Here is a 72089-nt window from a genome sequence, read left to right as displayed (position 1 = left end):
TTATTTAAAATGTCTGTATTCAGCAGTTTTTGTGAAATCCAAGACATGCTTTGTAAAAAAATTAGGAAGAAACAAAAGGTAGGTGTGAGATTTTATAACTGATTTTATTTTAGAAAGCCCTCTTGGGTGGTTTGCTGTCCATGTGTGCAATGCCCAGTGCCATGGGGCCGTGAAGAACTGCTAATTAAATAAATAAGGGATGGCTGTAAGAGATCTGCTGCAGCAGGAAGGCAGCAGTGAATGCACAAGTACCAGAGTGAATCTCTGCTTTTATCCAGCAAGCAATGGCCGAGTTATGGTGTGCTGAAATACAAATAACCAGAAGACATACTACAATACTAATGATATTTCAGGTTAATTTTGGTTCTGCAAAAAAATGCTGATAAATAAATATCCATAGAGGTAATTATGAATTCAAATTGTTGTTAGCTTGAAACTCTGATGCTGACAGCATCAATTCTCAGTCTCTTTTACATAGAGTTATATGGCCTTGACATATTCTTTTTGCTTATTTAAAAAAAAAAAAAACAAAACAAAAAAGAAAAAAAAAACAAACAAACTGGTGCAATTGTCTAAATGTTTGAGCATTACTTCATCCTATGAAGTGACCATAATCAAATATTTTCAGGTATTAGGAATATTTTTTTCATTCTTTTTACTATTATATATTTCCATTTACAGACCTTTTGTCAGCCAAACAAATCGGCATTCTCCATTCCAATGTCCAGCTTCACACATAGTGAAGTTAATGAAAATGATCCTAAGGGTAGGACCTTCTACTAAATATGATATTACAGAGACCAGGAGCCTCTGCCTGCTTTCTTTCTTTTAAGCAGCTCAGGAATGTATTTTCAAACCCATCTGTGATGTTAATGTGGGGTGGGATGTCCTTCAATGAGATCTCCAGGAGATTTAATGAGTCCCTGACAGTCTCTTGCCAAGCCAAGCAAACCCTCGTGTGTCTCCCCATCAGGCAGAAAGGCTTTGGCTCCCTCTCCATGCCCAGCTCTGCTCCTCATCTTTTGGGTTAATTCAGCCCCATTGCTTAGATCTCAGAAGTAGGGAGCTGAATCCACTGCCTTGTGCAGTGCAATGACTCTGTATTTTCTAAATCTTTTGCTGGGCAATCATATTTCTAAGGCTTTCTTGTTTCATGTTCCCCAACAGTGCAGATTTTCAGAATGTCCTTACACTTTTCTGTGACTCAGATCCTTCCCTGTAAAATGGGAATTTTACTATTTAAGTACAGAGTAGGAGCCTAAGGACGAGTGAAAGAGAATTGAGAGAATTCAGCTGCAGAAACATCAGTGAGAGCCACGGTGAACTGGGGTATTTTTACTGAGATACATCATAACAGGGAGCTGGGAAGTGCATGAGAATTTGCTTTAATACCTTCAAAAATTTTTGAAAATATTTTAAAGTTCATAAAGAAACACTAAAAATGAAGAGTCAGGAGATTGTCACAGTTATGCAGAACTGTCCTTTCCTATGAGAAGCAGCTGAGGGAGGTACTGGAAGCAGCCAGGAGGTAATTAGAGTGTTGCAAATCAAAATTGCCTTTCCACTGGCCAGTGAAAAAAGGCCCTGGATTAGAAATGGCATTTCAGGTAAATTCAGTGCCAGGAGGGTGAATATTGGATTATCTGCAAGGAATATCTGCAATTAAATTACAGCCCTGCTGCAGGTCTGGTGTCTCAAATCTTCAAAAATTGAAACATTTCTTTGCTCCTCAGCATTGAAGAAGGTCACATGTGCCACGTTTCTGGAGGATGAGAGATGTAATTATTTTAAATATGTATAATTGAGGCATGCAAATGCTACTAGTAGTAGTAGTAGAAGAAGTAATGGAACCTCCTGGGTTGCTCATGTTTGGTGCCCAAAAATTAATTTGATGACAAATCTCATTGAAATCAAGAGGGATGTAGTACCTTTATACCTTTGAGGAGCTTTAGTTCATGAAATTCTGCATGCAAGCTAAATATTTCATTTTTGCCGTTTTGTAGTGACATTGAAAATGATCCCACCATTTTCACATTCAGACTGATTTGTAAAGTTAATCTCTAGCTGGTCTTGCAAAATGAAAATGTGATTCTTTTTGCTGTTTTTATTTATTTTAATATGTTAAAATTGTGGGAAAATTGTGTAGAATGGTATTTGAGAGAAGAAAAAAAATTATATGAATGTTTGACAAACTGTACTGAGACAGCGGAGCCTGCACGACATAAATCTCTCAGAGGAGCAGCAGTTTTTAAAATGTTTTTCTGTGCTGTTGTGATGGGAAATGGATCAGTAATTCCAAAAGAACTCTTTTATTTAGAAATTAGTTAAAGCAAAGGGATCTATGGGGAATTGGATTCACCAAGCCCTCGGGAGCCTCCATGAGCTCCAGTAAGGGAATCCTGCTTGGATTATTTCCTATCCTCCTCAAGAAAGATTAGTGTTTGGGAGAAAAATACACAAATGCATGCTCACATATGTAAATACAAACCTTAACATGCTTCTGGTTAATCCCAGCCAGCACGAAACAAACTCCAATTGCCACCAAAAGACTCCTGCTGTGTTTTAAAGGCTTTGGCCGTGCCTTTAAAAAGCAGCATTTTCTGGCAGTCTGTTCTAGCTCAAGCTGAAGTTGCTCAGGGCAACAATGTCGAAGTAAAGGGCGATGTCTGCCTGATCTCCTTCTGTAATAAAGGATGTCAGAGCAGATTATTGCTGCTGTCCCCTCCAGCTCTCACACCTCGGAAATGACACACTCGCCTGACCAGACACTGAGACATGTGCTGTGCTTTATTTTATCCTTGTTGCACACTGGGGGCATCAAGTTACCGATGCAGCTCCAGCTGAGCAGTTGCATAAGCTGAGAAGCTGGCAGAGAGTAAGAGTGTAAGTGATGCTCATTCCTGAGGGTTTGGTGTTGGTAGAAGGTAGCTGCATCCCACCATGGCTTTTTTATTGTGCCTTTTCGGTACTAAAACATCTTCTAGGGCAGGGAAAAATGATTAGAGGTGGCCTGGATCCTAAGTTTTGATGGATAGTTGATGGGTGGAGAAGAAATCATAAATACCAGGGGTACAATTATTTTTTAATCCTGGTTTTAATTGATTTGAATTCGTGATTTGAAGGTACACTTATAAATGGTCATTCCAGCCCCAAACTCTTGCCTAATTTGGGGACAAGACAATTTAAGCACTGCTTCCAATAGCCTGGACTCTCTCTATTCTGGACAAAAAAAACTACTTGAATGCCACTGCTGCAATGCCACCTGTCCCCAGGGCCATGGAAAAGTCACAGCCTGGGTTAGTTCAGAGACTGCGCAGCAGCATTCAGTGGATTCACTCTAATTTTGTGTGCTAAGACAAGGCAGGAAATTAATCTATAAGTAGCTGCCAATGAAGCAGTGAAGAGGTTAAAAGTAGTTAAAAAAATTATTTCCCAAAGGGCAAAATTTATTTTGAAGGCTCCCAAAACATGATGGCATTTAATTCAGCCTCAAACCCTGTGTATAACCTTTAAGCAGACATATTTTAGAAGGAGCTTTCATTCTTGAACCCCAGACTGCAAAGAGGATGATACAGGGGAAACTGCTAGATAGAAATGCAAAACTTCATGTTTTTCCTGAATACAATAAGATCATTTGCCCAAAATTCTAGTTTATTTTAGTGTTTAAACAATTGATATGTATTATTTGTATATGAGATGTATTAAATTCTTCTGATTAGTTGCTACAAGATCACTGATGTCTGATACCTACAGAAGAATGTAGCTGCAAAAGTTTATCCTGAAGTCACATCAAAAGCCTGTAAATGTTTGACCATATACTATATAATTATTTAATTTTATCTTTTCTTTTAGCAGTATGCATGACTAATTTTGCATTTTTCAGTTTTCCTTTCATTTATCTGTTTCTTTTGCTTTAACTCTCTTTTTTACTTAGTCAAGGGTAGGGTTTTTTCTCCTTTTTGTAATAATTCAGAAGGCAACAAACAAGCTGGAGCATCATTGGCCCAAATTTTTAACCCTGCATTTGAGAGGCTAACAAAACACACCAGCAAAGCAGCATTAGAGGATCCAGGAGAGAAGCCTAATGTGACACAAAGTGGCTGTTTTTAAAGCATGGGTGCATAAGAGGAAACCTGTATTTTACAACTGAAAGCAATGGCCCAGTTATTTCCACGGCGAAGAACAGCAGCTGCAGTAACACAGTGGCTGCAATGAAAAATTGCAAGGGGTGTCCATTCTCATATTTCAGATAATGGCCTGATCACCAGCTGATCAGTCAGAAATCTCCCCCTGTGGTGTATTATTGCCCAATTAGGTGTGTTATGGGGTTTGACATTCTTTCTTGAAGCATTCTGTGTGGGCCGGATGATGAGGATGCGTTGGATGGGCCATTGCTCTGTTCTCAAATGGCAATTCTGTATTCTTGTGCTTAAGGGAGGCAAATCATGGGTGAGGTTTAATGAGGCAGAAGGAAAGAATTTCTACCCTTGGAAATTGTTTGTTCAGGGTCACATTTTCCTACTTGTCCACCTCCCTCCTGCCTGAAATGCTCAGTGGTTGGATTCTGGCAGAGCAAAGTGAGATGCTGTTGTTTGTTTCAGGCAGAGTGGAGGGCAGAGCCACTCAATTAACTGCAGACCACAGTAAACAATCCCATCTCTTTCAGCAGGGACTACCTTCATTCTGGCAAGGGAGACATCAGGAGAGTGACAAGACTGCTGAATAACTGCATAACACAAAACCTTCACAGTCTTTCATTACTAGATGTGGGAAAGGGATATTTAGATGGCTGAAACAGAAAATGTGAGAGCAAGCCAATGTAGCACATAAATAACTGATGAAATTAATAGTCTGACTTCTCTGGAGGAGAAAAACATGAGACCCATGATGTGGCTGAGTCTGAATGACCTGGAACTGCTCCCTAGTGTTTACAAACTTTTCTTTGACTTGATTGCATCAGAGTTTGCAGACATGGAGCTAAACCTGCTCCAGGGAAGAAGAGGAGCCTGTGTGGATGTGCTGGGCTGCTGAACACTGCTGCTGCCTCTGTGACTCACCTGGGCAATGCTGGGCACCTCCCAGGCAGGAAAGCTTGCCTTGGGTAGTCCTGTTGCCAGCAGCCCATCACCTCCCCACCAACAAAGGGAAGGTTCACTTCTGCAGGGGAAAGCCAAGCTGGTGCTTTCAGAATTGCCCAGAGTTTGCTCAGGATTGTAAATGTAGGCAAACCCAATGGGAAGAAATGATGATGTCTGACTCAATTCAGAAGGCTGAATTATTTCCTTATTATAACTATGCTAAAATACATTAATATGCTATATAAAAGGAGGATACTAAAACTACATACTATTTCCTCTGACTCTCTCACTCTAACACAACTTGTGACCCTCTCTGAGAGTGCAGCCCCAGGTGGGTTGGATTTGCCATCAGGCTCAAACAATCCTCACCAGAATCTAATCAAGCACTCACTTTAGGTAAACAAGTCTCTAAACACATTTTACATAGGAAAAATAAGGAGCAGAAACAGAAATTGTTTTCTCTTTCATTTCTCTCTGTGCACCTCTATGAAAAATCCTGAGAGGAAGAGAAATGTGCTTGCCACAGCTCATCCAAAGCCCCGTGAGGCAGCCCTGGGACGGCTCAGCAGTCAGGGTGACACAGAGCTCAAGGTGACAAAAAGGAGATGCTCAGGGGCACTTAAATCTGACACTGCACCTGCAGCACAGTGCCCTGATTTTCACTTCTTTGCTGTCCCTCCATGGCTGTAGGTGGGGATTTTGCCATCTCAGATGAATTGGGTCTTGCACCCTCCCCTTTCCTGCAGCCAGAACCTCTGCTCACCATCCACAGCCACACCAGGGGCACAAAAACCCTGCTGCAGGTGTGATAGGATGGGATCCTGAGGTTAAATCAGTGCAGAACATGTGCTGTTGAACGGGAGAGTGAGAGGAAAAAGTAACCTCAGTGCTGCCTTCTGATACAGCTTTTATCAAGGCAGTGAAGTCCTTGGAAGGATGAAACCAGTTGGGGAGCTGGAAAATGGTGAGAGCAAAGAACATTTCCCCAAACCCAACCCTCTCTGAAACCTCACTGACTCCTTGTAGGAAGACTTCAGCATCACTGTAGTTTTTGGTGGTCTCACAAGCATTTTTCATGGCATGAATAATTTCTGTCACTATAGGACACATGAAAGCACAACGTGAGCCACTGCTATTTGCAAGGTGAAAAAAGAGAGTGTCTATTTTCTGACTCCAGCATTTCTACTTTTCCAAAGGTGACAGTGGATTGGAGGGTGAATGTGCCACCTCTCTAATGACATTGGACAAACTACCAGTACATCAAGTTTCTCTACCTCTATGAAAGAATGCAAAACAATAGATTGTTTACAGAAAGTTGTGTGAGAAAATTCTCTAACAGAATGTAAACTCAGAAGGCTTTAGAAAGTCTAAAGAATCAGCATGACAAATTCCAGTAACACCACTCTGCTGTAGGGTAGCTGGGCTCTGAGTTTCTCCTGGGGCCACCAGCATTTTCCAGGTGCAACCTAAAGCTGAGCATCTCCCTCCTTCCTCAGTGTTGTTAAGGAAACCACCATAGGCAGATGAAACAGTAAAAAAGGGATTGACTTGAGATTGAAAGTTGCACTGAGCATTTTTAACTTCTGAAAATCATTTTCCAGGCATTTAGTTTGAAAGAATCTTGAAAACTGACTTGGAAAAAAAAAAAAAAAAAAAAAAGGGCAATGAAAGATTATACAAGTTTTGTTCCACAGCAAATTTGAGTCCATTCTGAAGGACTGTGTCATGATTACCTCTGGAAGTGAGGGAGAAATTTATATTAGTTTGTATAAGCTTTATCACTTTTTTATAAGCTTTCGTAAGTTTTATATTGTTTATTAATATACCTAAATTGTTTAAATCAGAGAGCAGAACTTAAAGGATTGTGATTTAGAATTGCAGCTCCACTCAAAGGGATTATTTTGAAGAAATAATTATTACACCTAATTATTACTAGAAGGAATTTCCCTTTGTTTTTTTTGAGTAAGAAGTACAGAACTGAAAAAAACCTATGTCTTTTACACTACCTACTGTAAGAACACTGTTGGTTCAAAATAAATCTAATTCTGTTTCTCATTCAATAATTGTTCCTGATTACCATCTTCGTAAATGCTAAGCATCTATTTATAGCACACTGACATATTTAGCTGGTTTTATTAAATTTGTTGAAATTGTTTATGCCATTCAGCACTGCTTTATTTCTGTGCCTTTATTGCACTTCAAGTAGGCAGTATAATAAAATTCTGATCCTACATAATCCATAAGTTTTTTAATACTAGCCACTTTTTTCTCTAGGAAGAGCTAGCTTATCCTCAGCAAACAATGTCACCACTATGCAGAGAGATAGCAACATTTGGAGCAAAACAAAATGTAGAAATTCAGCTTGGCTGATGGTAGGAAAAGGTCATTTTGTTGATTTTCATCAGGGAACAGAAGAACCTCAAAGAGTGAAGACTGGGTTGTTAAATTACTCCTGAGAATCATCAGCAGCTTTGTTTGGCTCTTCCCAGAAGTGCTCATTTCATTCCATCACAGCAGAGCACCAGAGACATGCATCAAGTGGTTCAGAACAAAGACAAAAATCTTTGCTCTAAAAATGTTTGTAATCCATAATTATTTATAATTTATGGGAAGCAGGAACATTTTGCAGCTCCTTTGTCTGAGGAAAGTTTTCTTCAGTTGGAAAAGCTGCTGAAATGCCTCTATCTTGGTCTCCATGAGAAGAAATAAAAGGCTATAGAATAATTTCTCTCACTTCTGAGCCCATCACTGGCCAGATCTGGGGACTGGACCAAGTTCAGGCACCTGGAATTAAACTCATTGCACTTAAAAGTGAACAATGTGGGCTCTCACCTGCTGCAGTGTTAGTCCAGGGTCAGCAGGAGACACCTACACACATCCTAAATAAATGATCAACCAGATCTGTCTCTGGATTAGGGGACTCAACACCCATTTTTTGGACTAAGCATCTTAATTTGAGCTCAGCCTCAAGGCTACACTGAGTCTGCAGGAAGCCACTCCATCCTGTGAATAAATTGATATTCCAGTGACTGAGGAACTGGTGCAATTGCTGCAAACTTGGAAGTCCACCCTGAATTTATTGTTATGTCTCTGTAAGCTTCCCTCATGAGAACCAGTTCTGCCTACCAGTACAGATTTTGGGGTAACACAGTCTTGTGCCAATCATTCCATTATTTTCTTTTTGCCTTTTAGCTGAAAGAAAGATTAAAAAAAATAAACAACAGTGATGGAAACCTTTGTCATTTTATAGAAGTCTCTGTACAGATATGCAGATCTGCTGAAGACATTGTCTGCATTGGGTTTTTTTAGTTAGAATTGATGGCTGTTATCCTAACTTAAAGGCAAATCAAGGTAAATTAAGGTCAATGAGGTAGTTTTCTTTCTTAGCAAATAGTGACTTGAATTTAACTATGCATGCACTTTTATCTCAGAAATTTTTCAGTGCCTCTTTTTAGAATTACTCAAACAGTGTGGATCTAGAAGAAATTAAAAATAAAAAAAAGAGAGAGACATTGAAAAAGATTCTCATAGGTATTTTTATTGTATAAAATTAAATTTTCTTCTCCACTTTATTTAATTCACATGCATTCTTTGTTTCACAGCCCTAAGAGTATATTACAAAGATGAACAGATGTCCTGGTAGATTTTTTTATGGAAGAGTAAAAAGTCTAGGATGCAAATGGAACATCTTACTCTTTGTATTAACTTAGGCAGTTTCATATCACCTGGAATTTGTCCATTCAGTTTAGTTTTTCTGGCCAGAAGAGTTTGTGGATTGATTATACAAGTCCTCTGGCTTGGAAAATACAGCTGCCATATGCAGAGGTCCTTTCCTGATTAATTTATTATGGTTTGAAACTTCCCCACAGAGGCCTCCTAAAAGGCCTGGTTTGAAAGACTGGTCTGGGGAATGCTAAAGAAACAACTTTAAATTAACTTTAAAGTCAACTGTAGTGATGGTTTTAGGAGGGAGGCATCTCAGTGACATCAAATTGCAGCTATGAGCGAGAAAAACTAAAGAGCTTTCAGAGGCTGTTGTATTTTTTTTTCCTTTGCAAGATTTTGTCCCATATCTTTTGTTTCATTAGTCATTAATTATTCCCTGTCTCATCAAAACAGATCAAAATATTGTGATGTTTCTCCTGTTGCCTTGTTCCATCAATTAAAACATAAACTGCAGCCCCTCTACTCCATGATGGAGAAATAGAGAAACACCCAAGTTGCAGTGGCACCAGGGCTCATGTTTTCTAAATTTCTTTTTCCTGGTCAGAAACAAGTTATTCTAATGTGATATTTTGTTTTCTGTCAGTAAATTAAATTTACACCTGCAAATCCTATTTATTTTGCCTTGTAAATTGCTTGCATTTTGTGGGGCTCTTCACTCAGCTGTTTTTAAAGTGTGAGCAATAACCACTGCATCCCTCAAAGGAGAGTACTGAATTTTCTTTGCTTTTGGAAGAGTCTTCATGCTATGAGGCAAATTCCAAAGGACTAAAAGAAGCTGTGTATTGGCAGGTGGGAATGGCCTGAATCTGAAATTCCTGAAATTCCTTCTACTGCCTTTGAAATAATCTTTCTGAGTGGAGTTGCAATTCTACCTCACTCACCATCAATTAAGTTCTGCTCTCTGTATTAATAAACAATGTAAAACTTATGAAAGCTTATAAAAAAAGTTATAAAGCTTATAAAAACTAATATAAATTTCTCCCTCACTTCCAGAGGTGATAATGACACAGTCCCTCAGAATGGACTTAAATCTGGAGACAGAGGAAAGAGTTTGTACAGCTGATACCTCCACAAAAGCAGAGTGTGACAAAAAGACCTTTGCACTGGGGTTCACTACCTCCTGTTTCTATGAAAAAGTAACAATTTCATGCTAAATTCACTGTAGGTACATGACCATGCCACAACCTCCATGTCCAAAATCCATCCAAAATCCTGGATTTCCTCACAGGTTCACAGAGATGCTGCTTGGAAGAGATTTAAGAGGTCACTCAGTCCAGCCTCCTGCTTGAAGCAGGACCAGCTCCATCAGCAGATCAGGTCAGCCTCACCTTCATCTCACTCAGTCCAGAAATCTCTAAGAATTAGATCAAGAGACTCTTTGGAGAACCTGTTCAGTGCTGCAACACCTACTTGGTAGGAAGGGTTTGCCCAATATCCAAGCTGAACCTCCCAAGATTCCACTGCCAGTGTTAGTAATGGGGAAAATTGGCTTTTTTTTTCCTTTGCAGTACCACTTCCAGTAGCTCAGGTTGACTTTAGATTGGCTCCTTGGTATCTCCTTCACCAGAGGGCGGGACCCAGCTCCCCCATCTCTCCAGGTGGGTCACAATCCCAAGCTCCTGAGGGCTTCTGGGTCTCTGACCACTCTGCTTGTCAGAGAGCCGAGTCCTCGAAAGCCGGATAGCGTAATGAAATCTTCCTCTATGAAGGCGGGACGACTCACAGGCGGCTTTATTTCCAGGAGGGTTTATTGAGGAACAGCAATTCAGGGAGCGAAGGGAAAACAACCTCTCCGGGAGGGAGCTCGCTCTGAGAGCCCAGAACAGGGGGCGGAATCGGGATTATAACTGGGACAAGAGAGGGAGGGTCCAGGCATGAAGCGTTCAGTGAAGGAAGGCTTCGGGGGCAGAGTCAGGGTCGAGTGGCAGGGTTATAACCAATGAGGGTAAGGGGAAAGAGCGGCTTCAGGGAAGGAACCAATGGAGGTATAAAGAACAAAGAATTTTCTAGAACCAAGGGATGACAGACATACTGATTGATAACAGGGGAGGCGGGGAACTACACACCTGTCACCTCCCAGGGTAATTCGGGGGGACAGTTTCCCAAGTCCCCTCCCACAAGCTCCCTCACCAGCTGCTCAAATCTCTCCCTCTCTGTGGGAACTCAAAATGTCCCTCAGACATTTCTGCATGTTCTGGATCCAGGTCAGAAGCATTTGAGACCCTGGCAGGCAGCTGCAAACAGCTGTGATTTTGGATATGAGCCATGGAATGATTTACCAACCTTGCAGGAAGAACAAGAAGTCACAAAAGTTTAGATATTAGAGTAGAAGTAGTCAAAAAGTAAAGGGAAGAATTTTTGAGTGCTGTACAGGGGGGTTTTGGTTTTGTACATGGGGGTCAGAGGTTTTGAGATGGAGGGATCTGGGCCTGTCTTGTCCTCCCTCTTTCTTCTTCCTTACCTCCATGTTCTTGGTGATGTTGGCACTCACAGATTGGTTTAGAGTAGAAAAGCACCATTTAATATAGGTAATAGGCATTGGGGGAAAACTGTAACCATGTAACACGTAATGTACCATATAAAAGACAGCAGCAGCCGTGGGTGGGAGAGAAGAAGCAGTCAGGAGTCAGAGAGGATGTCAGGGTGTGTGTGTGCTTCTGCCTGAGCTGTGAGCAAACCACAGCAGCCCCAGAAGTAAATCTTTGAGATAACTTGCAATAAAATGCCTTGAGACCAGACAACAAGAGACTGCTGAGCCTTTCTTTGGAAGCATGGGCTGGAGGAGAGACTTTTCCACCACACGGAGCCACCCTGAGACCTAGGGTGGTCTTCAACACCTCTCCACATCCCTTTTGAAGTGATGAGCCCAGAACCAGACCTGTATTTCAGCTGCAGCTTCACTGGCACCAATAGAGATAAAAAATGCCCCTGATCTGATCCCCCACTCCTCCTTGGGAAGATGAGGCTGCAATTTGCCTTATTTACAATGAGAGCACCCTGCAAAAGTGACTGCTGAGAGCACTGGGATATGGAAACTTCAATCTAAAATCCTGCATATGCCAGCATTTTTCCTACAAATCTTTGTGACACTTCACCTGTACAACCTTGCCAAGGTAAGGTTTACTGTGCACTTCCAAAAAAAAAAAAATGATTTGCAGACTTGCTGCTTGCTTGGTATATGAAATATTTATTTATTAGTGTTTTGATTTATAAGACTTGTATAAGAAAGTACATTTTCCAAGCTCTAGGAGATTCTGCTGTAAATTAGAAATACAGTCACATAAAAATAGACAAGTTATTGCTCCTCCCAAAAAGGTTAAAAAAAAAAAAAAGACACACAAAATTGCATGATACTGTGATTACTGTGTGTCAGTTTGTATAAAATACACTTGGGATGTTCAGTATTCCCACAGTTATGCAGAAATAGATAAGACATTCCACAGGTTGCTCTGACCATTGCAAAATTGAGGTCACAGCGGATCAGGAGAAAAGTGGAAATTTTATTGATGTGGAAATTTTAATGATGTGGAAATTTTAATGATGTGTGACTTTTATGGAATGTCTTGCCTAGGAAAGGACTAAGGTGTAGCTGCTGGTGGTGAACAGTGGCAGTGAGGGACAGGGAACAGGTCCAAAGCCACCTTTATATTTCTGGTGGCACCTCCAGCTCCTGGCAGGGGTGCAGGTCATGTTAATCAGTGTTTGGTTGGGTTTTTGGCTTTAAAGGTTGAGATCTGGCTTCTCCAGAGAGAGGCATCAACTGCAGTGGGTTGTTAGCACAGGTTTCTGCTGCCACTTCATAAACTCCTCTGCAGGAATTTGGGAACTTGGGGTGAATATTAAGAGAAAGAGGAGAGTTAACAACACTCAGCCAAAGTGTAGGGAAGCTGCTTCTTCACATAATCTGTAATTAAGCAGTGGAAAGTTCTGTTGAAAGTGATGTGCATAAGAATAGTGCCCATGATTCTAGAGATGCTGGGACAATTTAATGGAAGAAAGACACATAGGGATATTTTTAGAATAAAAAATGGAGTTTTGTGGTTAACAGTTGTAAAGGATGACACAAGTTGCTCAGGGTGTCTCTACAGAGAAAGCTGCTGGAGGGGAAGAGGGAGTTTCAGCAAGTAACCTTGGGCACACCCCAGTAATTAGTTTTTCTCTAGGAATTAACTGCACATCAATGATTGGAACAGGGTTTTGGGATGTGCAGACCTTGCTCTAATCCAGTATTTTTTCTGTGTGCCACCTCTGGTGCTTCCTCTGCAGCTGTAGAATCAGAATCACAGATTAGGTTGGAAGAGACCTTAAAGATCACCCAGATCCAACCCCTTGCCATGAGCAGGAGCCTTCCCCTAGGTCAGGTTGTTTAGTCCAGGCAGAGCACAAAGCTCCTCTGGGTTAGGAATTGCCCTGTGAAAGAGCTCCCAGAGCCTAGGCACCAAAAGCTGAATGGATGAAAAGTCACATAAAAAAATATCTGTGATTGTCTCTTTGTGCACTGAATGCTGTTACTCTCATCTGGTCTCACCAGAGTGACCTGCCCTGGGTTTAAAATTCTGGCTTTTTAAAGAAGTCAGCTACTCCACATGACAGCTGACTTTGAACAGTCAGCAGCTCAAATATGGTGCTTCTCTATGCAATTTAATAGGATTTTTAAAAAAGAAAAAAAAGTCAGATTGATTTAAAATTGCTCATAGCCAGATATCTATCAAAAGAAGGGAGAAACTCAAAATAGGCAGAGTTTTACTTTGGAGTTTCATAAGTTCTAGTGCCTCAAATATCATTCAGTTTATTCTGGAAGAAGGAAGTTTTTAAATTTTCTCTCTGAAAAATTGGTTTTTAATCTCCAAATATTAAGGATAAAAGGCTCTTCAAAAATGTTCTAGGAACTTTATTTTTCAACAGGAAAGATTTCCTTCTTTCACTTCTTGTTTATGAAGAAAACAATAATTCTGTTGCTCAAAAATTTTAAGAAAAACCTGAGGCAGAGAAGGAACTTGGAAAATATTAGAAAGATGAAAGTTTCAGAAAGATCCTTGTGACACGAACCTAAAAAATATTACTAGAAACCTTAATGAATTCTTAATGATTGCACATCACAACCTATAATCTCAGGAGGATGAACCCTTCCTCTGGAGTTCAGAGAAGACATTCAAGTCACATCTTGCTTGAAATGCCTTAGCAAATTATAAGTAAATAAAGACATGTTAGGAACAGCAAGAAGTGTCATTCAGCTTTTGTCATACTGGTCGTGGTAAATCCTACTGGTTAAATAATTTAAAGAATAAAAGAAATCTTACCTGGTAATGGAAAGAAGGGAAAAATTATGAAAAATCAGCAAAAAATTGAAAGTGTATATATATATATATATGTGTGTGTGTGTGTGTGTGTGTGTATATGTATATATATATGTGTGTATATATATATATATATGTGCACACACTTTACTTTTTCTTTCTTTTCCTTCTAGTTCATGAAATATAATATAAATATCATTTATATAAGAAAAGATAAAGAGGTGATCAATTCACAGCCTATCACTGGCTCCAACAGGCAAAGTGATTTTTTTATCTAGCAAAAACACCCAGCACATAAAACAGAATAAACCAATCATTACACCAAGTGACTGGAAGTAAAAGCTAAACAGGTACATATTAAAATATGGGCAAAAGTTAAATGGAGGAGATAATTCAGCAGGGTAACAGTTTGCCTTCGAGTTTGCTTTTGAGAATAAGATGATTTTCTAGAAGAGATATGTTAGGTATTTCAGGCAAGACAAAGAAATGCCTGGAAAATGGATTTACCAAGTGGTGCCCAGTGGTGGCTCCTGAGGGCTTGAACTCCCTTCTGTCGTGGCTCTGAGCCAACTCCAGCCCCAAGTGAGGTGTGATGAGACTGCTGGGTGCAAGCAGAGCTCTGGGAAGGCTTGGCAGAAAAACAAAGGCAAGAATAAATCCCCAGGAAAGTGATGGCTTTAATTATCATTCAAAACACCAAGGTAGAAGCTCAGGATGTTAAACACTGCCTGGCTGGCTCTGGTACTGCACTTGGAGGGTAGAGATGAATCTCACACCATCTCTGACCTTGGCAATCTCCAGGATGAGAACTTGGGGCAAGGTGGTGTGAGTAAAATGCATCCCCAGAGAGGGGGGAGGGTGACAATTAACATGATGAGTATGAAACTATAAACAAAGCCAAGCTGTAAGGACAGGTTTGTTGTATATGAGGGAAATATTCCTTCCTGCAGATGGCTGTGGGGTGCAGGATGGTGGAGGCTGATCACCAGCAGAGCATTTTCACCTCATACTTTCTCTGTTTCCAAAGACATGAGCACTTGAATACTCACAGAATCCACAGAATTCACAGAATGACCAGGTTGGAAGAGACATTCAAGATCATCGAGACCAACCCAGCCCCAAAGCTTAAAAACCATGGCACTGATGCCACATCCAGTCTTGTTTTAAACACATCCAGGGATGGTGACTTCACCACTTCCCCAGGCAGGTCATTCCAGAACTTTATCACCCTTTCTGTAAAAAACTTTCTCCTAATGTCTAACCTAAATTTCCCTTGACACAGCTTGAGAATGTGTCCTCTGACTGTCCTGAGATATTTGTGACCACTGTAGAAAGGGAACCTTAGAGAAGCAGCCAGCACAGGTTTGTTCAGGGCTACATAATCACAGGGCAGTGCAGGCAAATTGGATTGGGGAATAAATTCCTGGGAGGGCTCCACCTGACTCCAAGATCTATTAATGTGTGAGACAGCTGTGACAGCTTCCATTGTTAGTTGTTACTGAACTAGCAGTTCATGAAGACAGGAGAGAAGCAACACTAGCTGAAATCTGTCTAGGACAGGAATTAAGTCATAATAAAGTCATAATAAAATACTAATTACACCTGAAGCATCATTTTAATAATGATAATTCAGATTATGTTAATGTACTATTCTCTTTAAACATGCTAACTACCTGTTCAAATTGGAGAAGGTCAGTGCAGTGTGTGGCTGGCTCTCATCAATTTTTTTTCTTATAACCTGGAATTCACAGTCTTGGCTGACATCCATTTTCCTTTTCCAATCAGCAGTTTACATTTTAAATTCATTCATTAGGTAATAAAAAAAATCTTTAATTAAAAAAAGTAATTTATTTTTAATGACTATAGGTCCTATAAACTGACAAAAAGTATTGCTTTAACCCATTTATTAGAGTCTGAGTGATGTGTTATCTCCCTGGAATGCTAAAGATGATCGTTATCAGCTTTGTTTACTCAGCACACACTGAGGATTTTTGGCTGTGTGGAGATGCTAGTGCCCTTTATTATTTAAGCACTGGCTACAAGACCTGCGTGGTGACTGCAAGCAGTACCATTAAGTTTGATATCTGTTTGATTAAGAAACATTTCTTCTCTGATAAGAAAGGGCCAGGGTAAGAACTAATATTCTAAAGGGTTGCTTGTGGTGCATTCGGCAGAGTTTCAGTGTTTGTCAGGAGCTGAGGGAAGCAGGAGAGTAAAGAAAAGTGTTTTGGCTAAATGAGTATGGTTTTTTCCCCACATCTAAAGGAAGAAAGATTTGCTGTGAAAGAAAGACTGTAGGTATTGGCTGATTTTTTCATACAGCATGTTCTTGTCTTCTTCCATGTCCAGGGTTCATTCCTTTGTATCAAGTGAATAAGGCAGTAGATTTGCATAGCAGGATGGGGAGAAGATGGGGAAGGGAAAGGAGGAAATAAATTCAGACTGGCCTGCCTTGGAGGGAATTTGAGGTCTTAATATCTGATATTTGCTCTGTAATTACACAAGAGCCCCTTCCTTGCTGCTGTGTGTAATAGCACAATCAAGCCAAATTTCATATTCTTGCAGATATTCTTTTCTGGAAATGGGGAAAATTATAGTTTTTAATGGTTGCTGTTCACTTTAAATTTCCATTCACTGTTTTTAATCACGACTTTTCTATTTTCAGGTTCAGAGAAAGCATTCCAGTGTCAGTCACAGAAGTTCAACATTTATAGAAAATTATTGTGAATGTAAATCACATCCCGAGTGAATACCTAGGAAACATCAGCTCATGATGAATGCAAAATATCAGAGATTAGCTCTAGAACTGCTCATCTGAATTCAGAAATAAAACATTGTAAATAACCATTACAACTGTCATGCATTTAGCAAAGCTTCAGCATTATCTGCTTCATGAATTGGGCCTCGTCAGCATTTAGGAGAAAATGAGATGGACAAAAAGACAGAGAGTGAGCAAGTGCGGTACTGATTTGCCAGGAATTTTCCTTCATTGGCAGAGGACTGTGAAGTATAAATGAAGTTATGATCATGTCCAGTGGTAATTTGTGACACCATAAAATCAAGTTCATTGCCTGGCATGTTTGGAACATCAAGATTAGGCATTTTCTGTCCAGTTTGCTTGATTTTAAATATTCCTAAGAGTTGTGGCACTGGTGTGTTTCAAGTAACTTAGGCTGGAAAACAAGAAACACTCTTAAAAATGCTCTACACAGTTTCCCAATTTCTGTGGAAATTGCTTTCTGAATTTAAAGTGTCCTTTTCACTGCAAAAGTTTGCACATTATCAAATAGTCCCACTCTGAAGGAATATTTTGGGACCTCTCTCAGCAGAGAGCTTCCCAAGGAAAAGGTTTTTCTGACACAGTCCTTTGAATCAAAATTAATCTATTAATCTGACTATGAAGAGGTGATCAAAAATGGGTAAGCACTAAGTAGAGAAAGGAGTATATTCCAGCGTATTTTAACTCTGTATTCATTGGGTTTAACATCTTTCTTGAAATCAGATTTACATATGAAAGAACTCCATTCCCTCAGTGTATAGGAAACTGAGACATGTAAATATGCAGCTTCATTTTCAATTAACCTGACCCAAAAGCTTTCAGCTCAGAAAAGGAGCAATTATTCCAGCTGAAAACTAGAAACGGAAGCTGTCCCTTGTGCAGGGCACATCTGATTTCTGCACCATCCCTCCCACTCATCTCATGGTGCCTCTTACAGCTCCTCAGGACACAGATGCCACTGTCCCTCTGCCAGGTTTAGCAGATTTACCTCAATCCAGCATTAGTTTTTATAAAAGGCCTTTTTCCTAGTCCTTCCCCCACCTTCTCTCCCCTTTTACATATTTCAAAACATCAAGATCCATGCTGGTTTTTCAGCAGAAGTGCTTGCTCTCTGGTGGTGTTGGTGATGGTGGTGTTACCAAGGATACCATGATATGTTTTACTGAAGATGGTAATAACTCTTTATTTTTTATTTTCTGGACCAAAGTAATGTTTTGCTTTCCAGTCAAGAGCTGATCAAATGATAGTGCAACTTCAAGTTGCTAAGGAAACCAGACTACAAAGACAAAGGTAAAATATTTATCTAATATCTTCCTTGCAAAAGCATATTTTTTGTCTGTATGCTCTCAGAATTGTATCTTAAGCAGGTAACATCAGTTCATAAACTGAATCCAATAATAACTGTAGCAAAGTATTATATGGAACAATAAAAATGTTTTGTTGCAGGAATCTCCAAAGACTTCACATGGTCATCAGATAGTAAAATTTAATATATAAATAGTAAAGAAATCAGTTGCCTACTTGCTTCTCTGTCAGTGTTGATAATCCATTTCACAAAGAGCTTTATGTAATATTGACTTAGAAGAACCTGCAAGAGTTTTTGCAGTCACACCTTTTGATGTGGAATATATTTTTATTGGTCCTACAACCAAATGACCATTAAAAAAAACCACCAAAAAAATCAAACAAAGTCAGATATTGGATGTTAAATCTGTTTTCTTTAACTGAAACAGACAGGAACTTTCAAGATAGTTGTAGAAAGTAGCATTTAGGAAGACTTCCATGGGCATTTCCAGTTTGTTTAAAAGCAAAACTTCCCAGGTGAAGCTGCTGGCTGGTACAAGGGGCTGTAGCTCAGCATCTCTGAGCCTCCTCAGGGCTTTGTGCCAAATGAGAGACTACATTTGAGGGAAGTTTACAGAAAATGATGGATAGAAACGTTCAGCAGACAACAAGGCAATTGTGTCACCATGAATTAGTTCAATGCAGCAGTTAGCAAACATCATTTGGACTGGACAAGAAGACTTCCTCTTTGTTCATATCAAGAGGGGCAGAAAGCTGATTATACTTGGGGTTCCATCTGTCTACTTTTGTCCAGTTAAATTATGTTGAAGGGGTTTTGTTTGGGTTGTTTTTTTGTTTTTTGTTTTTTTTTGGAATCTGCAATACAATCAAAGCTTGTTAGCAGGAGAATTTGACAAGAGAGGAACCCCTCAGCAGAGTGATAGCACAAAAAATCCCACAAGCTGCTGTTCTTGTTTGAATTTTAAGCTTCATTGACTTGAGCATGGTTTCATGGAGCTGAACAGCAGGAATATTTTGTCCCATACATATGAAATATCCCAGCTAAATTTTAGTGTCCCCTGGCTGAGTGTTTAGACCTTGCCAGCCATCAAGCACCAGTTAACTGAGATGAACACCAACAGAGATTGATTAATGACATAAACCCCAAATAATGTTCAAGATAGGTGAGATGAATCATGTCCTGAATTGTCACAGTTGAGATGGAGACAATACAAAGCAACACTCCATTTTCAGAAGGCTTCAAAGCATTTTTATTATAGTATGCATGCTTTTTTTACATTCTTACAAACTCATAAGTTTACTCATTGGTCACAAGAGACAAAGTATTTATTGGAATAGGCAGTTGCAGGGTTCTCTTATTTATCCTTCTTTTTTCTTGGTTTCTATGTCAATGTCCTTGGTAGAGAATTCTTTCAGGGTAAACATGGATCCTCTTATCAAACTTCTCTCTGGCTCACAGAAATCTCTGTAAAACCCCTTCCACACTGAGTAGCTCTCTGTTCAATGCAGAGGGAACCCAGGCAATAACCAAAATGACATGCCAGGCACACAGATTTGCTGAGATGAATCTCGGTTCTGGTAGGAGACAAATCCTGTCCAACCCCAAGCAAAGGCAGAGAACAGCATCCCTGAGGCTGTGGGATGTGCAGGAAACCTTTCACAGCAGCTGGATCCCAAAGCAGATGCACCTGAGCACAGGTGAAGGCTCTGGGATGCTGCAGGAAAGTGGGCACACAGATTTAAATGAGCTGGAGGTGAGAGGGCATTTAGGGAGAGGCTGCCTCTGATTGCTGTGTTGGACCCACAGCTCAGAGGAGGATTTGCTGTGTCTCAGGTCGTGCTGTGCCAGGCTGAGCACGGAGCAGTGGCAGACACTGCCTGCTTTAAACCAGCAGGGCACCTTTCTGTGCCCTGCAGGACAGGTGTGCTCTGTGCCACTCCAGGCTTTCATATTCTTCAAGGAAATGGGATTATCAGACTTCCCTGCAGAGAAGCAATCAAGCATAAAACCATCAGGTTGGGCCCAAGAAGGAGAATATGTAAGATGTGCAGCTATTTCACTGGTTGGATCTGGGAATATGCCTCTTATCTGTCCCACAAGAGGTAAAACAGCAATGTTTTGTTGTGGTATGAGAATTAAAAAAAAAAAAATATTTCAGAGCTGGGATTTGCATTTAGGTTGTCAGAAAATCAGCTTTGCAGTGGGGTAGAGCTTGAATCCTTGTTTACTTGCTCCCCTGCTCAAACTTAGTGGCACTGAGGCTTGCACAGGGTAACATCTCTAGTGTGACATGTGTGTCCCATTATATCACTGCTGGCAGATTTCCATCCCCCCAAAATTAGATTTCTGCTTCTTCCCTCCTTATCACAACTCTGTGTCTTTTTTTTTCCTTCTCACAGCTTTTATCTCTTAACCTCAATCTGCATTTTCCTTCTCAGTGTTTCATTTTCCTTCTCTTCATGGACAGCTTTTGTGTCCATCACATGCCTTGGAGGAAGATAAGAGATGAGGCTCTTTATTGTGAGCAGTGAATCCAACAAAAAGTAAATTACCAAAAAAATGACAGATTCACCAGCATATTTAAGATGAAGTCTGAACAATTATCAAGGGCCTTGCAATTAATTTCTTCATGTCTCCACCTGCAGCTTGTTAGCAATGCACCTGATTCCAGCATGAGGGGATGTGGATTCCTATTAGAGATTGTCATGCACTTGTGTAGGCACATGAATTTTTCATGCAGATTCTCCTATGGTTGGGTGATTGGCTCAGCAGAAATATTTGCTTCATCACTAATATATTAAATAGGCTGCAGACACTAGCAAAACCTGGCTTGAGAAAGAGAAAAAATCTGGCACAGGCTGAAGTCTGTCACATCTAAATGACAGCCATGTAATAATTACTGCCATGAAATAATGCAACTTTACCTTCTCTTCTGTTATTTCTTAAATTAAAAATGATGAAGTGCTGCAGCAACCAAACCCTATGTTAACCTAATATAGTCTCATGTCAAAGAGAAAAATTTTACCAGATAAATAATAAATCCATTTGTTTCTTTGTTTCCTGATAAAAATCAAGACTGTTTGGTCCATAATTGAAGGTCAGAATTGACACTGCACTTCCAGAGAGTACAGACATTGATTGCTAGAGGGGGTTTTTAGCAAACAGACCTTAATAGATCAAGTCAATATCTACTTCAACCTTTTCACACACTGTTGATGCTTTTGTGAGAGGTAGAAGAGAGTTGAAAAGAGTGTCCTTTCTATCTGGTTATAATGAATGGTTTTGGTTGGGTTTCTTCTGTCTTAACAAAACAAGAGCAGAAGTTTTGGGTGACGTTGCCATGGTTGTTCCAGTCTGTTCACTTCTGGAAAATTGAAAATTTTATATATTGGTAAATTTACCTATTGGTACCTATTTACCAATTTTTGGGAGCCACAAACCTAAACTCTCTGCTTTAGACTCGCTCATATGGACAACAGAAAAATCCAGGCAGAACCAGAGCATGACTCAGCCCAAATCAGATTCTCCACAATTACCTGCCTTCACTGGCAGCACAAAGAGCAGGAGCTCTGCAGCTCTCAGTGGAGCAAGAGATCTCCCAGTTGTGAAGATTGGAAGCTCTAAAGTAGAGGTCAGATCACTCCCTTTTGCTGTCAAGAAAATATCTATTAACTGGAAACAGAAGACCACATCTGGGGCTCACAGAATTGTGACTTTCAGGCTGGAAATTCCATAGAGCAGTGCCTGAGATGGAGGATGTTTGTGAGTCTCAAGAATCTTATTTTAAAGCTGTTTTCACTCTAACCTCAGCATCACAACTGCAACTCTCTTACATACAGGTTACAGATTTCCCCCTCATAGTTTTCATATTTCTCAGAAGACTGGCTATCTTTTTAATCTCAAAGAAACTCTATTACCTTTTAATTAAAATAAGGTTTTGGTTATATCTGAAAAGGAAATTGGGTGTATTTTATCTGGATACATAACACAAGAAAGCATGACAGCTTCTAGGATTCATGTTATGGCTAAACTACCACCAAGTGTCAAACACATTCTAGTTTTGTGCTGACAGATTTCATCCTGATCACCTGCTCACATTGCACACTGGAGTAGCTGGAACACAAATATATTTTTGTGTGGCCATCCTTAGATCAAGACACAAGTTGGATGGTCATTTGGTTTGGCTCCAATGAATTCCTGGCACCAGAACCCAAACTCAGCTGTCCCAGGCAGATGCAGTTAAAATTTGGCTTTTGTCATCTCTCAGCACTGGTGGAGATGGATTGAGCAGATGGGATCACAGGGTTGGGCTCCTCCTCCTCACCTGTGTGTTATTATCTCTGTGTTTCCATCCAAACACTGAAATTTCTGCTGGAAACACAAATTGCCTGGAAACGGGTACAAATCTGGTGCTGGGAATCTTTCATGGTAATTAGTCTGAGCACGGTGGTGACTGAACTCCTCAGAAAGCCTTGATTTGTGTTCACCCCTCCTAAGCATTTCACAGATTTTTCAGCACCATTTGATTAAATGTTTCTTCAAGATCACTGTTCTTCAAAAGGATTCCCATGAGAATGTCTAAACTCCCAACCAAAATATTTGCATTTGTTTTTGGACAGCAAAAATCAGTGACAATAGACTTAGGAGTCATCAATGAACAGTAAAAGAGAACATTAAAAACCTCCTAATGCAACAGATGAAAAACTCTACAAGTTAATCATCCCAGTTATTAAATAAATTTCTATAAACAACCCATGTCTTTAAAGACTTGGGATCAGTTCAGAAAGAGATCAAATAAAAGGAATCAATTTAAACATAAATGACATTCAAAATAAATGTTTTGACTAGTGAAGTCAATGCAGAATTGATTAAACAGCTCAGAAGATGGAGGTTGCAGCTTACCAGGTCTAGCTTCTGAGAAAATATTTCTCATGCTACTAAACCTTCTGTTACTTCATTTTTACCCTGGTATAATGAGGCAGATTTATTTTTTATTTACAATGAGGTGCTAAAACAAGATCATGGCTGGAGCTGATGCTGCACATATGAGCTGTGCCCTGGAAATTTCTATTTAAAATATTGTCAAAACAACCTATAGATGATTTAGGGATCAAAACAACCATATTTATAAGTTCTGACATACCTGTATTTAAGTTGATTGTAGGCAAAGAACATGACCAATTGGATTCAGCTTGGAGAATATTAACAAAATAAAATTTAAAAAGTTAAAATTATGTAAAAAAAAAATTATCAGCTCTGAGAGAGAAATACAGAATATCTGGTGGGATTTTTTTGAAGTCCATAAGTGTAAGAAATTCCAGCAGAATGAAGACATTTTCAGGGATTTTATATACTTCTATATCCTTGGAGAGGCATGATAGTTAAGTGATTATAAGGTGGAAGTGGCAAGCTGCTGGGAGAAAGTAAAATTTTTTCAGGAGAAGAATGTCTGAACTCAGAGGGAGACCTACCTTTGCTGAGGAGGTGAACACAAAGCTACAGCAAACTTTAGAAGCTAGAAATAGGTGTAAGGTTAAATTTAAAAAAAAAAGTCCACACAAAAGTAAGCTGAAGTTTCAAATGACAGCTGCAGCAGTTGCCAGTTACCAAATTTTGAACTAAATTCTAGTCTGGGTGAATGGAGATCCAGAAAGCAAAGTGTAATCAGTTACAGATTTCTGGGTCCTGTTAATTGGGCTGGAGAGAATTAATTATTGGATTTTGATTCCACCATGATACAAAGATAGGGCCAAAAAAGGGCTTTGGTGTTTAAAAATAACATTTTAGGTCTTCAGGACAGGTTGGGTATGGGCAGAGTGGGAAAGGAGAGGCTGTGAGGCCACAGATATTAGCCAGGGTGTGGGTACAGACCCAAGGCAGCAATTTCCTCCACTTTGAAGTATTCTTCTGTTTGTTTAGATGGTAAAACAACTTTCCAAACAGTGCTGTGCCCAGTGGTGAATGCAAGGGGGTAGTCCTGACTCAGTGCTGGAATGCATTGTGTGAATTGCATCCCCTTGTCACTGCTGAACCTCACCAGGACACAAAAATACAGACTGAGCCCTCTCCTGGTTATTGAACAGATACATTAATCCACTGTTTTTATCTATTCCTTTTCACATCATAGATTTTAAGGAAGGGTTTGAAACAGGACAACAAAATTTGATTGCAGGAATCTCCTCTTAGGCCTGAGTGGGCAGCTGGGCTGAGTTCTTTGGAGCAGGGTGGCATTTGCTGTGAAGGACCAATGTGAGCAAACTCCTTGGAAAATGTGATTACTTACCTTGCAGTTCTAGAAGCAAACACTTTTGAAAATCTGTCCTTATTGTAAATGTCAGCGTCTTGTTAATGAATACAAGTGTTTGTGGGGAGGAAGGAGAAATGAAAAAGGGTGTTTGCTGTGCATATTCACAGGGCTGAATTTCAGCCTTAAAGAGCAAATAAGGATGGCTCTGCTAAGTTTGATTGTTATTGCTATATTCTGGTCCTTAATAGAGCAATATGCCTAGAAGAAATGGAAAAATAATTGGCTATATTTGATCCTGTGTCATCAATCATTCCCCCACCCATCCATCCATCCATGCATTTAATGAGAACCACTGAAGTTTCCCTCGGAAGTAATAAACAAAAATACATCCTGCAATTAATTCAGGCATTGCAAAATGTCCACTTAATTTTACTGGGTGTACTAAATCAATTCTATGCTTCTCTCAGTGCATTGAAAGGAGCTGGCTGGCAAGAACTTCATCTGTTATTAACTCACAATGCAAATGAAGTTAATGCCTTTTTGCTATGAATTGTCCTCTGCTGTTAAACCTGAAAGTCAACGGGATGGAGGAGGAGCTGGCTCCTTGTAAAATACAATAGTTATATTCCATTTTTCACCTGCAACCAAGTCCTAGTAAAAGCTCTGATTTCCAGCATCCTTTGCTGCGCTTCACTTTTTGAAATAAAAACCTTCTGTTGCTGTTTCAGGTGAAATTCATTCTTTAAGTTCCCTCTGAGATATAACCCTGTGGTTCAGGTAATGGTTCTTTTAGTTAAAAATTACATCTGAACAGTTAAATTTAACTTTTACTTGCATGAATGACAGAAGTGCACTACTAGGCTCTGTTCTAAACATGGGCTTTTCTCAACCTTCACTGGCTTCCTTTTCATTTACATTTCCTGAGTTGATAAAGGCAATGTGGAATACTCTGGTACAAATTTCTGGTATTTTTTTCATGGCATTTTGGATTCTTTTTCTTTTCTCCCCACTTTTATCTTCATTCAGGTTTTAATGACATCGAGTTTCATGCTAAGACAAATCTTTTTTGGTTTCATACCTTTCAGCATAGTAATGAGGAACAGATAAGGAAAAGAACCTGGAGTGAGATAAAGTTTCAACGAATAAAACATCTCCAGTTCATTGAAGAGTAATTGACAATTAAAATACTTTAAATGAAAATGATGTGACTTCTTTGAGTCCCATAAAGATTAATGAGAATATTTCACTTGAGTTTTAAACCCTAAAGCTCTGATTTATCCCTGGTCACCTGACCAGTGTGGTTGAGATCCATGTCACCTTACCTCAAAAATAAAAATATAGGTTTGTAGACCTGCCTTAGTCAAATATTCCTTGTGTACAGTATGAGGAAGTATAGAAATTGAATTTTGGAACTTATTTAATGATTTTTTTTCTTATATGATATTTAATGATTATTTAGGGATGAACCATTTTCAGGAGATGTTTATCTTCTCCATTAGCCTCAGAAGTGTTGAGAGTTTTCTTCTCTGCATATCTCCGCTGGCTTCTGGTTCCTATTTTAAAGAGTCATCCATTGCTTAAAGTGATTCCACTAATTAGCCAGAGAAATTGCAGTGACTTGCTGAATACAGGGAGATATGTCCTGATGCTTCCAGCTGAGAATATCAGAACTGCTGATATGTCCCCTGTCACAGCCCTTTCTCCCTTATCCACCCACGCTCTTGATCTCCCAACCCTCCTCAAGAGAGGATTTCTAATATCTCCTGATGTAGAAATACAAGGACTGATTGCAGAAAAGAAAAAGGACTTTTTCTACAGATTAAATTCTGTCACTCCATTCAAGCAGCTAACCCTGGAATCTAGAATCTTACCCCAGGGGCTAAAACTCCTTGCGATTTGGGGTTGGCTGAAATCCTTCTAAACTCCATTAAATGCATTGACTTGGTCTGCATTGGCCAAGAAAACCCCCTCCTGTGTAGAAAAGTACTTGTATATCACAGGTATTGAATCCACACTTCAAATAACATCTCACAAACTCAAATAAAAAGGAAGAATTGCTAGGAAAAAAATGCTGTTTTCTTGCTTTCTGCTTTGCTTTGCCATCCATTACCATATCAGTCCCCACTTCGTAACTAAATCTTGACAATGTGGCATTTAGCTGACAGGATAAAATCATAATAAATAGACATTAAAAATGTATCAGGATGCTACCAATATTTACTGCATATTAATGAACATTTGCATCACTGGGCTTTGAATGCAACTGGGGACACAAAGACTGCTTCAGCTTAGCTGTGTAAATGATAGATAGGACAAGGGGTAGTGGTTTTAAATAAAAAAAAAATGTTTATTCCGTCTAGATATAAATATTTTGCTACAATGGGTGCGGTGAAAGGCTGGCACAGGTTGCTCAGAAAGGTGGTAGATCCTCATCTCTGGAAACATTCAAAGTCAGGACAGATCTCTGAGCAACCTGATCTACATAAAGGTGTCCCTGCATATTGCAGGGGGTTGAATTAGGTGACCTTTAAAGGACCTTTTTAACCCAAACTATTTTTGCTTCTATCATTCTATAGCATTAAAGTTTGAGCTAGTCACTTTTAGACCCCTGTGATGGTTTGGAGGAGCACAAGTACTTGCAGAGGGCTGGATTCTGCACCTGGGCTGGGGCAGTCCTGGTTGCACATTGACACTGGGGGACAGGAGGCTGGAGAGCATCTCCACAGAAGGAGATCCGTGGGTTTGGGTTGATGGCAAGATGAATATGAGTCAACAGTGTGACCTGTCAGCTAAAAAGGACAACTGTAATTACACCCTGTGTCATTTACAGGGTTTTTGAGATAGAATATTGGAGCTCTGTGTAAAAGTGCAAACATGAACAGTTCCAGAAGCACCTTGTCATGTCTGCCAACCCCTTCAGCATGTTTTAGATACATTGCAGGTTATCAGATATCCATAATCCCACCTGTTTGCAGAACTGGCAGTTAATGATGGTGGAAAAAATAAGATCACACACATAGGAAGCCAATCCAATTTTTCTGTTCAAGTTCTGTATATTTGACTGAGAGAGATGGAGCTGCTGAGATCTGTTGCCTGACCCAATATGCAAATAATCCCTTGGACGATGAAAAGCCATTGGGATTTCTCCAATAGTCTCACACGACCTTCAAAAAGAGGTCCTGGTTATTAAATATGATCAAAAGTTGCATGAACAACTCAAAAAGGTTTTGTGTTACCTTTAGGGAAAGTGTTGAAAAAGTGGGTCAAACAAGCAAGTCAGGCAGGAGAGAGAGAAAAGTCTGTTATCAACACAGATAAGCTTTGGAGTTTGTTACAAGGTAGGACAGTGAAATCTTTGAAGTGTTTGTAATTGTTTATGTCTTTCAGTTTTTAAATAGACAGATGGAACGCACCTTATTTTCAGGAGGCATAAACCAGGTGCCTTTGGTTTACATCAGCTTTGACCTCCAGGACAGTGACAAGTGTGGTCACAATAGATTTATCTCTTGTGTAGCAGAGTGGGCCACTCGGTGACAGGAGTGACTGGCAGGTGATTTGTATCTTTTTCATTGACTTGCTGAGAGGGTTATTAGCTCCTGAAGCAGGCAGATGAGACTGCTGAGTGCTGCAGGAGTCAGGTGGGAGCAAGACTAGAATAGGGATTTCCTGTGTGCTTTGTCCCTAGGAAAAAGAGACAGTGCTGTGACACAAGTGATGAGATGGCAGCTGTAGCCCTTCCTAAAAGCACCACTTACCCTTCCTCCCTCTTCCACAGCACATCTGCCACAGCCCTCACCCATCCCTCAGGACAGCCCCAGGATAGACCCAGGCTGCTCTCAGTGCTGCACAAAATTTAGGCTGAGAAGATCTGTGTGATGTTTACTGCTCTGGTCTGGTTCAGAAGGAGGTGATCACTCAAAGGCTGGGCTTGATGACCCTGGAAGTCTATTCCAGCTATTCCTAAATGGTTCTGCGATTAGTCTGGACTGCACTGGAGTTGTAGTTGTGCTCCTTAGAATGAGCCTTCTTCAGGTTCCTCTGCCTTTCTGCAAATCCAGCTGGTTTTGCTCAGCAGCTGAAAATTGTACCTCAGAGCCCAACTAGAATAACCTGGGGTTTGACTGGGTCTTTCCACAATTGTAACACAGGGAGAGTAATATTTAGCAGTTAAATTGCTTTGAAATCTACAAAGAATCTGAAATTTAGAGCTAAAAACTTAGATCTGAATTTTTGCTTTTGCTAGTACAACCCTTTCCCATGAAACTTTTCTACCTCAGTGAAAGTACATTTCCCCCCCCCCCCGCCACCTTGAAAACTGTATTCTGACGGCTTTTCCATGTTCTCTCTTGCCTGAGAATGGGCTCAAAAAATATGTGACCAAGTAATTCAAAGTTTTTAGACCAGTGCTGTGTGGAAGTGACAGAGAAGCCAAATCAGCTGATGGTAGGTTGTGGTTAATGCATTATCTGGATCTAAAACTGTCAATCTGCAAGCTTGACAGATAAGTTGTAGTCACTGACATTTCCAAATGCTTATGAGAAATGCTCTCCTTGAAAGCATTACCTCAACTTTTTAAAAAAATCTCATGTGTTGAGTGGTTTTCATACTGAAATCTCATGTGTTGAGTGGTTTTCATACTGACAGCCCACACCTGATGTGGTGTTACCAGCTCCAAAAAGAAAAAAAACAAACAGGAAAAGGTCCTCAGCAGCCAGCTCCCAAAAACCCTGCCTGGATCAGGACTGAAATTTAGTTGGGCTGGATGATCTCCAGTGGTCCCTTCCCACCTAAACTGGTCCTTGATTCTGTGTAAATCAATCTCTTAAATGTTTATAACCCAGGAAATTATATTACCTTTTTATGCAAATACAAATTGGTTTTGAGTGAAGAGAAGGAAAACACCACAACAACCTTAGGAATCATCATAACTGATTTTCCAATAATTATATTTAAGTCAGAAGCTGTTTCTGAAGCAGGTGCTAGGTCTACAAAAGTTTATTTCATGGGGTTCTTTTTAAAAGTTACCAATGACATGGTCACCACAAAAGTTTGTTTCTTAATTTAAAACATTTCTATGCTATTAGCCCTGGTCTTTCCATTGATAAAAAACTGTTGCAAGAATGTACCACTGGACAACTCTGCTGGGCTCATGGAATAAGGTGACACCAAACAAAGTTAGGCATAACCAAAAATGGAGTTATTTTACAATGCCAATAGTTGAGCATTTAATCATTCGTCTTTAAAAATGTTTTTGTAAATATTTGAGTAGACTTTATACAGCCTTTATACACACTTTATACACACTTTATACACACTTTCAAATTTGAAAAAGTCTGATTTCTGAATAAAGAACTTCAACTCTTTTTTTAAAAAAATTTGCCTTTTATATTGTAGGTGAGAAATAAAGAGAGACATCAAAAGTCTTGTTTGAGCAAATCAGCCTTGTAGATGGACAATTTCCTCTGTTACTAGCAGTTAAATTAAAAGGTTTTAACTCCAAATACACTGTGGTCAATCCAGAAGTGCTAAAAGTCAAATAAAACCAATTTCTTTGTAGCTCTTTCTAGGGAGACATTGCAGGTAGAAGACGTGTTTCACTTACTGTGATTGAGTGCCATGGCTGATGGATTGGTTTAATGCAGACATCAGCAAGCTTTGCAACTCCTAACAGAAAAGCACTTAGAAAATGCAGGAGAACACTAAAGGCAGCAAAAATGTCATTTGAGATAAATGAGAAGCTCCTAATTAAAAAAAAAAGAGTAAAAATCAGATTTTTGTTTTTTGTTTGGACTGCAGAATCTTCAATCTCCCAGATTAGCTTAAAAAGCAGTGAAGGCTAGAAGAACACTTCACAGATTTATCTTTCATAGATGCAGAAAAAGGAGAACAGGGCAGAACCACAGAGAACACATCCAGTCAACCACTGGAATGTGTGATGATGCCAAAAATTTTCAAACTAAGTTCTCATTTTTCAGAGTCATTGGGACGATTCAAATAATATGGGGGGGGTCCTCCCTTTTTTTCTTTATTTTCTATTCTTCTGTTGTTACCTATTCTGTCAGTATCTGTGAATGCTGTTCATCTCTGGTAGGACTGCACAGCATTCAGCCAAATTCAGCCTCTCTCTGCACAGCTGAGCCTGCAGTGCAGCTGAGCTGCTTTTACTCCACATTCCCCCATGGCTGGGTGCTCCTCAGACCATTCCAGCTCCCAGGTTGCCTGAGCCTGACCTAGAACAGAGACTAGACAGGGTTAAAGGAATAAAGGAGGTATTTATTAAAAAGCCTTTAAAGGATACACCTTGGGCAGTGCAAGAGCCTGGCCAAGATTACACCCAAGATGGACCAAAGATGGACACTGAGTCACACGTTTTCACACTTTATAAGTTTTGGTCCATTTCCATATTGGGGTTAATTGTCCAATTACAGCTCCAGGTTATGCAGTCCCGTCCTCCCAGTTTGCTCTCCTCAATTCTCTGTTGTTTGCACCTTTTGAACTGAAGGTGCAACGGTGTCCTTGGTTCTCAGGCTGGAAAAGGATTGTTTTGTGTGACTGAGCTGTGGGCAGAACTTCCTGATGCTTTATATGAAGTTCAGAGTCACACACTAAGTTCAGAATCTATAAAATATGAAAGATAAAACTTACAGCATCACCCAGACAGTGCCAATCCCTTCAGATCCTCTGTCCGAGGGTTGAGGCCATGCCCCAGGTCTCATCCCTCTGGCTTTTACCTTCACAGCCACAGCAGCACATTCCCCTCTCTGCAGCTTTTCTTTCAATCTCCACTCTGGGACAGCAGCTGGGGAAGTTTCTATGGCTTGGTTGTCCTCCAGTTCTTAAAAACTTCTCCCGTAGTGATATGAGCAAACTAGTCTCCTGCTTTTTCCATTACCCATCATTCTTTTAGTTATTTAGGAGTGCTCTGAAGAGCTCTTCCAGCAAAACAAACAGCAAATTATATATGTCATCACACCAGGTGTTTATCTGCAGTTTAAGAGACAGAATATTAAATTACAAAGGTGTAGAATGGTTTAGGTTGGAAGGGACTTTAAAGATCATCCAGCTCCATCTTCCCCTGGGGGACAGGGCACCTTCCACTAGCCCAGGGTTCTCCAAGCCCCGTTCCAACCTGGCCTTGGATATTTCCAGGGATGGAAAACCACACCATGCCTCTTCTACATGAGCTGATATACCTGGTTCTGCTCCTTACCTGTTGTGCAGGGAAAAAAAAAAAAAATCATAACGGTTATAATCAGCTTTGAGGTGTCCTGAAAATCCCTGAGGAAGACTGGAATAATGCCCGAACACAAATTCTGAAATTACACTTCAATAATTAAAATAGCTACAGAGGCACAGGGATGAGTTTCACCTTATGCAAGCTTTTAATTTATTTGTACTCCAATTAATTAAATTAAAAAGAAAAATCAGAATGGTAGGATTTAAATGTAGTTTAATAATTCCAGGAAATGTGTAGGCAATGAAAGTTATCCGATTTCTTCTTTAACTCATTTCAAAGAATTTATGCATGTGCTGAAATTACCTATATTTCAGTATTCAAGCGAATACAAATAGTGATAAAAAAGTTGAGCCAATATTAAATTGAATCTCCCATGTACATAAATAAACATTAAGTTTCTGTCACCATGCTATCATTCAGGTTGGTATACAGATGTGATATTTATACCTTAAGGAATTATAATTGCTTCTCTGAGGCTTTTCTTTATAAATCACTCACAGGAGACAGGCTGAAGAAAATTAAGTAAGATAATCATCAATACCTTGCACGTGATCTGGGAAGAAATACATAAACTACTTATATTGATCTAACTTCTATTTAAGTAAACATATTTCTTTGAAGCAGGATGCCTATGCAAATTCCACAATGACAGATGTTTTATTGAAAGGATCCTAATTGAACTGTAGCTGCTTTAGAGTCTTAATTGTAAAGTATCAACTCCCCCATGTGCCTGGGTGGACTTATGGATTTGGCACCATTTCATCACTGCTTTCCCCCCTTTTCTTTTTAGAAACAACAGCTCTGAATGCCATGGTCTCTGTTTTCATTTCCTGGTTTGGTTTGGGTTTTTCTTTTGTATTGAGGAAGAGTTCATAACTTCTGATGGAAGCACTCCTTGGATTCTTTCAATAATAATGGGATGCAGTTTGCTGTTTTGGAACCTCACTTCAGTTTGGAGGGGTTCCTGTACAGAAACCTACACGTGTGGTTAAGGAAAAACACTTTGCAGTCAAATTCACAGCAAGAGGACAACATCTGCATGTTTGATTCAAAGACAGTCTACAAAAAAAATAAATTAGGTCTGGGGTGGAGGGCAGTATTTAAAACATGTTATTATGTCCTCCAGTCTTATCCCATCCCATTTTTAGCAGTTCTGTGCCAATATGATAATAATTACAGCATCTCTTTTCATGCAAAATGGACAATTTTCTCTGTAATGAGTGCAAATATGGTTCCTTTAATATCAGTCAGAGAAATGTGGTGATATGGACATGTTAAGGTTCTATCAGCAATAAATGTTTTCCTTCTCTGTTGGCAGGCAATGTTTTCCCCTGCTCCCAAATGAGTAAATATTGTGTGCTCAAATTGGAGGAAAAACCAAACCAGCTTAGAAAAGAAAATGTTTTTGCTTTGCTCTCTAAACATTTTCAGTTCTAGCAGTTTTGAGAAACATGCACTGCAGTTTTAGACAATCTTAGAACTGCATGTAGTGGAAATAAATAAGTACAAAAACACCTTTTCAGGAATCATCTGATGAATGTGAAGAAAAACAAGCCCAAGACAAAGGTGAAAATCTAAATAACTATGTGAATATTAATCATTCAACAGCTCAGCAATAGATATCTGTGCAGAGACACAATTTCTCAGCTGGTGTAAATCAACAGAAACCTGCCAGAGCTGTGTTGATTTATGTCAGCTTGGGATCCAGCTTCATGCTACTCCTAAAGACGTCTCTTCAAGTTTGTTCATATCACTAAGAGAGGAGTTTTAAAGAACTAGAGGACAATCAAGCACCAATTTCCATTTATACTCATGGACAATTAATATCCAATCCCTGTTATTTGCTTTGAGAAATCTTTCTGTAAAGACACTACTTCACATTGCCATATTTTTATATTCATGTGGATAGATACCTTTCCTGGAATGTGTATCCAGTTAAACAAACATCAAAATTTTTGTCAGGAAAATTAAGTTCTAATTACATGTGTAATAAAACCACTGCTTTTTTGAATGTGGCCTATGAAACATAAGGGAAGAAGTTTCATGTTTTGTTTGGAGAGTGGCAGCAGGTTTAGTAACAGAACTGCAAGAAAAATGATTGGAGTGAGAAGTTCACCATTATCTTAATTTACACAATACAGGAAGCCTGCAGTGCAATACATTGTGCCTGTTAATTAGTTTTCCACATAATTTTTCAGGTAGTATGGAAACACTGGCCAAGAAAACAAAGCAATTTTATATTAGAGAAAAAAAAAAAAGCATAATACAAACTAGAAAAATATAGCTGAGCATTTTTCCCCATTTATTTGTGTTCTCAGTTGTTTTTTATTAATACTCGAAAAGTAACCAGATATTTGAGGCCTGATAATACCTGAGTAATTTGAGCTTTAGGGCACTGAGGTGAGCACAGCTCTGGAGGGAAGATTTTCCCAGTTCTCAGAAGAATATCTTTTCATTAGGCAGCTATATTGCCTTCCCTTGGGCTGTAATTCTTTCAGTTGGATTATAAAATGTCATCCATAAGCACTTATGGACTGGGAGCAAATCCAATTAAGTCAGTGAGACTGGTGCATAAGGAAGCAGCAAAATCTGAACTTGGAAAGTTTTGGTAGCCTTGGCTGGCAGGGAGAAGCCTGGAGAATGAGAAGGAAACCAACTTGAACATGTCTGCAGAAATTACCCATGAGACAGCCAGAGGTGACGGTGAAATGGGAAATTTGGTGAAGGGCAAGGTCAGGAGGAAAACCTCCAGGTCTTTATTCCAAATTTCTCATCAGTCAGGACTGACATCAAAGCTAGGGCAGGTTTATGAGGACATTTTCCAGTCCAGTTCTTAAAACCCTTGAGGACAGACATGGGTTTACCCTTCAATCCACACATTTTTGCAGCAACACAGTGAATAAATTTTCATTTAGTCCAACCAGAATGTTCATTTTTTAAAACTTGCATCTGTTGCATCTTTTCACAACTTGAGGAGAGCCTGTCTTTGCTGTCCTGAGGGCACAGTGTTAGCTCAGGTACAGCCTGCTGCCCACCCTGACTCCAAGGGGTTTCCTTCAGAGCTGTGGCACCTCGTCTGTTGTTCCCCAACCTCTACTGACCCATGAGGCTGCACCACCTTATGTGTGGGATTTCACATTTGTTTTATTAAGAAATGTGTTTATTTATTTATTTAAAGTGGAAAGGGATGAGTTATTAGTGCATAAACTCTTGTAATAAACATAACATGCTAAATTCCAGAGGGATTTTCCAACAGGACTTTGTGGCAGAACAATGGGTAGCTCAGGAGAAGAAGGATGCTCTTGCTGAATGGTTACTGGGGTTTGTGTGTCAAGGGCTTGGCACACAGACTTGAGCTTTCATCTTGGATAGGCTGGCATTGAAATTATCAGCAAGAGTAGCAGAATTCCAGGCTGAAAGACTTGCTGGCACATGGATATTCTGCCTCTCCAGCTGCTGGAGCAGTGTGACCCCAAGAGCAAGGCAAGTAAATATATTGTTATTCCATTTGTTGATGGGTTTGGTAGTGTATCATCAGAGAGAAGAGAAAATCTGCTGCCACTTACTCCATCTGCCAAAATGTATTTGCTTTGTCATGACTCACATCAAGAGTTTACCAAAGCAAGGAGAAATTTCCTTTGTGTCAGGTATGGAGTGTTTCACAAGTGCTTTAAAACAATGCTTCTTCATATAGAAAAAGGAATCCAAAATAATGAACTCCCACTGTCCTGGCAATTTCTTTTCCTATGTTCTTCCATAAAATCAGAGTGAAAATTCAAATGTAATTTTCAGTACATTTTTAGTGTTTCTGCTATTTGGAATATGATTTCTATTCTTCCATTTCCTTCAGTGCTATGAAAACATTTAATTTTTTGTAACATTTTCTGATGAAACTCAGAAGAATTTCTCACTGTCTAGGTATTGATAGATATCCACTAAGTAAACAACCACAGATTCCCTGCATGTCATGATTTATAGCAACTGATTTTAATTCAGTATCAAACTATTATTTAATTCAGCAGTAGAATTCCAAACATTAAATATAGATAAAAATAAATTTTCTTATGCAAGAAATCTATATTTTATTTTTCTTTACTTTGTTTTCTTTCATAACTCTGTGGATCTTCTGTCATGCTTTCTACAAACTCAAATTTATGACATTGTTTTCAGATTTAGATCAATTTTTGATACTTTTTAAAAATCCACCATTGAATTTGATTTTACTTTACTCCCTAAGAAAATTCTGATGCTCGTACCATAGCATTTCTCTGATCTTTACTTGCTGGTTTTATTCTGGTTCATTCCCTTTTCCCTTCCTCCTAGATCTAGGGACTAAAAAAAATGGGTATTAGCAGGAATTTGCAAATATTGTTTTACACTGTGTAACCATAAAATGTTTCTGTACTATTTAGAGGTAAATAAATCAGTTGTGTAAAATGAATAAAAGCTATGAAACATCCAGATGGAGCTTTCTACCCATCAAAAAAGTAATCAGCATTTTGCTTAGCAACCACACTTTAATTATGCCCGTTAATCTTGAAGGTGGAAACAGAAGTGGGAAATCTGATGCTTAACTAAAATTGATTGACTCCATAGAATGTCCTTGAATAAAAGGAGGGGAATAACCTGGCCTTTGGAAAGCAGTACACAAAGAGTGTATAGTTAAAGTGATTTCATCATTTGAAGGTGTTTGATTGACCACTTGTGCCTTTGTGTTACAATCTTTAGTAGTTTAGTAGTAATCTTTTGAAAGGAAATAATTTTGAGGAAGGGAATAATAAGGTTGTTGCTTCTTCAAGTGAAGGAAAAGCATGTTTTACTATAAAAATGCAAAACAAACATATGGTGAAAACAGCAATCTTTTAACCAACCACTCTTCCCATTGTTTTTTCTAGAAATGACTGACCTGATGATAACCATGACTACCAGAACAAATTAGAAATAATCGGATCAAATATAAACCATTGGAATAATTTATTTTCCCTCTACAATTTGTGGGAAGAGGAACCTTCAGAGACAGAGTCACCTCATCCCCAAAAGTTGTTCAACACAGGACAGATGGATCACCTGCCCATTTGTGTGCCTTATTTGTATATGGTGGAAAAGAAAAGAGACTCCTCTGATAAAATGTGGATATCTACATCTGGTACTAAAATAATATGAATTACCACAGTCTAAAATATTCTAGAGGAATTTCTACTTAACAAGCTCTATTTCACTCCAGTTCCACAGAACCTTGACTGTGCAGATGAGCTGCAGAGACCTCAGTGTGGGTGAGATTTGTGTACAGCCCTTGTGTTTCAGATAGACTCAAACCAATTGCTGGTTTGATCAGATAGACCTAGAGCTCCTAAAATAAAAAAATAATAAGAAATTTTATTGGAGTCCTTGGCATTCATATGAGAAAAAATGGCAGAAGCACAGTAAAAAATAGAATTAAATTAATACATTAAATCCCCTTATTAAATTGATTCCTCAGGATTTGAAGGAATGAAACACATCAAAAAATTCTATCATGTGTGGTGACATGTTAATGTGATTCTTTGTCATGTTTTTTGCTGTTTCCATGCAATAAATATATATACAGGTATACATGTATACATGCGTGTGCATAATAGTATATATATATGTATATGTTCATAAATATTTATAGCTGTGTATATATATATATATATATATATATAAATCCTGAAAATATTTGAATTATGAAAGCTCAAGGATCTTCTAGTGACATTGAGGTTTCTTTTACAGCCTAAAAGCTCCAAATCAAGCCAAATCAAACCTAACAAAAATGAAGAAAATATCCACTGTAGTGGAAAAATTAAAATTAATAGAAACATTGAGTTTTAAATAAGTAATATCTATGAAAACTGGGTGTGTTCCTGAACTCCTGAAAAGAGCTGGAAGAGATAACCCTGGAAACATTGAAGAAGTGCTGCACTAACCTGAAATTTTTTAAAATCAGTTCCACACCTTACTCCAGAGACAGTTTTTATAAAGATTACTGTGATAGTTTCCAGCATTGGGACCTCCTTGTGGTCAGCTGGCCTTTAAATCTGTGCTTAATTATGTGCCCAGTGTGGCTTTGGAGAGAGTTCTCATCCCTGAATGGAGAGCAGAGAAGTGGGATTGAATTCTACTGACTTTATGCCGAACACCCAGAAGTTAGCACAACTTGCCAGCTTCATTTTCAAAAAGCTGATTTCTGTGCACTTGATTGAAAGAACCTGTACGACACCAAGATCATCTTCAACTGCACCATCTGCTAGCAGCTCATCTTCTCACAGGAGCTAAGTGTGCTGAAAGCTGATTTGACAATTAATGCAGATGTCTCTTCAGGGGATTTCTTGTATATCTCTCTTCCACCAGCAAGATTATGATGCAAAAGTCTCTTTGGGCCTGATTTTTTTCCCATTCTTGTGGATTTTGAAACAGGACCTGCACAAATGATACCAAGATCTGCATGTTTGCAGTAAAGTCATGTTAGGGGTGAATCATAAACTCTCTCCTTCAGGCTAAGAAAAATAATCATAAATTTTCCATCCCTTGCTGAAATTTAAGAGTCTGCCAGGTGGCAACCACCATTTCAGAGACATATGCTTGAAAGGCAAAATATCTATCCAGCCATCCTGAGACAATTGCCCTCACAAATGTGATGCCAGTGATAGCTTTACTGGGTTTGGAGCCTTACAGCAAAATTAAACTCACAGTCCCAGAGGATTTTAAAAAACGATTGGCCCGATGCTAGAATCACTCTGTTCCAGTAAATGATTTATTTTTCTATTTTTTTTCCTCATCTAGAGTATCCCCAGAGTGACTGGGGCATTGTTTCTTGTCTTTTAAAAATGCAATTGGTATCACTGTGAGCAAAGATGCAGACATCTGGACCAGTGATGAGCCAAAATTTCTGATGTCTTTTCTAACACTTCACTTATTTTTCACATTTACTGGAGGATAAAAAGTAAGAAAAAGCAAACCAAAGCAATACTCACTGTGCACACACCCCCAGAAAATCGTGCACCTACTCCTTTAGAGGCCTGAATCAAGGCAGTAGAAAAAAGTCTCCTGGATTTAGCTGTGGTTATAGTTAAACATAAAACATCACTCCCTTCCAAACTTGTGTCAAAGCTCCCAGAGCATGACCTGGACAGATTTAATAAATATATGTCTGGTAACAGGAGGCATGCCTTGCTCCATGGTCTTCAGTCAGTGGGAATCTCCTACAGAACTTGACTCTCCACAGTTTTTTTTTGCAGCTCACAAAAGCATTAATTGATCTTATTCCTCCAAGCTAGTAATCCATGCTGCTTTTCAGGTGAAGCCTATCTGGTTTTCTTAGACTAAATAGGGTTACAGAGATGCTCTTCTCTTTGGCCAGCTGCCTCAGTAATTCAGGAGAGGGAGTAGGAAATTAAAAATTACTTTTGCCTAAACCAGTCAGAACCACATGAAAATATTTGCTTTTACTGTCATTCATAGAATAATGGAATCACAGAATTAGGCTGGAAAATGACTTTGAAATTGTAAAGTTCAACAATTAACCCAGCACCAATACTAAATCATGTCCATAAACACCCCATCTTCACATCTTTTCCATATCTCCATGACCAGTGACCCAACCACCACATCACATTGTTCTATTTTCATGACAGACCTCACTCCTTACTGCCAAAACTCTTTCACACTGCTTTTTCCAGTAGCAAAATGTGGCTTTAAAAGTAGAAAGATATTTAAAAAGTGTGAGCAGGTGCTCCTGGCTCCAGCAGGTATTCCCAGTAGATGTATTTTGTATTTTTGATGCACTGTGTGGTCTTACCTCAGGTGATTAGTGACTCTAAAAGATGTGACATTTGCAGCTCAGTGATATTATGTACTGGCCAGCACTGTATCAATCACATCTGCCAGATGCAAATGCAGCCTGTCACCAAAAGAGATCCCTTTTCCCAAAGCAGTTTTATGTCAAGATGAGAGCAGCATGTTCCTGCCTGAGCTAACACAGAGAAACTCTAATAAAGTTCATGGAATTATACAAAACTTAATCTAGGTTACATCGACCTATATATGGTAAAACCCTCTTTTATCTATTCCCTTTTAAACTCAGCACTGACTGCAGAGATGTCAGTGATGCTCCTGTGGGGGGTGTGTGCAAAAATCTGGGCTCATGTGCTACTGCTGGAACTGGCTGGAATTTTTTCCATGGGCTGGTATTACTGTTGGGGAGCACTGGGACTGCAATAATTTAAACAGCATTGACAAAACACTTTCCTAGAACAGCATCTGAGAAGTGTGAAGAAGCCTCACCCAGCTCCCTTTAACCCTGGGACACCTGGGACAGCTGGGTAATTACCCTGGAAGTTTTACTAGAATTGCCTCTTGGATTTTTGGATCTTTGGACCATCCCATGACTGAATCAGGAATCCCAAACTTCTGGATTTCTTTGTTTGTGCACTAGAAGCAATAGGAGACTGAAAGTATATATCTGGGAAATTCAGGTGTCTGAATTTATGGTGGATAAACCCTGAGGCTTTCAGGAATGCTAAAAGTTAGAGCAGATTCAGAAGGCTCTCACTGGGTTTTGTTTTATTAAACCTGGCCACAGTTTGTCCCTTTAAACCCTGTGGGGACCTTTACAACTCCTGCTGAGATTCCACTCCAGAGAAACGTGGTGCTTGTTCTTCACCAATGGCAGGCATTTCTCACAGAGTTTTAAAACTTTCTGCTCCTGCAGCTTTGAAATATTTATAGATGTTTGTAATAACTGAAAGGTATTGTAAATGCAGGCAAACCCAATGGGAAGAAATGACAATGTCTGACTCAATTCAGAAGGCTGAATTATTTCTTTATTATAACTATGCTAAAATACATTAATATGCTATATAAAAGGAGGATACTAAAACTACATACTACTTTCTCTGACTCTGACTCTAACCCAACTCGTGACCCTCTCTGAGAGCCCAGCCCCAGGTGGGTTGGATTGGCCATCAGGCTCAAACAATCCTCACCAGAATCCAACCAAGCATTCACCCCAGGTAAACAATTCTCCAAACACATTCCACATGGGAAAAACAAGGAGCAGAAACAGAAATTGTTTTCTCTTTCATTTCTCTCTGTGCACCTCTATGAAAAATCCTGAGAGGGAGAGAAATGTGCTTGCCACAGAAAGGCCTTCTTGAGAAACTTTCAAGCTGTTGTTTTAAAAATGCATAAGTATGACTTGCTTTAACATCTTTTTCTCAATTTAAATGCAAAACACATCTTCTGTTCACTACTTACTCACTCACTCAAGGTCTGTGTTGCTAGAAGAGAGCAAGTCCAGGCATTGTATTTATCAATTTGCCTTTAAGACCATTAATACTGAAGCAGTGATTATGGCTTGCTCTTAGCATCAGAAGATGTGCAGAGGATTTGTTGACAAAGAATATAATATTTGTAAACTTTTTTTTTTTTGTCACTGTTGTATTTTGCAGTATGTGAACTAAATGATCTTTAAGGTCCCTTTCAACCATCACCATTCTCTGATTCTGTGGAGTTCTTGGAACCACAGAAGTGGTTATCCTTTTCTCAGCCCTGCTCTTTCTGTGCCCATCAGTCTGAAATACTCTGATGTTTGAAACTCTACCGAGGAGCATGGTGGGGGAAAAAGAAAGCTGAAATAATTATTGGTTGCCTGTTTTCAAATAAGTGACAATATTTCTAGTTTTGCATCTTACTTTTCAGTTCAGTTCAGGTTATCATTATAAAATATATAAAATAAAAATAGCAGTTATAGTGATTTTCTGAAAATATTGTTATGACATCATCAATATTATCACTTAAAAACTTTACAGCTTACAGCATTTTATAAAAAGGTCGCTATTATAATCCCTGTGGTTTCTTTTAATGCATAGTAAAAGCAGGGACTAGAGACAGAAATTCATTTGTTCAAGGTCACTCCACAGAACACCAGAAAAGCCATGAATTGAAATCAGGTTCTCACAGTCCCTAGCCAGCTCTTAAACTTATGGCCACAATGCCTCTTACCAAGAACAGCAGGCACTTAGGGGAACAAAATACCACAGCATTAAACAAAAAGCACCACATTAAAGATTTTTTGCTTTGCACATTTTATAGCCCATTCCCTTTTATGAATTTCAGAAATTCACATTTATTTGCAAGGCCCAAAGGAGAAAGACATGGTGACTGCAACTGTTAATTAACATTTTGGACAGCAGTTTTTTCAGAGTAAAAGGGGCTGGGATAGTGTTGCAGGTGTAAGGAGGAATAAATTGTAGTCACTATTGATATGAGTGTGTTATGGAGAAGAGAAGATTTTAAAATAGAGTGTAATTATTATTGGGACATCAGTTTGTCAGGTGAAGAGAAGATTTTAAAATAGAGTGTAATTATTATTGGGACATCGGTGTGTTCAGGTGAAGAGAAGATGTAGGCAGTACATGCAAGGTTTGGCTAGTAGGCCTAAATACTCTTTTCTTTCCTGCCTTTTTCACAAAATACAGAATCACAGAATTGCAGAAAGGTTTGTGTTGGAAGAGACCTTAAAGATCCTTCAGCTCCAACTCCCCTGCCATGGGTGTGACACCTCCCACTAGAACAGGCTGCTAGGCAAAATCTCAGATTCCCATATTCTGATATGATCTGGAATAGTCAGGTATCACCAAACACCTCAGGATATTAATCAGCAGTCAGCAGTTACGGCTCAGCTGTTTCCACTCACCAGCATTTGAGTTTCTGAAGCCATTTCCAACTCTAGGTTTGTTCATGGACTTTCTCAGCATCACTTTATCCAGCGTCAACTGAAAACAAACAAACCAAAAAAACCAAATCAGGAGAGACATCAAGGAGGTGGGAAAACCTACATTTGTTGATGGCCTCAGAAGTTAAGTAAACACTAATTTGTGTTCAGTGTTCTTTGTCCAGAGGCAATCCCTACTGCCAATTATTGACATTATTTTTTATTAGTTCAGCCAATCTCAAAGGGTCCATCCTGCATTAATAATGAGCTGCAGGCATCAGCAAGATGTGTGAAGAACTTGCTCCACTGATTGTGGGGCATTCCCACTGAGAATATTTGTAGAAATGCATTAAAAATAAGGAAACTATTAAAAGTTCTGGATTCTCAATGACCTGAGGAATTTGAGGCACTTAAGTATTTTAAATTTTTTTTTGTTTTCCCTAAGATGGGGAAAATAAGTAGGTTTAAAGCAGTTTAAAACAAAAAAAAAAATTGAAAAAAATCCCAAACCAAACCAAACAGTGCAAGATTAATTTTCTAATCTTTTATTTAAATATAATTTTGACACTATGGTTGGTAAGTAAATGTAGTGGGTCATTTTTTCCACTGATGCAAATATTTCAGGACACATGGTGGGAGGTTTTTGAGATCTGTTTCTGTTTACCCCAGTGTTTCATAAAGGGCTGTGGACCACTGTAATAAAGAAGGGTGGCAGCTCTGCTCAGATGTTAATTGCTTCTTCATTCTGGGAAATGTGCACGAATAGATTGCATGAATAATTGAACTGTGTGGCCAAACAGTGAGAAAGAAATTAGATGAAGCTGAAAGGCCTAAATGTATGTGTGTGTTACAGGAAATATTCCATTCAAATGAGGGTGATTATTTTAAAAAGCAAAATAATAAAAAAGTGGCATTAAAAAGCAGCCCCTTTCTGATGGATGGAGAAATGAAATTTAAGCCTTCCCCCACTTTGTCCTAAGCACTGACATGGTGTCTCTAGCAAGGATATCACCACCTAAATTTTTATTTCCATGATATTAAATATATATCCAATTACAGTTTTTGAGCAACTGATGTCTGATCTGTAAAATTTTAGGATAACTGGAAGCTGAGTCTCATGATAAATTCACTATTTTACCACTGCAGCTACTAATAGCAGCAACACTTACACCAACAGCAACACAGGATTGTTTTCTCTATGGCCAACATGAGACTTTTCACAGAAGTCAAATGAGTGAGGGGAAATATTTACATACCCTGAAGAGCAATGAACAATTTGATTTATTTAGATTATGATGTAATTAAAACTGTTGCACCTATTTGACACTGTAGATAAGAGTATGAAGAATATCAGATGCATGCATTTATCAAGAAAATATAAATATTTTTCTCAGTAAACACTTTAAAAATTATGTTAATTTTTCTTTTGTTTAGAATTCATTGTTCTCTTTGTGCTTTTCCAAGAGACGTCATCAAATAACCAATATGCTTCTCTTTTTAAAAATGTTTTCTTCCATGGAAAACCATATATTTTAATTAAGACCTGAAAATATTTTAATTGAAAATTATTTTATTTCAAATTTCCTCATATCAAAATAATGTTCTTATTTGTTTCCATTTCTGAATGAACTTAAAAAGGAAGCGTTCAGAGAAAAGAGAAAAGTATAGGTAGAAATTAAATATTTGAGTATTTTCAGTTAGCCAAAACAGAAATTAAATTCCCTATGCAAAAGAATTGAACTATCACTTCAGCAGTTTGAAGAATGATTCCTAGGAAGAGGAGCAATTATATAAAAAGATTAGACCTGATTTTGCACTTTATAATAAGCAGCATAAATTTAGCCAAATACATTGGGTTTCTTCTCATTCAATTTAGGATTAAATTAAGTTCTTCATTTCACCAGTATGTACTTGAATTAAATAAAAAAAGTTTGGACTTCTTTATACACTAAATTTGCCATCATATGAGTTAATGCAGAGACACAGGCACCAGCCAAGCCCTGAGAAATGAGTTAATACTTTTTAGAGGTGAATAGGCTAGTTTTTAATTTCCATAAGTCACAAATCTTAAAATATAACAATAGGAAAACAGTTCAGTATATATGTGGATCATGTTTTTTGCCACTCTGAAACAACCTCCTGCCAAAAATACTCAAAATTGAATGATTAAATATAAAAAAAATTAAAAGCTGTGACAAAGAGTATAAACAGCTTTAAGAATAGTTCTAGAAAATGAAGTTATAACATTTAAGTCCATTACTTATTTCCTTTTATCATTAAATCTAGTTTGGTGTCATAGAAATGGATGGATGGATGGATGGATGGATGGATGGATGGATGGATGGAGGAATAAATCACTGAGAGTACAAAATATCCATTATAATAAGACTGCTATACATAGAATACAATATTTGTATTTAATCCAAACACATGTGTACTTTAGAAGTGCATTATATGGTGTGTTATAATAAAGCAATAATAGTAAATCCATGGCTGTGATTTTTCTATTCAATGTTTGTCATTCTCTGTAGTTATTCTCAAAGACTGTGTGTCTCTGCCTCTACTACAAATAAATCAAAATATGTGCATTTTCAGAGTTTTATACTTTGATTCTATAAAGTTAATGCAGATATTTTGCTTTAAATAAATAAAAATTTTATACATAGTGCCCCTCAAATGAGAAATAGATTAAATTTGTAAGGAATGAACCAGGGTCTTTCCACAGCATTGAAGTTTGGTGGTTAGTCTTGCAAAGTGTAGGTCTGTCACTGAAAATGAACCCTCAACCTTGAATCTTATTTTCCAAAAGAGTTTTAAATTGAAATTTTTCAGTCTCACTCATAAGCATTTAAGAGAGATTTTTAAATCAGTTGAAGAAAGCAAAAGTCCAAAGAACTTTAGACTCCTGTTTATGCATTTCCTGCTCAGTCATGGAAAGCTTGTCATTGCAAATTCCACGGTGTGATTCCTACTCCAGCTGTGTTTTATTATGTTGTAAAGATAAAATTAAGGATTTTTATATATTGGGTTTTTCAAAAGCTCTTAATTCCCAGGTTTCAATTAAATTGCTCAGCATTTTTATACACCAAAATATCTTCCAATATCATCTTCAAAGTCCCTGGTCTTGCTACTCATTGCACACAATCCCCTTAATTATAAGAGTGAGCACTTTGCTGTAGTTAATGGCTTTTATTCCTGTGAGAGAGGAAAATGCTCTCAGAGCTTTGATAGCCTGAAAATGGGACATGTTATAGGTTTAGAGGCTTTCCCAGAGCCACACAGAGAGGCTGGGATGGAGCCAAGAAGTGAACTCATGCTCCTCATGTTCAATCCACAGCCCTCTCTGGTCACCCCTCCTTGTTCCTGGAAACAGCCAGAGGGGGAGAAAATCATGACTTAACCACACCTTTGTCTCCTTTTTGTAATTGTGTCTCCTTCTCTAATTATTTTGCAACTTTATGTTCTAGAACAAGACAGGGCCCAGCAGAATCTCACTGCCTTGAACTTCATTTACTTGGAAATTGTGACTGTAATGCTCTGTTTGCCTCTGATGTTACTTCCTATGTGACAATTTTGGAATTCTGCAGAGAGTGTCTCTGCAGTCCCCAGTGTGTGACACCATAAAACCACACTCAACACTTAGAGCTGCTGACCATGGGGTTTTTTTTCACAATGCCCTACAGGGAGAGATGAAGGCTAAGTAAACAAATATCCTTCGGGATGAGCATTCAGGTGTTGACTTGGAACTTGCTGAGGGAAAATAAGTTCAAGTGAGGCAAAACGGCATTAAGAACGTGAGAAATAGAAAGAAACTGAACTAAAATGTGAGATTTTGTGCTTTGGGAAATTGCAATGCCACGGATTTCCTTTCTTAGCACTTCATTTTTATGTTTTTAGAATGAGTCAAGGAGTGTGTAGGGAGATTCATCACAGTGGGAGAAGCTGCATGACTGAGTTTAAAAACACACAGAAGCATTTTAACTGTCATCTTGGAACAGTAATGGAACAATTTGACAAAAAATAAAAGTTTTGAATGTACTCAAGCATTTTAAAGCACTTACACATTTTATGATTATTTTGATACCTCTTGGGGCTTTCAGAACACACAGTATCCTGCAGCAACCTCATCACCCATCCCAGACATCATTAGTTCAAGAAAAGTCATGTCTGATTTGGCAGCTCTCCTCTCCTGCTGGTCCTGAAGTCCCATTGAGGTTTGTGCCACCTCACTCCCGGGAATGTCACTGGAGAGAATGTCACTGGGACCAAGGTGAGGGAGAGCAGCAGGAATAGCTGAGATGTCCAGGAGAGAGCCTCACACTAGTGCTGAACCACTTGAGGTAACAAATTTAGACATCAGAGAAAAGCAGAGAAAAAGAGGCAGACAGCACTAAATATCTGTAATTTTCTTTGGTGGATTGTTTTCCAAGTGCTTCAGGAAGCATCTGGGACCAAGGCTTCAAATGCAATGACATTTTGCTTGGCAAAATACAGTAAAGGAAAAATTAAAATGGGATCACAGCACATAATTCTGAAATAATGTTTCACCCCTCTTTATCCTCCTTCAGCTTTCATGTATGACCCTCACAACAATAGTCTGAGAGTCTGTGCAAACCTACAGTGATGTAAACTGATACAGTTCTTTAGTGAAGCTTCATTAATTTGTAGTGATGGAGATATGACCCCACTAACTGGAGTTACTTTGATGCCTACTACAAGTTCAGAAAATGGCTTTGAAGGATGTGACTGATTATGCTGCTCTTAGCTTCTTTGAACAAAAGTGGATATTTCTCTCTGAGGCCTTGAATCTCCTACGACATTTCAAGTGTAACTAGCAAAATCATAATCAGAACCAAAGGATCAAGAAATAAGAAAGATTATCAGATTAGAGAAATAAATACCACAGTCTTAAAGGGGTTACAGATGTGGAAAAAATGCTTTATTTTTATAGAAGAAAAGCCAGTCAATACTTACTTCAGTATAAACTCCATGTTGTGCTCTCTGGGAGGTGAACACCACATGAGACAGCATAATGGACCCTGTCTCTGAGCAGAGAAGGAAAACATGAATTTTGCTGATCTGAGGATGAGAAAAGGGCTGAGGTGGAGGAAGGGAAAAGAGGGATGAGCCTCTGTCACTATAGAACACAAGAAAGCACAACACGAGCTACTGCAATGGCAAGGTAAAAAAGAAGAAAGTTTATTTTCTGAGTCTAACTTTTATATTTTTATAAAGGTGACAGTGGATTGGAGAGTGAATGGGCCACCTCTCCAAAGACATTGGACAAACCACCAGTACATCAACTTCCTCCACCCCCACGAAGGAATGCATAACAATATGTTGTTTATAGAAAATGTGTGGGAAAGTTTTCTAACAGAATGTAAACTCAGAAGGCTTTAGAAAATCTTAAGAATCAGGGTGACACGCCTCCCAGCCCCTCTATCTGTGGAGGAAAAATGGAGTATTGAGAATGAGCAGCAACACTGAAATATCACCGGCCAGGGGCTATATACAAGTCACAAACGGGATGGGACTGCTGAGGAACGCGTCTCGAGCTGTTTATTTTTTAACATCAGCCTCATTACATGGTTATGACAATGGGAAGATGCCAGCAGCTCCCATCCAGGCAACAGACGAAGAACTTAATGTTACAACTTACTTTATAAGCTTTTTTGTCCAGTCACACAAAGCAAAAGCATATTGACAGTAGTTCTATCCAATCACTACAAGCACACGTACCTTTAGTTAAAACAATGTTTGCTTATTTTGAATAAAATACTTGCTTGTAAGCCTCAAGATACAATGCACAGGGCTCCATTATTAAGCTTAGACCTTCCTAATATCTCACCAGATATACTTTTCTGCAACTTAGGAAGTTATTCTACCCAAGTGTTAATACACAGACCATTGTTCTAGCTGTCTTTTCTTCTACTTCTTGTATAATTTTTCTGCTGACAACTCTTATTGCTACTGCTTAGCTCTAATCACCATCCTGCTGTCTCTGAGGCCTGTCTTTTGCAATGTGCCCAAAACCCTCTGATTTTAGGAATCCCACACTGAAAGTCTTATTTTTCACTTTAATCCCCAGTTCAGGCATCCCTCCCTGCTCCTGGAGTGGCAGAAGTGGCCAGCACAGCAGTGGCACAGGCAGAGCTGGAAGGAGGCTGTGGCCACGATGCTGTTCCTGCTGATTTATGCTCAGAGCTCCCCAACTCTGCTGCCTAAAGCTGGAAAAGGCTTTGTCCATATGAAGCTTTAGATATCTCAGATTTATTTCAGCCATCAGAAGTTTTATTAATTCCTTGACGCTTCGAAGAAGGAATTATCTAGATCAAATTCTGCAGGTTCTCACGGCAAATCCTCCGGAATATTGTTAATATTTGAAGACTCCCCTCAGTGTTGTGCAGTGCTCCCCAAGCATCCCTTGGCCCATGGACTTTGTGTGCACTGATCAAAGAAGGAAACTCTTCTGCAATCACTGACAAGTGTCCAGCCCTTGTCATTTGTCAGTGCTGTGATTTTATTTCCCGCTGGTGTAGCCCCACCACTCCCAGGCATGTCTCAGAGGACAGGACATATTCCCACAAGGCATTTTTTTCCATCACCACCCTGTTTTGGGGAAATAAGCAAATTTAGCTGTTAAGAAGTAAGCAGTGCTGTTCCAAGTTGGCCCCAGGGAGAAAAATGTGCCTTTATCAGTTTGCTAAACACACTCAGGCACAGACTTGCAGGCATCCTCTCCATCCTTTCTCAGAGCTGGATAGATTTGTTATCCTCCTTTTTTGCCTTTTTTTTGGCACATCAACACAGATCTATTGCACTCCTAACTCTTATTTAGAGGCAGAACTTCAAGACTGGGGCTGGCTTCTGTGTTTGCTGCATTTCTGGCTATTTTCTAGGACTGACATGTAAACATGCAGCTCTCTACAGGCAATTTGCGTGGCATAATCAAAAACCCACTTTCCAAAAATCACTTGTCACTTTTGATTGCAAGTTCAAGATGTCAGTGCCTTTGATGCTTTAGAGTAGACGTGGAATTTCAGTACTGTTATTTTATTCTGATGCAATCAATAATAAAAGCTACAAATCTGATCAGTTGCCATGACGTCCAGCTTTATTTTGCCAACACATTTCTGAATTCCCAGTCATGCTGTCACCTGAACTGGAGTGCTGCTTTCTTTTAGGATCTCTGCTGTCACTGTGGGGCTTTTTTCCTCAGCTGTTGGCTTCCTGCTTTTTTGAAGAATTGAACAGAATGGGAAATGACACACATTGTATAACTGAAAATGGGAGCACATGGCAAGAATGAGGATTATTTTTGTATTTCTTGACACTGGCAATTTCTCCCTCAACGTGTCCTTGAAAACCCAACAGATAAGTTCAGATATTTAGATATTACCTTTTTCTCAATTTACTTCCAAGTATTTCACAACCTTTGTTTTTCATAGCTTATTTTGGGATACAAAAATGTGATAGTTCCTGTTTCCCTGTCTGGATGCACTTCGGAGTTGGTCATAACCACCAGAGAACATCTTAATTTCATGGATATGTACTCTGCTTCAAACACATCCAGCAGACTTTAATTGCTGGTTTTCTTGTGGCAGAAAAAACTCTATGTTTTTAAAAATTTAAAGTGTTTAATTGAATATAATATATTACCTATTAAGTTACACTACATTTGGGATTCTGTTTCAATTAAATCCAAAAATCCTTTCTTTTATAGCTTTTCAAGCCTCCTGGTGCACTTTTAAAAATTTTAATTAATTCTTAGAGTCTGTTAGTAGAGCCATTTAAAAAACTGCTGTTTTTTCTCCTTCACAGACTTAGGAAAGTTGTTTGTAAAAAACATATAACCAATAAGAAAATCTGAAGAGCTGTAGAAAAAGTGTAAATTTGTCTTTTAGAGTATTTAAGATTTCAGACTTGTCCTTTATGTCAGCAATCAAAATATTACTGATTTGCTTTTTGCTGAAACAACTCTTCTGGTAAAATAAGAAACACAAATTACAGCAGGAAGTGAGGTGGGAATAATCCTCCAAGTAGGAGTTGTAACTACATAAGCATGTTGTGATTTTAACTGTGTTACTGCTATTCCTGTGATTTTTTCTGTTGATAAATACTCTACCTGCATTTTTGTATTTTCTTTTCCTGTTGCAATTATGTTTAGAGCCATAAAAATTCTTGAATTTTCATTATGTTAATAATAATTATACAACATTTTATTAATACTTTATAATTATTGATTCTTATTATAAATTAAATTATATTAATATTAATTATTTATTATATATTTATTTATAATTGTATTATGTTAATAATAATTATGTTAACACCTTCATTATACTAACAATAAAAAACTTTTTATAGCAGAGCCACAAACAGGATCAGAGGGCTGTAAAACTTCTGTGCAGAGAGAGTTGGGACTGTTCAGCCTGGAGAGGAGAATCCTTCTCCCACAGTTGATCAGATTAAACAAACAGAAAGTGAATTGTGCTTGGTACCACAGTAAGAACTAATAGATGACAGCTCAGTTATGTGAAATTTTTACTGTTTGACGTTGGGTAATCAAAATATATATGCATAAAGGTTTTTGGTTAAACAATATCTTCAGAGCCTTTAAGTTGAACTTAAGAAATGTTATTTTTCTTTATTCAGTGTGCTAATTAAAGTGGCAGCAAAATATATTTTAGAAGTCTCTGGTATTTGATCTCGTCCAAGAAATATTAAAAAAAATTAAATTGGAATGAGTACTCAAAGTTTGCTGTTGGATCAAAACTACTCAGTGTCCCAGTGAAAACACGAGTATGTGAAGACTGAGAACATCTTAGGTGTTGCAGCAAATTGATGCAGCCAGAAGTTGTCTAACAGGCCAGAAATCTCTGCCATATTACAGAGGTGTCCCAAACACATCTGTATAAATAGTTTCTCTCTAAGATTAACTCCCTTAGGGAAAACAATAATTTATTCCCTACATTTCTCATTTGAAACACAAACCAGAAAATCTCTGTGATGGAGACATGAATCACTGCCAGGGAAATATCAACAATACAAGTTAAAAAAAAAAAAAATCAATGCTGTATATCCGCTTTGCATTTTTACTGCTAACACATTTGTTGACATTGTAAATTGACTCTTAACATCATAAATGGCTTCTCTCACATTGTAAAGTAAATCCTGTGGACTTTTATTAGTATCATAAATGGCTTTTTAACATGGAAATAGCCTCCTTCCCATGGCAGTGTAAATCCCATAAGCTTTATGGAGAGCATAAGTCATGGAGTGTATTGCACTTTGCTGGCGGTGTTGGCTTTCATTTAAAAACTAAATAAAAGTTTGAGGAAATAAAACACAGGGATTTGCACATTTTCAGTTGTGGCCACCCTTGTCTTCCTGCTCCTGTGACCAATGTGAAATATTAAAAAACGTTTGATAGTATTTTCTTGTGTTTAACTCCCCTTTGAAAAATCCAAATGTTGAACAAGAGTTTACCAGTCTGGGTATTTCAGTAAGGGCTGACAAAGCTGACTAAATAGACATAAGAAGCTGTAAAAGATGTAAGAAATTGTTAAAGGGTGACTATTTTATCACCCCCATTTATTTGGCACCTTTCATTTGCAAAGGTCCCAGAGCACTGCAGAAAACACACAAACTGCATGTTAGGAAGAAATACAAGGGAACATTTTTCTGAAAATTATGATATAGCCCATATACTTAACTTTTTATTCTAAATTCTGCTGTGTTCCTTGGCTCTCCCCTGAAATACCTGCCTCTCTGAGACTGAGGAACAATAATTGTTTATTAGCACTAAATAAAAAAAATCCCTAACTTTTCAGATTTAATGCAGAAACCCAAACATTTTGCAAATACGGATGTTTTGGGGGTCATGTCCTAAACCACTAACTTTTAAATTAACTTCCTCAGTGACATCCAGGGTGATGATATTTCTGTGTGAGCAAACACCTTATTTAAACAATTTACAAGCCAGAATTTTACAAGATATTGCTTGGAAGCTCCCTGAGTGGGGTTGTTGTCATGGTTCTGGTGTGTTATGGCTCCTGTAGCTGCACACACAAGATATTCATCGTTTATGCTGCTAACAAGGTGGTAACTCAGATATTTGGGATTGCCTGAGAAGACCCAGATTGCAGAACTGAGTAGAGTTCATCAAGATGCTGAGACATCACTCCCTGCATGTCAATGAGCCCATTCCACACATGCAGGATTTCCAGACAACCAAAAGACAAGGAAATAAATAGTGGATGAACTCATAAAAATATCACTGTGCTGTCAGGACAGAACACAGAGCAGTTTCCATTGGATCCCCTGAGGATGTTAATCCAAATTATTACAGCTTGAGTAATGCATATCTACAAAGGCAATGCATATCTCTTTTTACTCTAATGCAGCTAAAAAATACATTTCATATATCTGCATATCTGTCTATATTTTTTATATAACTATTAGAGCATTAGAGTGTTCACTGACGGTTCATGTGGGTTAATTTCTTTTCTTGCCCCAAGAAGTTCAGAGGGATCTGAAGTGCATTTGCTGGGATGTCCACGCTGCAGGTGAGAACAATCCTGCTCCAATCTCTCCTATGGGAACAGCTTTATCCAGCCACAGTTTAATGCAAAGTAAAAACCAGAGAGTGTTTAACACTCTGGCCATTCAATTCAGATTTCTGAGGGAGAGTTAAATGCATGTACACTTTTGAGGAGCTACATAAAATTTCAAAAGTCAGATTTGAGAATGGCATTACAAGCCCTGCACCAATAACGTGGTTGACCCCTCTCATCAGTCCCTTTTGGAATTCATCTGTATGAGCTCACCTGACCTCCTGCTCCCTTCTGGGATGTAAAAAACCTGACATTTTAACCTGCTCTGGCAGGGAAGCAGCTCTTTCTGCCTTCATGAGCAGTGCACCTCCTTCCAGGTTTGTTTGATCTTTGCTCTGTGCTCACATCACCAGGTCAGTAATCCTATTGTAAAGGAGTCAGTGACATTCTTCCCTTTTTTAGCAGAAAAAAAAAGTGAACACAAAATTTTTTCAGATATAGATCAGTTTAAATATAACTAACAAAATCATGAATGCTTTTACCAGACTTGAGTTTTTTCAATATGTAATTACATTAACATATTCTCTATATGTTCATAATATAATGGGACAACTGAATCGTATTTTTTTCAATTTAGACCTAGAAAGAAATTTCTGAAGACATTCAGATAGCACCAGCTTCAGAAGGCTGCTGAAATATTTAAATATTTAAAAGTTTCTTTAAAAATTGCCTTAGAGGAGAAAAGATTATATTGTGGAGATGGTCTGACTTTCAAAGTCAGCTCATTAATCATAGTTAATGCTCCTTGTTATAGCAGGTAGTTATCTGTGCTTCTTATGAGCCCACACTGCCCACAGCATGAAAATATTTCTGATCTGTCTAATAAAAATTTATAGTGTCATTTCATTCCTTTCTAAGGCTGGTGTCTTATATTCTTTATAGCAGGTACCTATGAAGTAAGAAAGTCTCAAAATGTACTTCAAATTTTATCAATGTTTGTATTTATTTCTGACATAAGTATGTTTATGCATAAATGCACAGGTATGTGCACATTTGTGAAAATCAGGTTTTTGCCCAGACAAGTTCTGAAAAGCTGCAAGGATGGAGATCCATCCCCCTGGCTCATCCCTCTTCTGGTGTTTAACCAGTTTTATAACGAAGATCCTTTCTCTCACATGAAATCAATATCCTCAGGAACACCTTGTTAGAGTTAGCTATGTTTGATTGGAACTAAAGCAGCTCAGTAGATGAGAAGGTCTGGATTCAGGTGATATGAACATCTAAATCTCACTTCTGAAATGCTCTCAGACTTCAGCTGGTTGGTTTATAATGAAGTATAATTAAATCTTTCTGCTCTCATGACCCCATGGCACATTTGGAGAGCAAAGGTGAATCAAAGACAGTTATTCACTGTAATTCACTGGAGTTAACTTTGCAGTCCAGCTCAGACTGGCTCTTAATGAATTAGCTTGCTAATTGTTCCTGCTGTAGATATTTTCTTCACCTTGAACACTGTCCCATCCCTAGGGAATGCTCCTGGTGGCTAAAATTCAGGAGCAAGGGGGGACTCCAAAACCAGACCTCCAATCTGAAAAGGCTCTGAAGTTTCATTGCTCTAAAGATATAATGTGCTTGGTTTGTTGCACATTAATTAAACATTGCTTTACATTTATTCATCATTTTCATGCTTAACTGAGTAGAGACTTTACACCTAAAGCTCAGTGAGAGTGACAAGTGCCCTGCAGTTTTAAAGCAGCTCTGAATGTTGTGTTTCTGTCCAGCATTTGTTTCTTCTCTTGGCTAATAATGATTATTTAAAACCCCTTGCTTAAAATAATTGTCTAGAAAAGTTCATTAAAATCCATACACCCCTAAAGATGCCTTCTATCATCTTTTACCTTTTCTTTTTACAACCTAATGCATAGTCTGGAAGTCATTGGTCATTCCTGCTGTATCTGCTTGAACAAAGAGACTGCCTTATCATGACTAAACTTCCACTATAAATTCCTTCCTGGGTGTGTAGGTAGCATCCTGCAGAATTTCAGTGTTGACCTGTTAGTCAGCTTGTAAGCCAAGGAACTTCTCCAGGGGATGGATGTGGTTTTCTGCCTCCTACCTCTGGAAAAGTGTGGCAGCACCTTTGTGCTAGTCTTGATTTGTGAGAAGCAGATGTAGAACGTGATGAATGTGCCTCCCCTGCTCTGCCTCTTGCTCCCTGTGTCTGCCTGAGAGGGCTGTGAGCCATGAGAACCATCTGAACCGTCTGGCACTGAGTGCTGGCTCCTCATCTAAAGAAAAAGAGCCTGGCTCACATCAAGCAGGGCACTTGAGCTCCTCACATGCCCTTTTTGGCAAAAAAACAGAAGCCTGAACCAAAAGAACGATTCAGGAAAATCCAACCAAATGTTCAAGAAGCCATTTACACCTCCAGTTTCAGGTGGTGTTCCTCAGACCTCCTAAATTGTCACTCTTGCTAAATTGGGAGTCTAAGGATCTTCCTCTTTCCAAGTCTGTTAATGATGGAAAATCACAAGTAAGTGTTTGCCTTGGCATCCAAAGGAAGCCTAATTTGCTATGAATATTTGCTCCATGCCTTATTCACTTGCACAAAACAACCTTGAGTTAGAAATCTGCTGCAGGAAGTTCCTCTAATGAAAAACAAGTGGCAATAATGTTGGCCCTGGAGCTGGGATGATGCCTTGATCCTGCCCTTGTTGTGTAGTGTAAATCCAAAGTACCCTCATCTGGAATTGAGGGGTTAATCTTTATAAAAACCATGTTCCTCCTCCTGTGCTGGGAGAAGGCAGGAGTCATCACTGCTCAGCCCAGTGTTCAGACTCCTGAATCTGGAAAAAAAGCAGACAAGAATTTCAATTTCTGGTGTCTCAGTGTCAGCATTTAGCTGCAGATAAAAGGACTGCAGATAAAAGGCAGATTCATCACCTTCTTCATCTGCTTTTCACAAATTCTGGTTCTTAAATTCTGGTCCTTTTGCTAACAACTATTAAATAGAAATTCATTTAGAAACCTGAGGGAACAGGATCTAGAATTAATATTTCAAGAAAAGTTCCTTTTTTTGCTTTTGTGCATGCAGTCCAGTTCAGAGACCCTTTTAATCCCCTTTTTCAAAGGTTTTTCAGGATTTTGTAATTTCTTCTACTGAAGCAGAGAGAGAAAAAATCTGGGAAGGCTTTATTGTATGGTCACTAGCAGGGGCTTCTCTGGTTGTGGGAATGATGAATTGAAATCTATTCAGCTGAAGTATTTAAATAAATCAGGCTATTTCAGGCTGTGAGTCTCCATATCTCATTAAATTACTGGCTTTAGAGACTCTTCAGGTCTACAAACTTCATCAAACAGATTCATATAGAGACTTTAGACATTGTTGTGTTGTGGATTGCAATACCTAAAGACTTTTGCTGAAATGTCCTCTTGCTTTGAGGTTACTGGCTCAGTACTAATGACTGCAGACAAAAACATGACTGTCACAATGGTAAAAAGCCTGTGGATTACTTTTTTTTTTTTTCTCTTTTTTTTTTTTTTAATGAACAGTTTTGCCCTTTGAATAACATAACACAACAATTTTTTTACTACTTCATACCTTGGCCTTGACTGTTTTCCCTTGTTCTCTTTGATTTTATAGTACATGGATTCCCAGGCAATCCCCAGCAAGAAGATGAGAGTGTTCTAAAGCAGAATGGATCATCCCTAAATTTCTGAGTTATATCAGAATTCTCAAAAGAACTGCTTTTTTCTGTAAACTATTATCAAACTGAATAAGCTCAAATTTTGGATTTTGATTTAGAATCCAACATCTTCATATCTTGGATCCAAATTTTGCAGCCAACACTCATCTTTTTAGATGAACCTAAAATTCCAACAAAAGACATTGATTATTAGAGTACTCAGTATCTGGAATTTAGCCTAATTTTTTTCATAGTGATCACCTCCCTACAAAAGTTCCCAACAAACCAATAAAGACTTTCTGGTTAGTTCCATATTTGTTATGCAATGATGCTATTACTGCAGAGCAGCTGAATTTTGCAGGAGAATGTAGGAAGAAAATGTATTGGAATTCAAAGACCAAAAATTCACCAGCAAATTCTATTTCTGTGTAAGGTGATGAATTGAAGTGTTTTGATTTAGTGAAGGTTTTGTAAAAAATAGGTCCTGAGACTTCTTCATCTTATTGCAGTGTAAAAAAAAATAACTCCTTTGATCTAGTTATTTTAAGTATAATCTAACCCTCCCTTTTCATTAGGAGTTTATTATCTGATGGTGAGTGACTTTCTCCAGCATTAAATGGAACATTGTGTTATCTGTCATCATTTTCCTCCCTGAAACCTGTACATCATTCAGCCTAAATGCAGCTTTGGGGTGCAGAGAGCTAAAGAGAACAAGATCTCCTTTATGTGAACTCCGCAGTGCAGCAGCTCAGAGCTCAACATCCCCCTCTGCCAAGTGCCAGGAGAGTTTTCCTTAGCTTAAAGAAGAAATTCCTGACTTGGGTAACTGGTTTAAGATATATTTTTGCTTTCCCTTTCACTTTTCTACAACCCTGATGTTTGTTACCAAAACAGATGCTACAGATGTGTTTTCTACAAGTCCAAGTGTGAGATGTGGTTAAAATCCTCATAAGGTAAATCCCAAGCAGAACCCTTAAGAAAAGCACACTCTGCAGAGATAGAGACAGTTAAGGCATTAGTTAAGCCTTTTATGTTTCAAATTAATTATTATTTGTTTGGACAAAATGAGCATAAGAAGAAAGTATTACTTTCTTCAAAAAAGTTTCAGATCCTTTTTTTTTTTAACCCCACAATTAAAATGATGACTGAGGATATAAGAAGCAGTACAAAACAATTAATTGTTCCAGTGTAATGGTAGAGAGTAGTGTAAGTAGAGAGTAGGATTTTTGAATTTGTTTGGTTTTGATTTTTTTTCCTAATTTAATGAGAATGTTAAATTACAAGATTTTTATGGAAAAAAAACCCCAAAACTTGCCTCAGTTTTTAGCAGAAAAAAAAGTCTCAATACAAAGAAAAAACCCCAAAAAAACCCAAAAGTGTAAAAGTGGTCTCTTGTTTATCAGTCAGCTGCTGGGAACAGGCATAAAACAAGGTGTCCAGTCAACTAAGAAATGCAAAAAAATTTTTTTATGATTTTCTGATTTTATGGTTCTAACTTCAAATCATGGAAACAAACTTTATGAAGATCATGAAGATATCTAAGTGAAATTTTGGTTTATTATACATTTTCAGAGGTATATTGCACTTGTGTTTTCTAGGAAATATTTTTTTACACTGAGTTAGAAATTCAGCAATGCACATAATGAAAATCTCTTTTCCTAACTCCCTAATCTACAGCTGTTAAGACAAGTGACAACAAAAATATCCAAAAGAAATCATACAGCAAGCTTCGTCCTGATAATTTTTTTTTTGCCCTTTTTAAAGTGAGTTTAAAATTTTTTTTCATAGATAATTTAGTGTATGCCCAGATTCACCATCTCCTGATTAATGAACTGGGCCCCATTGAAAATGGGAGTAAACTTTTTATCTTTGCCTCTTTTTAAAACATTAAATGTCTCACCAGCAAACTTATGGCTGTTTGTGTGGGTCATCTCCATTTTGGCTGATGCTCCTCTTTAAGATGTTATGGCTTAGCCCACACTGTATTCTGTGCTTTCCTTTGAACCCTCTGGGACTTATTTTTCTTTTTGCCTCCATAGATGCCAGTCTAAATTGCACTGACTGATTGTCTGTGACCATCCAGGCTGACAAACTGTGACTTAATTTGGACAGTGTCAATTTTTCTCAGACAGGGAAAGGTCATTTCAAATTCAGAAGCCTGGACCAAAATAATCCATTGAATCTGAGTTATTGGCTTGAAGGTTAACATTTCAGTGATGTACAAGGTCATTATTATGATTAATATTTGCTTTGTGACTGTCCAGTAAGGACTGCGGAAACAGTGAGCTGGAGACTGGTTGCTGTTTTCCAAGCCAAAGCAATGATATATAAAAAAAAAAAAGTTTGAAAATAATTGTGGAATGGGCCTGTCCTGGTGTCAGTGTCTCCAGTCAGTAACAGAGTTTGAAAAAGACATTTGCTATTAACTGCAGGGATGGGTCTGTCCCTGACAGCCTTCATCAGCACAGTCCCTTTTGATTTCACTGGGGAAGTTTTGCCTGTATAACCTTAATAAAATCCCCAGACTTCTACAATTATTTTCTTTAGGATGAGAAGCTTTGCTGCAAACAAAATCATTCATGGGTGGTGTGGTCTGTAAAAACAAATAAATTTACATGCCCAGGTGGAGAATTTCTCAGAGCTGGCCACTGCTGTTATCACCATTCACACTGCACATACATCGATTCTCTCCTGGTTTGTCTTTCAGCAAAGTACAAACAAATCACGTTGGTAGTTTTGAAGATTATTCACCCCATGACCCTCTCATGAAACATCAGTGCCCAGAATAAAGTTTGGCTGCTTATGTGCCAGGCAGCCTCCCCCACTCTTCCAGAATTTTTTCTCTTAAGCAAATATCCAACTTGTCTTCTTTCCACCCCAGGACACTGTGTAAATTCTCAATTTCACAGCATAAAATACATTTCTGGTAGGCTGAAGCAGAACCTTTGCACTCCTTTACTTCACAGAAAGAAAAAAAAGTATGAAGACATATTTTTTGTTGCATTATTATTATTAGGAGAAGAGAGTATTACGTATGTCTTGCTTCAAGAAATCACACTGAAATCTGAATTAAGTGTCATGGTTTATGGTACAAATACAGAAACTGATATGCCAAATTTGGTTGTGTTTGGTTTTGTTTATGTTGTGCATTATAAAGATTAAAAGACAAATGAATTAGGAATGACAAACTAATCTGAGAGATTTCAAACTCTCAGTCCCCGTGATCTAATGATTTTGACTTTCTATCAGCATCAGGATTTCTCAAACCTTCATCCACTCCACAACTGCTACAGGTCATGTTGTGTCCTCCTGCAAGTGTGTTTGTCTGGGGACTGACACAAACCTAATTTTCCTCCCAAACAGGAAGATCCTCATTTATAAGACTAGTCCAGTACAATATTTTAAATAATTTTAAAGTTAATACCATAGTGTGGTTACCAATAAATTGAGTTTATAGAGGTGAAGGATACACAAGGATATATTTTGTGATGGAATTAATTTTTTAAACTTAATATCGTATTCAATTTTACTTATTCTCATGCATGTATTATTATTAATTTTGGATTAGGAGCCTGGAATCCAAGACTGAGCTTCAGTTTGTAAGGTTTTGTATTTACATGGACTAAAGGATCCAGACCTTTGATCTAGCACAAGTCCATTTCATATTCCTGGATGATGCAGCTCTTCATTGCTGCTTGTGCCCAGTTTTTGTCTCAAAACATTTTCTCCTATATTTGAATTTTGCAGTAAAATTTGTCTGCATGGTGGGATTAAAGTCCAATTACAGCTTTCTTCTAGAAGTGCAGGAATGTTTTTCTGCTCTCTGCCATCAACTTCATGACTTACCAGAAAGACATTAAGAGTGCTTGATTAGGAATTATTATTTGAAAACTAAATTAAATGAAAAAAAAAAAAAAAAAAGAAAAATAAAGGTTGAAAATAGCAAAAGTATTTGTTGATCTGTCATCTTAAGACCTTTACTTTTTCTAGTGGAAAACTGCTGTCTGTTGCATTGTCCCTCCAGTCCTACATAAGATAGTAACTAATTATTTGTCATCCTTTTTTCTACAATTTTCAAGGATTTTTTTCTGTCAATTCACAGGCACAAAGTGCATTCCAATCAAATAAATGTGTATTGATCAATTGAAGTAATTAATTCCTGAATATTTTTCAAGTAATTAGGGAATCCATAAGGTTTTAATTCTGTGTAACAAATCTGAAAAAAATGAAAAATAAGCAGGGATAGGAACAATGAAGGAGATTGAGCTGCATTCATACAGAAAGATGTTTCAATCCCTTAGTGATTTGCTAATACTTAATAGTGGCTAAATATGAATTAATTAATCAGATGTATCAAATTATTGAGCTAATCAAATTAAAAAATCAGAGCAGATTGCTGCAGGAAAAGAATTAAAACCACAACCTTCAACTTGTGGTCATTGTGTGGAGCTGTACACTTAAACTATTTCTGTGAATTCTGCTCTGAGATCATAAATAGATCCACAGGATGTTCTTCTGACACTTGAAATGGTGTTCAGAACTATAAATATAAAATAAAGAATATCCATCTTGAATGCAGCTTCTAAATCTGTGGGTCAATCAGCTTGATGTTCTGACCTAAAAAAAAGATAAGGAGATCAGTTTTATTTATCAAAGAATAAAATGTTGAACCTACCACAGTAGAAGTCTGTCAAAATTCATACCTGTTACTTCTTGAATGAGAGAATCTTGAATTAGTGACTTCTATATGATCATCCTTAAATGTTAATCAATTTTGAGCAGTAACTGGTGAAAGTTGTTTTATTGTTAGTTAATTAATTAGTTATTGCCAGAGTCTCTTTTATTCAGTGCATCACCGTAACTGGATTTCATTGCTAAAGGCTGGTAAATTAATTTTTAATGGCCTGTATTTCAAAATTTAATAATGAGACAATGCTATTTAATTATCTAAGCCAAACACTGAAACAATTTCAGGGCAGCACACAGCACTTATGAAAAGTTAGCCATTTATCCTACTAGAAACTTTATATATCCTTCTTTATGCCATAAATATCAAGCAGTGCCTCTGAAGGTCTATCTTGTCTTTTTGTTACTTAGATTTTCACATTGTGTCTCTCTACCTGAAGAGCTCTGTCTGTACTACAAAGGGGGAAATACTGCAAATAAGCAACTGACAGTAAAAATGACTTAGCTGGTTTTGTAAGGCAATAAAAAAAAAAGATGTGAAAAGTGCATCTTCTTGCCAAGTACAGAGCAGTGCACTGGAAGAGAAGATGCGAAAAGGTGATAGACAGAACATGACTTGATGATATGCTGCACAGAAAATATGGGAAAAAAAATCAGACTTCCAGAATCTCTACTCAAAGTAGAGATTCCTGAAACACTTCTGTGAGTAAAAAGTGCTCAAAAGCCCTAGTAAAGAGTATTTCTACCCTCACTGCCAGCTTGTGCCCAGCATTAGAGGGGTGCCCCTGCACACTCAGTTCTTCTTTCCACAAGGGCAGTGGTGAAAGATATCAGCTGCCTTTGGTGGCACCCCATTGTGAAAAATGCATATTTTATGATTGGCTTTTTGCAAATATTACAATGAATATTATATGTGTAATATTAGAAAGTTATGCTGTATTAATTCTCTTAAGCAGTGTGTTAAATATAGTTTGAGGTTCCAACATAATGTTAAAGTAGAGACGGTGTATGTGGGGGGAGTTTTTTTTTAGGAATGAGATAATTGCTTTAAGGAACACCTAAATCTTCCAAAGAAAAGGAATTTATGGTTTTCTTATCAGAAGAAGCTAATTTCTTCAGACCTTGCTCAGACTTGAAGACGCCATGGGGATTAAAGGAACCAGTTGACATACAACAGAGTTCTTGTTTTAAATAGAATGTATGCATAACCATGAAGGATATATGAATATACAACAAATGTGTATTGTTTTAAGGGTGATTCCTTTGTTCACAAGGTATGCTTTTCATGACTTAGTGTCTGAGAGCATCCGGATGTCTGTAATTCTTTGCTTTTTATTGTCTTGTAATTGTCCTAACTCTAAACTTTATTACTCTAATTGTATTATTATTTTTATAACCATTTTGTTATTATTAAACTTTTAAAATTTTAAAAACCAAGTGATTGGCGTTTTTCACACCAGGGTGGTGGGACTGGTGCTGACCTCAGCCCCAGGGCTGTGGCGAGTTTTTTTAAGGTTTTACTGAGTTCTAAATGTGCTAAAAAGTAGTGATGAGATTACTTCTGCTACGTACAGAAAAGGAAAAGTGTCCCTGGCTGTGGCAGGCAGGTTGGATTCTGTGATCTTTAAGGTCCCTGCCATATCCAACCATTCTGTGATTCTGTGATTTTATGACTCTGTGGAAAATATTCCCAGGGCTCTCTCTTCCCACAGTATCCTCAGTCCATCTGTCCACAATTTGGTTTCAGTTTTTGTTTCATTCCCTTCTGGAAGTAAGGACATGAGGTTCCTCATTTCTCTTCCTCCCTCTGCCTCCCTATTTCATTTTTCTTTTACTTAAAATGGCACAGAGGTGCCTTTCTTCTCACCTTTGCAACCCTGAAGTTTCTGGCTGGTTTTGCCATGATGTTTTTCAGCATTTCAAAATATAAAAAAGTATACATTTTAAAGCTTTAAAGTTCTGGGGCTTCTTCCCAAGGTATTTTTTTTTTAACATCAAGGATCTCCAGAAATAGATAGGCAAACACTACTGTGCTTAAATGAGACTTAAATGCTGCCTGGGCTTATAAAGAAGGCTGCATTAGCAAAAATAAGTGCAAGGGCAGGGAGCTAAGAAATATTCCCCTTTTATTGTTGTCATGGTTTTACCCTATGACATGGTTCTATCCCTCACCATCAGGATGCCATTAAACAATTCCTGGCTAAAATCCCTTGAATGCAGATACGGTTTTGGGAACTGTATGGATGAAATATCTGTCATGTTATTTTGCTGCAGAGACACCAGGATTTCCATTAGTTATTTGTACATTTGTGTATTGAAGATACAGCCATGAATAAAATTACTTCTTGTAGTGTTTGCATTGATTATAAAGAAATAAAAGATTACAAACTTTAGTGGAACAGCTAAATGATCCATTTATCCAATCTAATGAATTTGCATTGATGTGGTTTAATATAATGTCAAAAGTGCATTTCAAGCAATAGAAATTGATTTTATTGCATATGAAATCAATCCTTGAAGTCTCTAGATTTTGGCAGAATATAAAAATAACTGCAGACACTAAAATTAGGGGTGTGTGTCTCTGTATATCTGTGATTGTGTCTCCAAATGTTAAAGGCTAAAATTGTGGACTTCAGTTTGAACTGGTTTCCTAGGTAACCTGCTCATAAAGTTTCATTTTCCCTCCTATTTTCTTTAATAGTTTAATTAAATAACCCTTAACAATGTATTAGCTTCTCTAAGTTGCAATATTCCTGACATTTTTGATACTGTTTGAGAACAGTTTTTTCCTTGGCTCTTTTCATAATTTTGATTACAAATTAAGAACATTTGACTTGTAAATTCACAGAAAAAATGCTTTGCTATTACTGCAAATAATAGTAACATTTGCTATTCTTTCATTAGTACCATCACTCTTAACACTGTCACATAAATACATCCATTTTACATCAGAAGAGTTTTAAATTACAAGTTCTTCACACACTATTTTCAGCAGCAGCACAACTGTTATCCACCAAAAGTGTTGGTTGACATCAGTAGCAGATTTGTAGTGACAAAACCAGGAGCTCACAGGAGCTGGAACTAAAGTAATTTTTGTAACTTTGGTCAATATTTGGGGTTTCTTCAGCCTCTTTTGTCAGAGGTTTTGAGCTTCTGCAGTGCTCACTTTGTTGTGAATATTCCACAGACACCAAAATCTCCAAATGTGTCAAATAACACACTCAAATAAATGAACCCCACAGTTAAACAAAGTGCTAGGAAAACCAATTTTTAAAAAGTATTTTTTCCCAGAAATTCAACAAAGGCAAAAATAAGTTTAATTTTGGCAAATAGAAACGGGAAAATTACTTCTTGCTATGAATTCTCACCCCTTTATCTCCATCACTCACAAAAAAACCTGTCAATTTTGTGCTGTTTTGTACCTACGAAAAGTTCCAGCTGCTTATATAAAGGTATGAATTTAAGGAAAAAGCTCCAGACCAAAACTTGGGTAATAACTTCCCACAATAGTCAAAGATGCTCTTCAGTATTTTGTAGCACTGCTCAAGATTTTACAAGTCAGATCAATACAAACTTCCAGAAAATCTTTCAGAAACAGTGAGCTTTGACTGCAAAGTCAACAGAAATTTAGGCATTGATTTGGGAGCTGTTCCTGTGGATTAGCAGAATCCCCCATTCCATTTCTCCCAGGCTTGAGGCTGCACTCAGTCCTACAGAGGCAATGTGTTATCAAGGTGCTCAGCAGTGCAATGTGGCACATGTTGAAACCTGCTCATAAATTCTTAATCCCACACAGAAAAATTAAAAGGTGTCATATTGCTCTCATTTTATTTTGTTCTGCATGCAGCTTTTGTATAATGACACATTTAATAATGGTATGCTATTGTTATCTCTGCAATACCTATATAAGTTGTATTTCAATTTTTTTTCTCCTGGGGAAGAAAATACATACATTTTTTTATTAATATATTATATAATAATATTATATATAATGAAAAAAAGAGATGTAGTTAAACCATTTACCATTTTATTTTCCCCTCTTTTAATGATTGCTACTACATGGTAATTACAGAAACACTATGAATGGAGGCAAGCAGAAAAGGAACAATTTAAAATTTAACAAAATCAGCTTTACTAGCTTTCAACCAGTCTGAAACTGCTTTTTTATTCAAAATTATCTCTTTTTATATTTTAGTGAGGACAGTATTTTATTTTTAGTGTAGAATGTAGTATTGTATTATCAATAGGAACTAATGTTAAAAAGTTGACTTAATTTACTGCTTATGCAAAGCAGCAGACTTACACCAAAGGCAGGTTCCACTACCAAGACTGAGAACTGAGAAGACAAAATTGGTCACAAAATGATATTGTCCCTTTACAAAAGCCTGGCCTTTGCCTCTTAAAGACCCAGTAAGACTTCCATCACCATCACCGTCATTATCCTGGACAAGTCTGCATGAAAAACAACAAATCAGCTCAAATTCTTTAATGGCATTGAAGCAAAAGGAACTTGCCACCTATAAAGGGAAACGTTGAACATGAAAGAAACAGGTGTTCATTATCTTACACCTCTCAAACTCATTCACAGGACTCAGGGTTTCCTTGGGTTTGTTTAAAGGTTCTCTCACAGCAAGACTTTCCCCCTCTGAGGTTTAAATTTCTTCTTGTGGAGGAAGCTGGAGTAATTGGACCCAAGATTTGGGATGTTGCTGTTTTAGCTGGAAGTTCTACCTGCCTGTGTTCTGCTCTACCCTGCTTCACGTGACTCCTCAGCCTCTCTCCCTTCTGCCTCCAAAAGGTTCCTCCAGGTGATCCAGCACACCACACACACTGTAACTCTGTTATCAGACAGGTGAGAGATGGCTTAGAAAACACCTGCATTGAAAACACACAAATAATTTTGATTATAGGGCTTGGACCTGCCCAGGGAGGCAGCACAGAAGTCGGTGTGCTGGAAACTGAAGGTGCAGAAATTCCTGACACAGTGAGGAGCAGCTGGGGACAGAATAAAGCAGCAGCTTCCTCACGTAACTCAGCTGCAGCCAGAGAGAGACATGACTGCAGTGTGAACCTTTAATCTCATGAACACTGCTCCTATCTTTTCCATGAGCAAAGCAGTTGTGTATAAATGGATATTTTTAAGAAGACGATGGGAGTAGATAATAGTTTTTTGCAAGCTGAAAAAGTAGTTATCTAACTTCCCACAGCCACACAGAAATAAAATTCTTAAATCTCCCTCCATTGCCACCATGAATAGATCAAAATAGGGAAAAGTAATGAAAATACAGAGAGCAATCAGCCACTATTGTGAGCATGAATTTTATAATCCTCTCAGAAATATTATATGCAACATAATTTTAGACAGAATAGCATTTCTCATTCTTTTTCTGTCCAGGAAATAATCTTCCAAAGTGTCTGACCAAGAGCATTGGCTGACAGTAAGAAGGGAAATGGATTCAAAATGAATTTAGTTGATATGTTTGTGTTGTTCCTTTGGAAGAAATTCAGTGTTAATGACATTATTCATTCTGAGAAATTGAATAAAATGCATCAGGACAACAGTGAAATTGAAATCTGCAGTGCTAATGCAGTCATCACCCTGAAGTCCTTTCCAGTTTCTTGTGGCCCCAAAGCTCCCAAAATTATTGTATGTGCTTCATGAGCAAACTGTTGTCCTGTGCATCTGCTGTGAATATTTTACACATCCTAGGAAGGATTCTGGCCCTTGGCATCCAGGTAACATCAGTTCAGCATCTACCACACTTGCTAAACATTCTCCAGATTAAGCATTAAGGGCCATTAAAAGACCAAAAAAAAAAACCCCAACCTTATATTAGTAATTTTACACTATTTAAGTTTATAAAGAGAAAGTGAAAGCAGAATTAATATTTCTGGACAAAAGGAAAACTGATGGATAAGAGGTAGGCAAAAGCACCAAGGCAATGAGGGTTGCAGGCAATGGTGTCTCTCATAAATCTTGTGTGTGTTTTTCCATGGATGAATTTCTCAAGGCTGCATGTAAAAAAATATTTGAAGAGGACTTATCCTTAATCCTCCCCTAAATCCCCTTTCTGCCATCCATCCAGGAGACATACTTAGATAGGAATCTGAGGTTCACAATGATGTCTAAACAGAAAATATTCAATCAATATTTTCATTTACTACAATTATAATGCTGATGCTGAATCCTGGTTAGTCAAAGTGGGGTCTTTGGCACAGTGATATGCACTGAAATATAGCTAAAAAAAGTTTAAAATTCTGGTAACATTTTTATTTGTAAAACATCCTGACCTGGTAAAGTTGTCTTGACTTTTTTTTTTTTTTTTTTTTTTTTTTAACCCATACTAATTCTGGGATTCAAAAAACCCCAAGGAAATCAAATTAAACCAAATCAACAAAACATAACAACAAACAGAAACTCTCCCAAATTATGGAACACTCCAAGACTATTTTTGAGCCTTGAGAACTAAATTTACGAGGCAACATAATATGTGTATTATATCAATATATATGTGGTTTTGGTAATCTATTATCAAGACTGATTTTTTTTTTTATTTTAAGGGGATTTTTTTTCCTATTTACTGCCAGCATTTCATAAAGCTAGACTGAAATTTTGAAAAATTCTAGCATCTGGGATATGTATGTTTTGCAGGTAAGTCTGCTGATGAAAGATGAGTTGAACAGCCTTGCAATTTTAGTCCCTCTGTGTCATTAGGGGAAATCTTCACAGCAACGCCATGGTTACTTCCTTATTAACAATTTCAGATATTTTAGTGCATCTCATGGGTTATAATATCTCTAGGATTTAATTTTCTGACTTTCAGCTTCTACTTCAAAACAATGAAGCAGTGTAAGAGGTTGCCCAGGAAAGCTGTAGGATTAAAACACTTTGAGATTTTCAAGATGAGAATGGATAAAGCTTTAAAGCTTTTTTAAACAACCTGATCTGGATTCATGACCTGGTTCTGAGCCAGGGCATCAGGCCAGAGACCTCTTTCCAATTCTGTGACTTTTTTTCTTCAAGCCTCATTCCCATGTCTTGATTATCCTTGGATTATCCAAAATGGAGTTAACAGTTATGTTTAGATGACTAAATCTTGGAATAATATCTATTTCCTTGAACAGGACAAGCCCACAGTTATAACTGTAAATGAAAAGTCTCTTTAGCAGATGATGTCCATAAAAAGGGAAACCTTCAGGTTCTAAGCCATTGTTTCAGGCACAGCTAGGAAAAAAATAGACCTGGTAGACTGAGAGGTTCTTTATGACATCTCAGTTTGGGTAAAAGAGATAATAATTCTTAACAAGATATTATTTGAGAGGAGCATTTATTGTTTACCAGTTACTATCCTAAAACCAGATGTGTAGAAAAATTCCACAACCCCCAGATACATATTTCCCTTTCTCTTTTCCCCTGAATAGAAGGATTGCAAGCAAATATTGTCTAGCTTTGCAACAACCTCCCTTGGTGTCAACAGAAAATATTGAAGGGCTACTGCTGCAGTTCATTATGCAAATTGCTGTAGTCCCAAAGAAACCAACTCTTTTATGCAATTAAATTGTTTACAAGCCTATTTATATCTTAATAATGGCTTAGCCTGGGTGCTTTTTGTTTCTGCTGGCACTAAGAATTTAAGCAGGATCTTTTTATTATCCATGCATATTCGTGAGTTGGTGCTGTGGAAGGGATTGACTGACTCATTTCTATGCAAGGATTCTTTCCTGTATTCAAATGAGTTTTCAATCCATGAAGCACATTTCCAGGGTTTAAGAAAAATTAAAACACTGAGTAATTGCCTCATGCAATTTGGCCAGTAATATACCAACACCAAACTGCAGAAATTGTGAAGTTTCCTTAAATGCTGCAGACATTTCTCCTATGTATTAAAAAAAAAAAAATTAATAAGTATATTCTGCAAATAAGATTAGTTTGGCCTATGAAAATTTTATAAGCAAATGAATGGATTCTTTAGCTAATAACAAAGACTTGCTAAAAAACTCAAATTTGCAAACTAACTGTGTTTAAATAGAGAAAAGCACTTCATTAGCTAATTCAACATTCTTTTGTTGGATGTTAGGGTTGGTTTTTATATAAAAAATAATTGGTTAAAAACAAGAGGCAAAGTTTATCCTTTTCATGTTCCTTTTTTTCAAAGTATATTCTCAACATTTTTAAAAACACATATCAGGACTGTAAGCTTGGTTTCAATAGACCATGAAAAAAAAAATAAAGCAAATTGAAGTCAACAAGAACACACAAAGTAAAAAAAAAAATGGATGAACTCGCACAACAGAAGCATGTTGATCCCACCCCCTCATCTTTCCCCCACTTTTCACAATTTAAGGGAAATACAGGTTGCTACATTAAGAAATGTGCCTGGGTCACAAAGAAGATTTTAACAAGATGTTTCTTCCTTCACCTGTTTTTTCATCTGGTGAAATTCTCAATCCTTTTGCTACCCTGTCCTACCTTTAACAGAGATAAGGTTTTCTTCACTGAAATCAAATAATTAGTTTGACCAGGACTGAATTCATATGAAAGGTGTGGCGCTTAAACCAAATATGTCAAAACCTTACACGTATTTTTTTGGTCTGAAGTTTTTTAACAAGAGGCTTTGTGGAAAAGTGACATGACACCACTATTAACTTCCTTTAAAAATAAAAGCTAGTTATCTAATTTTTTTAGATGATGCAAATGTTAAAGGACAGGAAATTTTAGGCTGTTAAATCTGACCCTGTACAGATGCCAGGGCATTCCTGAAGTCAGCACATGCAGTATTTTCATGAATGTAGTTTGCAATGTATATATGACATTGATATATTAAAAAACAGGCAACGTGGTACCCAGAAAGCCAAACATTCCAGTAGGATCATGTCAAATCTACTTTCTGCCTCAAGACAAGGAAAATTTCAAGTAACCTAGCTTGGCTGCAGACCAATTTTTTCCTGATTGTTCTTTTATGTAGAATTCCAAACTGTTAGATATCTAATTTTTTTTCTTTTTTTTTTCTTTTTTTTTTGCAACTGGCCCTTAATTGTGAAGACACCAACTAGGACAGGATGAACTCTGAGTCTCAGATAAAACGAAGCCAGGCACTCCAAATAATGCCAAGAAAAGGTTAAAATTTGAACAATTCTTCTAGTATTAAATGAAAATTCAATATAGTAATTTCTTTATGATTCTGATGAATTAGAAGATTAAAACCATTGATTTATGGATTTAATCTTTATGACTTTTATTTGATTACTTCATTAATGAAGCTTTAATTAACTGAGTAAAAGTGCAGTTTATGAATTAAGTATGTTGCTTTGTGTAGTGTAGCTTGATCTTTTCCTGAATTCCTGAAAATTAAGTAGAAATGCCTGATTCCACCTAAATTGTAAAAATCTCAAAGCCACCAGGTTGCTTTGCATAGGATATGAATTGTCATTGGATAGATGAAACATTAGGAAGAAATTCTTGAGAGTGAAGGTGGTGAGACCCTGGTAAAGGGTGCCCAGAGAAACTGTGGCTGCTCCTGGATCCCTGGAAGTGTCCAAGGCCAGGCTGGTCAGGGCTTGGAGCAACCTGGGATGGTGGAAGTGTCCCTGCCCATGGCAGGGGGTGGAATGAAGTAATCTTCAAGGTCCCTGTCTTGGTTTGAAAAGACAGGAGTCTGTGAAGGAAGGCAAGAGCCTCCTGTGAAATGGAAAAGGTAAACCCCCTCCCTCCGAATTACCACAATTTCAAAATTAAAAGGCTCTCAGGCAAAGATATGGGAATAACAGTTCTTTACTAGGAAGAAACTAAATAAGAAAAATGTAATTAGTACAAACAAAACTAGTGATGGAGTCAGAAACCTGAGGAGTTGGTGTTGGGAATAGTCCAGTTAAATGGTGGCTGCTCCTCCTGGAGTGGCAGATGAAATGCTGCTGAAGCAGTGATCTGGAGAAGGGTGGAGTTTTCTCTGAAGATCTGGTGATGGAGGAGTTGGGCCTGATCTTTCTCTGGGGATCCAGCAGAGAAGAAGCTGCTCCTCTGGGAATCCAGTGAAGGGCTGCCCTGGTGTCCCAAAAAGTGCTGATTTTATGCAGGTAGGAATGCTTGGCTCCTCCCTCTGGGTGGAGCATCCCACCATGGGATGATGTAACTTCACCAGTCATGCAGTGAGTCATTAATGTCCCATTAACAGAAGATATCTCCCTGGAGGGAGGCATTGTTCTTGGAAGGGATAAGAAAACTGCCCAACCTCCAACAGATGGCAAATAGAATACATGCTTATTTTACAAGCCAGGACAGTCCCATCCAACTCAACTTGTTCTGTGATTCTTTTATTGGGTCCTGCTCTTAAACTCAAACCAGGATAATGCAGATTGCCAGGATGGCAGCTGATAGAGCTGTGAAAAGTCCTTTGCCTCCCTGAGCTGAATTTCATCCCAGCAGCAGTGCTTAGATCTGTCTCTGCCTTGGTCTTTGCAGTCCATGATGGGACAAGTCTGTTCCACAGGAATGCAGCCACACATGGAGCTGTTAAAACTTTAACTTTGTTCAGGTGTTCACAAGGTGTTGTCTTCTTTTGTGGATTCTTTGTTGGAACTGGAAAATGTTTTCAACATGAATGGGAGCAGAAATGCCAGATGGACTAATAAAGAATGAACTCATGAATTTCATTTCTCTAGGAAATTAAGTAAAAGTCCCTGCCAGAGTATTATTTTTCTCCCGTAAACTCTACAAATGTGTTTATAATGTCAATAAAGACATTTGTGTCTGCTAATACTT

At 38.1% G+C, this 72089-nt stretch overlaps 1 long non-coding RNA gene across 1 annotated transcript; it reads left to right on the top strand.

Annotated features, from left to right (window-relative positions):
* The first annotated feature begins 14214 nt into the window (after positions 1 to 14214).
* LOC110473282 (uncharacterized) lies at positions 14215 to 45689 on the top strand. Its single transcript, XR_002465858.3, has 5 exons — positions 14215 to 18170; positions 25162 to 25210; positions 32989 to 33015; positions 34927 to 36943; positions 37422 to 45689. It is a non-coding gene; the product is annotated as an uncharacterized LOC110473282 (long non-coding RNA).
* The last annotated feature ends 26400 nt before the right edge of the window (positions 45690 to 72089 follow it).

Source organism: Lonchura striata, chromosome 4, assembly GCF_050655825.1.
Source record: "Lonchura striata isolate lonStrDom1 chromosome 4, ASM5065582v1, whole genome shotgun sequence".
NCBI lineage: Eukaryota > Metazoa > Chordata > Aves > Passeriformes > Estrildidae > Lonchura > Lonchura striata.
Note: the sequence above shows the minus strand (reverse complement) of the source record. Positions and strands in the feature narration are given on the sequence as shown.